The sequence below is a fragment of the Malus domestica genome, chromosome 17, assembly GCF_042453785.1.
Source record: "Malus domestica chromosome 17, GDT2T_hap1".
Taxonomy (NCBI): Eukaryota; Viridiplantae; Streptophyta; class Magnoliopsida; order Rosales; family Rosaceae; genus Malus; species Malus domestica.
Genome location: NC_091677.1, coordinates 8,787,501 through 8,850,838, shown reverse-complemented (window position 1 = coordinate 8,850,838; position 63,338 = coordinate 8,787,501). Strand labels below are relative to the sequence as shown.

General features: G+C 38.6%; 4 protein-coding genes across 7 annotated transcripts; all 4 read left to right on the top strand.

The window, feature by feature from the left end:
- The first annotated feature begins 28,992 nt into the window (after positions 1-28,992).
- On the top strand, positions 28,993-37,559 carry LOC139193503 (uncharacterized). Of its 4 annotated transcripts, XR_011577701.1 has the most exons (6): positions 29,003-29,411; positions 29,623-29,960; positions 35,773-35,862; positions 36,227-36,722; positions 36,882-37,031; positions 37,196-37,559. XR_011577701.1 is itself a non-coding variant. In XM_070816536.1 (4 exons), the coding sequence occupies exons 2-4, from the start codon at positions 29,630-29,632 to the stop codon at positions 36,712-36,714; spliced, it is 909 nt and encodes a 302-aa protein (XP_070672637.1). In that variant the 5' UTR covers positions 28,993-29,411; positions 29,623-29,629; the 3' UTR covers positions 36,715-36,876. The 4 variants fall into 4 exon arrangements, 2 of the variants coding, with proteins under 2 accessions (XP_070672637.1, XP_070672638.1); XR_011577702.1 differs by lacking the exon at positions 35,773-35,862 and having other exon boundaries at positions 29,036-29,411; XM_070816536.1 differs by lacking the exons at positions 36,882-37,031; positions 37,196-37,559 and having other exon boundaries at positions 28,993-29,411; positions 36,227-36,876.
- Positions 37,202-41,299, top strand: LOC139193502 (ankyrin repeat-containing protein NPR4-like). Its single transcript, XM_070816535.1, has 4 exons — positions 37,202-37,312; positions 39,341-39,391; positions 39,766-40,196; positions 40,512-41,299. The coding sequence occupies exons 1-4, from the start codon at positions 37,213-37,215 to the stop codon at positions 40,917-40,919; spliced, it is 990 nt and encodes a 329-aa protein (XP_070672636.1). The 5' UTR covers positions 37,202-37,212; the 3' UTR covers positions 40,920-41,299.
- Positions 41,300-42,075: 776 nt separating this feature from the next.
- LOC103427192 (condensin complex subunit 2-like) lies at positions 42,076-51,425 on the top strand. Its single transcript, XM_070816320.1, has 4 exons — positions 42,076-42,414; positions 42,592-42,699; positions 42,876-42,993; positions 51,223-51,425. The coding sequence occupies exons 1-4, from the start codon at positions 42,196-42,198 to the stop codon at positions 51,423-51,425; spliced, it is 648 nt and encodes a 215-aa protein (XP_070672421.1). The 5' UTR covers positions 42,076-42,195.
- Positions 51,426-51,870: 445 nt separating this feature from the next.
- On the top strand, positions 51,871-53,433 carry LOC114827048 (uncharacterized). Its single transcript, XM_029108564.2, has 2 exons — positions 51,871-52,949; positions 53,270-53,433. Exons 1-2 carry the CDS (start codon positions 51,974-51,976, stop codon positions 53,302-53,304), a joined length of 1,011 nt encoding a protein of 336 aa, XP_028964397.2. The 5' UTR covers positions 51,871-51,973; the 3' UTR covers positions 53,305-53,433.
- The last annotated feature ends 9,905 nt before the right edge of the window (positions 53,434-63,338 follow it).

Sequence of the window (63,338 nt, the reverse complement as noted above, 5' to 3'; positions counted from 1 at the left end):
TTAAGGGCATTCTGTAGAAGATTTCTGGTGAAGTAGAAAGCACATGAATCTTACTGTTCAATCACCCACTTCCCACACGTAACATTAGCTCATGGGTACCACAGATAACTTTGCCAAATTTCTCTGACAAAGTTGAGACACGTGAAGCTTGCAGCTCCCACTACATCGCTCTAACCAAGAAGGGTAAAAGAATAGCAAAGAAACAGCACTAACAAAGTTTAGACACATAAATTTTGAAGGTCTAGCTACCATATTATTACCCACAAGGGTAAAGGAACAGTACCACCGCAGGATAATTGGAAAGTCTTTGTGTGTCAACCTCTGTGCTTCGTGGCAAGGTAGACTAGCAAACATGCCCAACCTTTACTCACATTCGAGAAAACACTCCCAACAAGATTGCTTGCTCCAAAATCGAAGAGGCATCGCCTTCCGAATCTCGAGAGCCTGACTCCCAACATGATTACTTTCTCAAAAATTGAAGAGACACCGCTCTCCGAATCTCGAGAGCCAGACCCCCAGCAGGATTGCTTTCTCAAAAATCGAAGAGGCATCGTTCTCCAAATCTCGAGAGCCAGATCCCCGACAGGATTGCTTGTTTGAAAACCGAAGAGGCACCACTTTCCTAACTTCAAGAGCCGGATCTCCTTGGATAAAGCTTATCTGTAATCTTCACATGCAACATCAGCTTTCCAGATACCACAGACCACTTTTTCAAAATGCTCTGACAGAGTTAAAACATGTGAAGCTAGCAGCTCCCACTACTGTGCTATGACCAAGCAGGGTTAAGGAATAGCATTACTACTTGTTGTTAGGGAGACTCCTATATATGTCGACCTCCATCCCCAACGGACAGGCAGACCTACAAAAATGCTCAACCCTTCCTCATATCTGAGAGGGCACTCTCAACGAAGCATTTCGAAATATTCAGCTTTCTTTCCCCCCGATAATACCTCTGCAAACAAGCTATACTAGAGCAAGAATATCTCATATCATCAGGGTTAAAAGTAAAAGTATCCCATATCATGCTTTTTCCCTGTCTTTTCCTTTGGCCTTGTTCTTACCTGCAAGACAAGGAGAAAGAGAGCAATCAGTCAGCACTTGGAATCAAGCTTCCAGTCAGGAACTGACTGCCTGGAACCCCTTACCTGATTACTTACCTGGCATTGCTCTCGAGTACTCATCTTCAACATCTTATGCTTCCAGGGAAGATACCGCATCTGCCTGATGAACAGATAGGGCAAGTGAGAAGGATACAAGGAAGCATGTGGAGACAAGCGTAACAGCACACGTGCCGATACATCCACTACTCTGTCAAAAGCAAAAGTATCTCATATCAGCAGGGTCGAACGTACTCTAGATTTGATGGACTTGTTTTGACCCTCAAATTCTTCAGTCGGCCTTATACTCTGGAGGAAACCAGAAAACCCTCCAGCCCAGTTCAAGAATAAGCATGTTGAAAGTTACTTCTTCAAAAATAAAAGTATCCCATATCATTTCTTCTCATTTTTCTTCTCTTTATCCTTCATGCTGCCTGCAAGATAGGGAGAATGTGAACAATCAGCCGGAACTCGAAATCAAAGTTCTGGTCTGAGACTGATTGCTTAAAGCTCTGATTGCTTACCTTGTCTGTCACCTCTTTCAGCAGATCCCTTAGCTCGGCGACTTGGGGGACTCCTACTACATGGTTTGTATCGCGCTTGACCAAGCCTGAAACTACAAGTAAGCTTCAAGTGAAATTGATACATTACCTTGTGCATCTCCACCAGTTAAAGATACCATCCCTGGATGGAGGAAGAGTACTTCCAGAGAAGATGCCACATCTACCTATGAGACAGATAAGGCAAGTCAAGACGATACTACACTCCGGTACTTAGAAGTTTCGTGATTACGAGATCATTCTCCTACAATATTTCCTAATGTCATTTGTACTAAATCATTCACTTGTACTCACTAAAGGAGAGCTTGAACCTATGTACTTGTGTAAACCCTTCACAATTAATGAGAACTCCTCTATTCCGTGGACGTAGCCAATCTGAGTGAACCACGTACATCTTGTGTTTGCTTTCCTATCTCTATCCATTTATATACTTATCCACACTAATGACCGGAGCAATCTAGCGAAGATCACAAAAAACGACCATTTTCGCTACCTAGGATCTATCTTGCAAGAGAACGGAGAATTAGATGGAGATCTCAGCCATAGAATACAAGCTGGATGGATGAAGTGTAAGAGTGCATCCGGCGTGTTGTGTGACCGTCGTAGGCCACTGAAGCTCAAGGGAAAATTTTATAGGACGACAATAAGGCCAGCGATGTTGTATGGCACATAATGTTAGGCAGTGAAGCATCAACACGTACAAAAAATGGGTGTAGCAGAGATGAGGATGCTTCGTGGGATGTGTGGGCACATGAGAAAGGATAAGATTGGGAATGCGAATATCTGAGGTAAAGTAGGAGTAGCCGAAATTGAAGGAAAGATGAGAGAAAATCGGTTACGGTGGTATGGACATGTGCAAAAAAGGCCTACTGACGCTCCGGTTCGAAGATGTGACTACGGGACATGTTGGAAATATACCCTGAAAGTCAATCTTTGGAAGAAACCTTTCAGGACAAATGAATGTATGTATAGATGATTCTTATACATCAAATGGCAAAGATACTAATTAGGACTATCTCAATAAACAATATATGTCCTAAATAGTGAATCCATGGACAATGGATCGATTGAAGAAGTAATCTAATGATGTTAGACTACAGAGACCTTCTTCACATAATCATAATGTCCAAAAAGGTTCCTGGTCATTGGATTGTCGGAGGGATACTGACAATGCTTAGACCGGTACATACTGTGTCTGCTTCAAATGGAAAGATGGAAAGTCTCATCCCATTCGTGTGGTGACACTAAGACAAGTATGTAGGTGCTCATTAAGGGAATGAGTTCACTGAACACAATCGAACGAGAGTACTTGCATGGAGGTCTACTCACATGTCAAGCAAGTAACTCTAATGGTTGGAATAATGTAAGTAGTCCTTTGACCTGAGGCATCGTCGTTGTCTTGTGGTTAAGTACTTAATCTTTGATTATGTCAAAGTCACCCCATTCGCGGGTGTCCACGGCATAATTGGGGTTAAGCCACTTAGTCATGAAGGCAAGTGAATGCGCAACAAGGAATCTCTAATCCTCGATAAGAGAGGAAGAATACTCTAAGATATGATTCAGGAATCTTCGGCCGAAGTATCGAGCATAATAAAGGAAAGCGTTCCTATACGACTCAATTGAATCATATAAGAAGGAATAATCACATTAGGGGTTTGACATAATATATCCATACCCTAGTAATGTGATTGAGAGTATTGTTTTAGAGAATGATCGAATTACATTGTAATTCCAACTGAATAGGTTCTCCGAACAACTTCTACATTAGCTTGGGTAGCTATGATATATGGTTAGATGTCACACATAGCTTGTGAGTTCTTCTAGATGATTAAATGTAGTCATCAAAGAAGAAGGTGAATTAAAAGGAAGTTTTGATTCACTAAGTGATTGAATTAAATATAATCAATTGGATTGATGTCAATCACCTCACTGCCTTGCTAATTATAACCTAAACTGATTGTACACCGATACACTCTTGTGGTGAGTCCTTAATGGATGATGGAAATAATTAATTGGATTAATTAAGTGTTGTGATTAATTTAGAAAGTCTAAAGAAATCATAAAAACGATAAAAGATCGTTTTGGGCTTAAAGAAACGTTCGGGTTTAATTGGGCCCATTGGGCCTAAACCCATTGGGCTTTTATTCAAGCATTGGATGACTTGAAATAATTAAAAGCCCAAAGCCTAAACCAACACAAAGGGGCCGGCCATTTAAAGTGGAGAGGGAGAGATATTTAGTCAAGTTGTTGACTAGGTTTCTTTTGTCTATATAAGGAACTTTATAGAGATTTATTGAGAAGAGTTTTTTGTGTGTTTAAAACAACAAAGAGGCAAAAGAAATATCTCTCTAAAACTACAAAAATGGCCGGCCACCTTAAGGGTGATTTAGCTAATCCTTTTTCACTCTTTTGGTTATTCCTCCATCCATCTCACTACACTAGTGGGTGTGGATCTTTAGAGGTTTTCTATTTTGGAAACTTGGAGAGAACCTAGGAGTACTCATACTAACAAAGTGGAGGAGGCAAGGAGGGAGGCTAGGCTCAAGGACTTCAAGGAACAAAGGGCTTGGAGGTGGTCCATCCTTGGTCTCAAGTCTAGATCAAGAGGTATAAGACTAAACCTACACTTTGTTCATTACTTAAATGTTTTGATGCATTATATATAAACCTATGAACCTTGAAGGGGATTTGCATGACTATAGCTTTGATATTATTCGATAACATGCTTCCGTTGCTTATGTATATAAATTTTGTATTGTATATGCATGCTAGTCATTATGAAATCCCATATTAATCTCATAGATTTCCCTTCAAGAGGACAGAGGTTCAGGGCCGAAGGGGTAGAGGAAGACCTAGGAAAACTTTGAAAGAGACTCTAAGAAAAGACTTAGAGTACTTGGATCTAACGGAGGACATGACACAAAACCGAGCGTAATGGCGTTCTAGGATTCATATAGCCGACCCCACTTAGTGGGAAAAAACTTTGTTGTTATTGTTGTTGTTATACGGTTTGCTTCTTACATCTCAACAATGCAGGTTAACAAAATTAAGTCCACTACGACCCCAAACAGGTCGATGTGCAGCCTTTGAAAGAAACTCTTTGGAACCATGTACAAGAATCTGTTCAAACGTTGACCCAGGTCTGCTAAGTCATTTGCTTATATATTTTTCAGGTTTTCTATTTTATTAGGCAATATAACATATAGGAAACCATCTTTATTAAAAAAGAAGTTAAATTACATAAGAAAGCTTGATTGGGGAGTTATTCATATGCTGATACAAGCCGATATATTTATTTGAGGTATGATTTCCGATTGAATTGTGTCCTTTAGGAACTTCTATTATTTCGGCCTTGTTTAGAAGTGCTTTTAGAAATGCTAGTAACAGTTAAACAAAAGAAGACCAAAGCACAGCAGGATCTTGATTTCACAAAATCCTTGGAAGCAGAGTTCTCAGATATTTTTGCTCCCCCCAAAAATCCAAAATCCTTACTGCTCCCTGCAAGTGGAGCACCCCGTAATACAAAACTTCCTGAGGATTGCCACTACTAACCAGAAGAGCTTATAAAGCTATTTCTTCTACCTCAAGTAAAGGTAATGTGTGTCAACTGTCAACAATCATAGCACACTTGTTTCACAGCCTCGCCAGGTTGGTTCCAAACTTTTCAGCTTGATGTAATTTGAGTTAGCTCCACGAGTTGGAATCTTAGTGTCATATGGCCTATGACATGAGTTGTGGTGGTTTTACGAACTTGATTTCAACTCATGTAGTTTAAAGGTTTACAGTTGGATTATGTCTAGTTTTATGAATAGTTTTACACTTTTAGTATGTAATTTAAAATACGTTAAAACAAATATGTGCAGTTTTTTGCTTTACGGTTTGCTTCTTACATCTCAACAATGCAGGTTAACAAAATTAAGTCCACTACGACAAGACTTCCAAACAGGTCGATGTGCAGCCTTTGAAAGAAACTCCTTGGAACCATGTACAAGAATCTGTTCAAACGTTGACCCAGGTCTGCTAAGTCATTTGCTTATATATTTTTCAGGTTTTCAATTTTATTAGGCAATATAACATATAGGAAACCATCTTTATTAAAAAAGAAGTTAAATTACATAAGAAAGCTTGATTGGGGAGTTATTCATATGCTGATACAAGCCGATATATTTATTTGAGGTATGATTTCCGATTGAATTGTGTCCTTTAGGAACTTCTATTATTTCGGCCTTGTTTAGAAGTGCTTTTAGAAATGCTAAAAGCGCTTGGTGTCGTTCAAGCAAATTTTGGGTAACTTTCCAAGTGATTGCAGAGCAGCTGAAACTATCAACGACATCTTCCCCCATCCATGTTTCATCTGCCTTTTGCATTTGGCCAATGAGCATGGTTTGATGATCCTGGGCTCCCCCAATCTGGATGACCTCAGAATTCACGTTACGTGAAAAAACAGTTTGGAGATTTTTGCCCCTTAAAGTGCAGGCTAAAATTTTTTGTTCCCATCGCATTCCTGGCCTATGCAGTCATGGTTCCAGTCAATTGGACTAATAGCACCCTAAAGAATTCAACTGTAGTAAACAGCAATATAGATGAGCTCTCTATCTCAAATGTTCCTCTTGGATCTCATAGGTATGCAATACTTTCTTCACAAAGCTCTACTATTGCATCACTTTCCTTTAAGTTTTGCTTCTTTTTTTTTTCCTCAAGTCCGACTTTTAATTTCTTGCAAACGTAGTTCCTAATTAATTAAAAATCTGACCTTTGAGGAATTAATTTTCTTAATTTTCTCAACTGAGGGTAATTAGCATTCTAGGTTAATATGCAAGATTTAATCTAAATTGAGAATTTCCTTGTTTATATCCTTCTGGTGATCATTTACTTTTGATGGGACTTATTTATATGTTTATTTATATGTTACTGTGCATTGAAACTCGTTTGCATTTCAAGGAAATTTACCTTCCCATGATTATTTAACATCTGATGCAGATTTTGGACTCATTTAGTAATGGCCTATGCTTTTACAATTTGGACATGCTACATATTGAAAACAGAGTACGAGAAGGTTTCAACAATGAGGTTGCATTTTCTTGCATCAGAACCGCGCCGCCCTGATCAGTTCACGGTAAGATCAACTTGATTATTCTTAAGCTTATGTGATAAATTGACCTTGAAGCACAGTATTCGGGACATAACATTAACAGCCACTAGCAGGGGCTGGGGGTCAAGCAGTTAAATTTGCATCATTAAATTGTAAATGTTCAATATGTTTGTATAACTAGTCTTGTTTTCTCGTGTATCTTTCTACATGATGTATTCCTACTCCTATGCACTATCCAGTTACATTATTGAGTGGGAAAACTATAAAACTTGTGAGCAGTTGATGCTAGGGCTGGGTTCGGTTCTTATCGGTTCGGTTTTTTGCCAAAACCGAAACCGAACCGAAATTTCGGTTCGGTTCGGTCCGGCCCAATTTTTTTTCAGTTTTTTTCGGTTCGGATTTTTTTTTTCGGTTCGGTTTTTTCGGTTTTTTTTTTTTTTTTCTCCAAAAAATGCAAAACAACCACAACATAAGATAGAAATAGAAAATATGACATGTTTCCATCTCTCCAGGACGGTTTTTCAATATTCATGAGGTACTAGGCTTCCACATTGTCGTGTTGTTTGAATCAAACAACGAAACATGATACTTTTACAGGCACTTCAGAGTCCTGCATATGAGATGAATGATTTGAGATGGTCAAGTACATATTCAAGTATGTGCTGGTTGCTTGAAGATCATTTTAGTTCTCACTTCTCACTGAGTTACATACTCAAGTTTGAAGTGGCTACACATAACCAAGAGTGAGTCCTTAGAAAGTCATAATGCTGAAAGGTTGCTAAGGTCAAACTTAAGCAATTACAGCTCGCATAGAACCAGTCTCCCACGAGGCTCACGAGCAAGCAACAGACCCGTAGCATCTGTAGACATGACTCCCTGACAAAACATGAACACAACATGCAAGCACTTGAACACAAAATAATCGACTTACAATTGACTCCATCAAAATTTGAAACCCCGATGTTTATCATTTTACCAAATTAAGACAAATGAGTACAACAAAAATGGAGGTAAAGTAGAGCTGCAAGCAAAACAAGCCGAGGGAAGGGACATATCGAAAAGACAAACACAACACAACAAAAATTAAAGAAATCAATCACAAGCCATTTACGACATCTTCACGAAATCAAGCACAAAATCTAAATATTGAATCGCATACACTAACAGCAAATCAATAACCCAAAATCCCTAAATCTAGAAAACCCTAAGTTACTCTTCCTAAATCCCTAAAATTGAATACCTTTTGATTGAGAGAGAATAGTGGATGCCACAGGGTCAGAACGCTCGCAGCCATGGGGATGGGTGCTGGAGCCAGAGGGAGGACTGAGAGAGAAGAGGGGTTGCCGCAGGGTTACCACGCTCGCAGCCATGGGGATGGGTGTGCTGGAGGCAGATGGAGGACTGAGAGAGAAGAAGGGTTGCTGCAGGGTCTGCACGCTCGCAGCCATAGGGATCGGTGTTGGAGCCAGAGGGAGGACTGAGAGAGAAAAGGGGACGAGAGAGAGAAGAGGGAGAAATTGGAGGCATGGAGGAAGTCTGGAGGTGTGGCTGCGCTAGGGAACGAGAGAGAGAGATGAGGGGAATGACAATTACAAATAGAAAAAGTGTGGCTGCGAGGGTTTTGTTGATTTGGTTATAAAAATTAAAAAAAATCTCCAAAATCCGGGGGGCATGAAGAAGTTTCGAACCCATGCGCTCCACAGCTTGGAAAGTTTCACTAAAACCAACTTCACAACAAGTTCTGTTTTGTTATAATCGTATGACTAAACTATTTATAAACATTGAAAAAAAATAATTAAATATATATATCGGTTCGGTTCAGTTCGGTTCGGTTTTCGAACCTCAAAAACCGAAACCGAACTGGGCAGATTCGGTTCGGTTCGGTTTGAGAGTTTCGGTTCGGTTTTTTTTTCGGTTCAGTTTTTTCGGCTTCAGTCCGGTTTGGTTTTCGGTTTTTTGAACCCACCCCTAATTGATGCAGATAAATCCAACAATGCATCAACGGTTTTTCACACGACTAAATTTATTGCTAGCAAGTGTGGATTGTCGAAACTAGTGTCTACAGTCTCGTCACTACACCGGTGACATAGCATTCAATTATTCAGCAAATGACGATGTCATATTGTATGGGTACCAGGCCGACCTCCAAGCTTGCACAGTTTTGAAAGAACGACAAAAATATCAATCAAAGCAATAGACCACGATTCCCTTCACTGACACAGAGAAGGTCATTTCCGAAGAGGGATTATATTTACACATCTCAAATTACTTCTTCCACATTCTTTTAATTTTTTAATGTTTTTTTATCAAATGTTGGTGGTGTGTAGAAAATATTAAAAAAAAATTAAAAATATGAAATAAGTAATTTAGGATGTGTGAATATAATCTCTCATCTCCGAATCTTTTCCTATCAAATTCTGCCGACTAAATAATTCGATTTTGTAAAATCGTACAGTTGAGATCATTTTTTTCCCCTTTACATTCTTCTTTCTTTACAATATACATGTTATTTAATATTATGATTTTATAATATTCTTATTCATTTAGAAGTAATTCGAATTTCATAAATTTAATACTAAATAAAGCTGACTATCGATGAGGAAGAGGTGAGTAAAGGTACAGAGATCCGCATGATCCGGATGAATGATTATGGACGAGCAAGGATTGTCTGCCCTCCTACTTCTTGTGCCCTTCCGTGTCATTTTGTGTTTTGTGTGGTCACGGTTAAGTCATGTTAATATTTTATATTATTTTTTTATAGAGATAATAAGATAAAAATGAATAATAATATAAAATATTGATGTAACTTAACTGTGATCACACAAATAAGATAGCACAGAAGGACATCAGAAGTGGGAGGGCAAACAATGTTTGTCCTTCTGGAGAGGATAAAAAGAAAGTAAGCAATGACTTCAATCAACACCTACATGTCACTGTATCTGTCAGTGATGTCACCATGGCTTCTTGACGAGTTCCATGCTTGTCGTTATCTTGCATTAAAAATACATAGCATGTGTTTCTTCTGACACACCAACGAAACGCTTAAATGAAACCTCTTAATCATTTCAAATACCTGTTTCGTTCAACAAGAATAATAATTCATCATGGTGTAACATTTTCATTCTAGTAGACTAGTATTTGTTTTGTACAAGGGAAATAATTTTCCACACACTCACGTACCCTTTTTCTCCTCAACGCATTTTTGTTTAATATTGTGTGATGTTTTTGTTAGATTTAAAGATTGTAAATAAAGACAAGTGCCTTGTAACTCAATTCATTAGAAGCATTCATCCTTACATCCTAGGCTTCATATTCAATTTCCCTTTCCAGTAATTTAAGATAATTATTCTATCGTTTGAGAGTCTTTTTATGGCACAATATTTTATAGTGTTTGGACTTAATATTAAATTGTCAGGTGAGAGTCTATGGAAAATTCTACTTTAAGAGAATCTTCTTATGATATAATATTTTATAATGTTAGCATGGAAATTAATAATAAATTATAAAGTGGTAGAGAGTTCCATTTAAAAAAAGAAAAACAAATGAAAATGGCTTGAAAACTTTGAATTTTAACGATAAGGATAAAATAAAGGGTAAAATGAATAGTATCATGATTGACTTTTTAGTGTAAAAATGTAGTTTTTCATTAAAGTGAATAGTACCATGAATTTTTCATTAAAGTTCCCTTTAAAAAAGTCACATTAACATTTCTTAACAAGTATACTTACAAAACAAAATGTATGAAATTGATATTAACTAATAATGTATAACACCATTATATCATGGTTAAACTATGACTAATCATTAATATATGCTCTCTCTCTTTATTTTAATTTATTTTACTTTTGAAAGCGACTAACATATAATGACACACCCTGACCTAAATCAGGGCGTGCTGGCCGTCACGTGAGAGTGACGTAACCATATGCACAGTGCGAAAGCAATAATGATATAAAGAAATATGGATAACTAAAAAACCAAGCTACCAGCAATACTAGCTAAGAAAAGGGTGCTAGAGCGAGATTAAGTGTGAATACACAATCAGAGCATAAGTACTCTAAGTGCAGTCAAGCATAATAAGTACTAATTACAACACCCAAAGGTGATCCTACATTTATGATGTTCTGTCAGAACCACCGTCGAAATCCCCAAGATCCACCAAAGCACTTCTACCTAAAACCTGGAGGGGCACAAAATAGAAGGTGGGCAAAAACAAAGCTTTTCAAAATCATTTCATTTCTCAAAAGTTCTAACCCCTCGTTGTAAAACCTATATAATTTCCCAGAAAATATAATATATGCTATATCAGAAATCATGCTTAGGATGAAAATCCATAAAAATATACCATGCCGAAGTATCTCAATGAAATACCATAAGTAAACCAGCTAAAATATATCAATGTCATATATCATATCAGTTAGATCCACCTAATGTGACCTGCACAGCTGAATCTATAGCTCATAACCAATCTCAATCATATCAAATCCTGCACACGAGTCAGAACCACCTAAAGTGGTCTGTATAGGTGTGAAATAAATATGCTCTAGTGCTACGATCACGTGAAGACTGTGTGAAAGATCGCGGGTTATCTACAAGTCGAAACCATTTATAATGGTTTGTACGACAAGCATGTGCACCTAACTTGGATCTAAGGTGAGCATATGGTACGGGAGGTGAACATCACGTGAATGACTGTACCCTAACTCTGGACGGGAGCACTAACACCGAGGTGCAGGTTTATAAGCTCTCAATGCATCACATCATATCTCACATAACTAAAGCAGTCTCATAACTTTAAGTTATAAACTTACCTGGCACTTACCTGTGTGTCCGCAGCACCAATCATAAATATATGCAGCAACTACTAATGCATAAATAAAATAGGCAAATACTTTACATGGCATTTCAAAATGTATAATCATTCTAATTCATTTTCTAGGAAAAAACTCAAGTATATAGGTATATACGGAAAACCAAAAGCCCACTCACTGGTATGTCGAAAGGTCGTAACCCCCAAGCCTCGATTGATGGCGCTCGTCCTCAGGATAGTTCTCACCTATATGTGAAATAACTGAATAAACGTTATTTAAAGCACATATACAAAACTAAAGAATAACTTCTCATACAATGCTTAAATGGGGTATTTGAATATACCATCATGATCTACTCAACACCACGAACATCCCCATATTTTTAGAAAAATTCTTCGACCACCCACGCGCCGGCCAAGGCACGACTAGACGCACCCCCACGAGCGGTCAAACCTTAACTGAGCCTAACGGTCGTTAGGAATATTCCGTTAAAACCTTAACAAAATTAACGGCGTTACTTGACGTTGTTAGAATATTCCGTCAAACTTGACGAAATATTCTCCTTCATCTTCCTTGGTTCGCCAGAGAACGTCGCCGACGCCGCTGCGATCGCCAGTTTCTGGAAAAAGTTTAAACCTTCATATCTTATTCATTTCTCAACCAAAATTCATGAAATTTGTACCAAAATGAAGCTTACAACGAGAAGAACAAAACCTTACCAATTTGAAGCCCTAAAATCCACTAAATCTTGCCGGAGAAACCTCGATAATCCGACCAAACTTGAAACTTGTCAAACTCAACTTCCCGACGTCCAAATCACTTCGTTTTTCATCTTCGAGCTTCGCAAAGACGTCCTAAAGCTTCCTAGCAGCTTAAAATCTCCTAAAAATTTCACATTTACGATTGCATGAACAGTAACCCAAAACTAAGTTCTTTGGTTCTTGGGAAAATGAGGTATTCACGTCTTACCAAAGCTAAAGATCAACTCCCAAGGTTGCAAGGAGCATGAAAACAACCTCCAAAACCCCGATCCGTGAATTGATAGCTAGGGTAGGAGTTGTCCGTACGGTCGTACGGAAAATGGAGAAAAACCGAGAGAATGAGAGAGAGAGAAGGGTCCACGGGGTTGTTTGGGTGTGTGTGTGGTCCTAGTTTGGCTACCAACCAAAACAAACAAAGGCTTAAGTCCTAAATGGGTCCAAACACTTAGGAACTTAACATATCGGTTCACCTCCTAAAGCATGTCACACACAACACGTCTCAACGTCCAAGGACAATATAGACATTTCACGCCATCGATAAAATAATTCAGGACGGGCTGTAACATGTAATTATATAATGCTTCAATTCATAAAGTCATAAACAATGTGGTTCATAAGGTACAATCTTGAAATTTTCATTTGTCAAAAGGGTTGAGAAGATTTTTGCACTGTGGTTAATGAATGAACTCATCCAGTATTTTACTAGAAATATTAAACTATAGATCGTCGACTATGAATCCAGTTTATTAATCTCATTTATCGCTTGGTTTGGATGGTTAATTTAGTATATCTTTATTAAAAATTAAAATGTACAATTCAGTATCACAGTCTAGCAAAAGAACATCACCTAGTCGAGAGAATTGTGCTGAGCGTTTGAAGATAATTCTTGTTTTCAGTGGCTGCTGAATCAGAAGTATATTTTCCGAAGAGTGATTGGTTGTATATTTTGGCCGGAAGAAAGGAGTGGTTTGTGTTTTCTGTCTTCCTTGGAAAAGTCCCAGATAGTCCAAATGTATATCACAGGAGTCATGCTTTAGGGACAAATCGGTCCAAAATGTACGCGATGGGGGACCATTACAGCAGGGATACGATCTTATCCAGATTCTAATTGTGAGGATTCTGCTTTATTCATCTTTCATCCTATAGTTAGAAATTATTTTAAAAATTTTTATTTAAAATTGATTACAAATAGTATCTGATGAAAACTAACCGTAATATATGATGAACGGATACGATAAAATAATTCATGAGATTCTCATCCATTACAACAATTGGATGGTAGTGATTTTTTGTTGCAGTTGAGTCTGGGAAATGAGATACATGGGATTAATTTCCTACAGTTTCTCTCTTCCTCTGTTTTTTTGGAGTATTTTTTTTATTCTTCGGCGATGATTTTCACTCCTAATTTTTCATTGAAATGAGAGTGTAAAACTAGGGATCGAGACTTGAAACCACACATAATTTTTTTCAGATAAATTAACGACTGTTATTTTACGATTTTGCTCTTACCTGTTCTTCATGATATTTGAAATGGAAAATGATCCTCACCGGATCTTTTTTTTAGGGATCCTAAGGATTCCGTGCTCTCATCCGTTTATCGTATATCGTGTGATCAGTTTTGGCTAAATACTATTCATATTTAATTTTAAATTTTAAATTTTGAAATAATTTATGATCTCACGATATACGATAAACAAGTAAGATCACGGGATCCCTAGAACTCTTAGGAAAAGGATCCGGCGAGAACCTTATTCCATTTGAAATGATTGTGTAAAGACTAGGTGCTCATCCACCCCACTAGGTTGTTGCCTAAAATTGTACAATAGGACCCCCGTTGGTTCAAAATCTTTTCACAAACCTTGGATTGGAAGTAGACCTGGCAAACGGGTAAAATCGTATCAATCCGTTAATAGGTCATGTTGGATTAGCGGGTTATGTAAGAAATTGTCATGCCTAATATCTAAATCTAACAAACAATATCTTATTAATACGGATTTTCTATATTCTTGGAGATTCTTATAATCTAGGAATTGACGTGTTTCGCAAGCATATTTCTAAAAGGGAACAATATTTATGTCTATATATCATTTGAAATTATCCCGGTTTAATACGAATTCTATATCATAAAAAGTCTCTCTCCCGACTAATATAAATACTCTCTCATTTGGGGCATATCTTTGCTAACGCAATCTACGCATCATTTACGTATTCTCTAACCCATTGCTTGAGTTATTACTTACTAACTTGATTGTCGGAGGCTTTTGAATGATACCACACTGGTACCTTAGGTTGATCATGGTTGTTTACTTTCTTATAGGTGACCGGACTTGCGTAGCTTGTCCGCCCTCGAAGGTGAGTGAATTTGATTTCAACATTTTTTTTTTAAGGCTAAATTTCTTTTCTTAATCCCTGTGGTGAAAAAGTGTTAATCTTAACCCTATGGTGAAGTTCGTTATCAATCATAGTCCAAATTGAAATTTATGTCAAAATCTCATCCACATGCAAGGGTAAAAAGGTCATTCCATTCTTTTTTTTCTTTTCTTTTGGGTAATTCCACTTTTTTATAATCAACAAAAATAGAAGGAAAAAAAATCCCTTCCCAATCCCTACCCTTGTCAACCACAACGACCACCCACCACATTCCCTCCTCTCTGTCACATAACCCTAGCTATCCCGTCCACCACTATTCTTCTTAAAATGAAACTAAATTCAATGTTTGCATAATAACTTATATTCTAACCTAAACACGATGAGGTACATTGTGATTTTTTAAATCTTAAATTTGGACTATTGGATCTCTTGAAATGAGAAGGTCTGATAATATGAACTTTGTAATTTTATTGTAGCTCTAAAATTAACAAAAAAAATTATGTCCATATGGCACTTTATGATTGGTTGATGGAATTAATAGAAACGAAAATAACAATTTTGCCCCTACAAATGACAGAAGAATGAGGAAAAATTCAATTTGGACTATGATTGATAACGAATTTCACCACATGATTACAATTAATAGATGGAAAAATTAGGTTCTCATCCTTCATTTTGCTTCTCCATTGATCAAAATCCTATTTCTTTTCAATTTTTGATCAAGGTCCTTGGGTATTAATAACATCATTAATTATTTCAATAATAAAATATTTTTTATTTCTAAATATATTCATTTAATGTTAAAAATGTTACAATTAGTATATTTATATTTATGACTAACTTTTTTATCATATATTTTTAGTTTTAGTTTGTACCCATTTTTAATTTGCAACCCTTTTTTAATTTGCACCAATTTTCATTTCAATTTTAATTTGTACCCATATATTAATTTCTTTTTGTGCCCATATTTTTTAAAGTTTTATTTGTATTTGTACCCATATTTTTTTTAAATTTATTTGTACCCTTTTTTTTTTTTTTTTTTGCCAAATGTACCCATTCATTTAATTTTTTCAAAATTTTAATCTTAAAATGTACTCATTTTTAAATATACCAATTTGTTATATTTAAAATGTACCATTTTTGTTAAGGGTAAATCGCCAAAATCGTTTCTGATATTTGCATAACTCATCACTTTGGTCCCTGAGATTCCAAAACGATAAAAGTGGTCCTTGAGATTTTCCACCATCTATCATTTTGGTCCTTCCGTTAAAAACTCCGTTAAGTGTCCCGGATGAAGTTTGGGCAATTTTCAAAGCTTCGTAACTCAATTGTTTCTTAACCAAATTAGACCCATAATATATCAAAATGAAGATAAGAAAGTGTAGAATAAGATTGTACCTATTTCAAAGCCCAATGATTGCCGGAGATAGCCAGAAAATAGCCTCAAAATTGACTGGTCTGAGTGAAAACTTGAAAATTCGCCGGAAACTGAGTAAACTTTAAACGTTCATAACTTCTTCAATACTCAACGAAATCAAGTGATTCAAAAATGAAAATCATACTTCTCGATGAGAAAAAGAGAATGATACCTTTTTTGATGGCTAACTCTCTGTGGTTTGGCCGAAAAATGGCTCGAAATTAGACCAAGACAGCTACTTTCGAGCCGTTTTCCGGCCAAACCACGGCGATTTAGCCATAAACAAAGGTACCATTCTCTTTGTCTCATTGAGAAGTATGATTTTTGTTTTTGAATCACCTGATTTCATTGAGTATTGAAGAAGTTATAAACGTTTAAAGTTTACCCAGTTTCCGGCGAGTTTTCAAGTTTTCACTTAGACCTGTCAACTTTAAGGCTATTTTCCGGTTATCTCTGACAATCATTAGGCTTTGAAATAGGTATAATCTTATTCTCAAATTTCCTATCTTCATTTTGATATATTATGAATCTAATTTGGTTAAGAAACGATTAAGTTACGAAGCTTTGAAAATTGCCCAAACTTCCTCTGGGACACTTAACAGAATTTTTAACGGAAATGATGGATGGTGGAAAATCTCAGGAACCACTTTTATCATTTTGGAATCTCAGGGACTAAAGCAATGAGTTATGCAAATCTCAGGGACCATTTTGACGATTTACCCTTTTTTTTATATAAAATCTATTCAATTTTTTTCTAATCCATTTTTAAACTTATATGGGTACATTCTTTTTTCTTTAATTTTAAAATGTATCCATGTCAAATTTAATCGAAGAAATTTACTAATGTTATTAAGCCTAATATCTTTTTTTTGTTGTTGTGATTTTGAAGAATGTACCCATGTTTTGATACAATAATTTTTTGGTTAATTTTGATGAATGTACCCATGTTTACACACACACACACACACAGACACACAATAGTATATTTATATTTTAATATTTTTAATCGCACAAATTATGGTTTTTTATTTAAAACTACTAATTTTTTTAATTTTTAATTTAAAAAAATATAGTAATATTCATAGAAATAAATTATCAGATTAATTTCAGGGATTTCGATCAAAAATTGAAAACCAACAAGGTTTCAATTAAAGAATATTCATAGTTAGGAACCACATCCAAAGTCTCCCTTAATAGATTTTTCACCACATGAGTCTATTTAAAAGTAGGATAGCACCACAAGGATCACGAAAAAAAATTGGCCTTTTTTTTACTCTATTACTATTAACTACATAAATTTTCACAAAAGAATGCAAATTAAAAAAGGAAAACTAATGAAAAGGGCTTCAAATCTTTACATTTTAATCAAAAACCACCCACTAACTTTATTTTAATAATAAGGACAAAAGACTAAAAAAAAAAAAACATAACAAACCCACTAGTACTAGGCGTATACCCCCCCCCCCACCCCCCAGTCCACTTTTTTTCTCCTACCTTTTGTCCCATCATTTAGCTACATTAATAGTTGGTTTTTTTTTTTTTTGCAAAGAATTAAAAAAAAAAACTTCGAATTGAATTACATTCTCCTGTTTTATTTTTGTGGTGTTGTTTTCTAATAGTAGTCATGATGATGAGAAACTTTTCAATGTGCCCAGAACACAGCACTCCATACAAGTTGTGAGAATCTTGTGTTAAAAATTTAATAACATAAAAAATAAAATTTTCTACCACACTTATATAATAACATGTGGTATATCATTTGTGTTACGGGCACAAGGAAAAATTTCTCGAAGATGACACCTAAGCTCAAGAAATTGGATGGAAAGCTACATTTATTATTGTAGGTATATGAAAAAAGTGAGGAAATTTTAATTTGGTAATTGAAAACAGCTTTTTAAATATAATTACTGAGAATTAAACACTATTTATAAAACTTGACCAATAAGGGTCTAAGTTTCAAACATTATGAAACTGAACCAAGAATTAAACACTATTTATAAATAGACACTATTTATGAAACGAAAACAAGAATTAGGCATAATTTGAACACTGGACTATACACTATTTATGAAACTGAATTAAGAACTAGACAATATTTATGAATTATGACCAAGAAATAGGCATTATTTATGAAAGTTGACCAATAACTAAATACTATTTATGAAACCGAACGAAGAAAGAGACAATATTAATGAAATTGTATCAATTACTATACATTATTTATGAAACTGGACCCAATAACTAGGCATTATTTATGAAACATGATCAAGAACTAGAAATCATTTTATGAAAGTGGACAAAAAACTAGACACTATTTATAAAATTGAACCAATAAATAGTATAGTACCGTTCAGTTTCATAAATAGTGCAGTTTCATAAATAGTGTTCAGTTTTATAAACAGTGTTCAGTTTCATAAACAGTGTACATGTACTGTGCTCGCGTCAGATTTTTTGTTTTTTTTTGGTTTTTTTTTAAATTGTGTCCTTTTCGTTAAAAATTAAGTTTTTTTGTCCTTTTTATTAAAATTTAAGGGTTTTTCATTAAAATTTAATTCTTTTTCATTAAATAAAGTTTATAGCATGGTTTTTTTGTTAAAATAAACTTAGTCCAAGCCCTTTTCATTAAAGTTCCCAATTAAAAATGCGAACTCTGGGCTTCCAAAATGATTAAAATGAACACTTATTTGCCACACCAAAATTACTTGTGTTATTACAATTTATAGAAAACACAAATTAAAATAAAAAAATTGTAAAATTTAAATCTCAGCATTTTTTGGGAGGTGCCGATTCACTTTGCAAAGGGTCCCCAAAATATGAGGGTCGGCCCTGCCTTCGTTGAATAACAACTGAAAGGTGAGTTGAGTTGGAAGTTGCAAATTCAAAATATAAACACACATATTATGATTTCTTCTCTTATTCTTTACATTTATATATAGAGTACTGTTGTGTTGTGTTTTTTTTTTCTTTGTTTTGTCAATAGTTAGGTGGGGTTTTGAGAGGAAAAGAGGGTCTCAAATTTGAATGAGGAGGGCCATAAGGGTGGTTAATTTCCCGTATTGCGCTAAGCCTTCTCAAGTGGTGTTAGAACATAGAGCTACTTGTTGGCTTAAGATCTTTGGGATGTTTTAGCAGGGTCAGCCTTGAAGGTAGCTAGATAAGGGGATCGCCTAAGGTCTCTGATCCCGGGGGGCCCCAAAATTTTTTCATAAAGCCTGTATCTAACATATAAATAAATAAATAAATAAATAAATATATATATATATATATATATATATATATATATATATATATATATATATATGTTAAGTCACATATCAAGAATTTGTTGCTAGTGCAGCGAAAATGGGGAGCCCTTTTTACCTTAACATAGTGTTAATGTGTGTTCGATACTCGATGGTAATGTATTATTAAAAAATATTCAAGAAAAAGAAGAAGAAAAGAATCCCACTATAAACCACCCACTACGACTCGGGCTCTATAATCTCAGGACGTGCCTGTGTTTTTCATCAAGGATCTCTTAAAATAGAAGATGAAGAATGATGTCACCGGGACGACTACAGGTCGTCGGGGGTGGCTAGAATCCTTCATTGGATGACCACAGGTGGTCTGAGATAGAGAGATCTCGTGGAAAAAAAATCACACGTAGACGCTGAGAGGTGATCAGAGAAATTGAGGAATGAGGGATGACACATCAAAATGATGTCATTTCGATCGCTCCTGGGTTTGGACATCGACTCAGCTCGAAGCGGCGGCTCAACGGTGTGGTTCACGGGGAGGCTCGACTGTGCGGCTTACACTGCTTTAGGTCGTGACTTGGCGGCGTGGCGTGGCGCACGATTAGGGTTTTGAAAACACCTTTTTGATTTTTTTTTAATTGAAGGAGAGAGGAAGAGAGTGAGAGAGAACATGAGAGTAGGGAGAGTTTTATTTTTTTATCTTTTTTTTTAAATTAGAGATGTTAAAATCACATGTAGGTGAGGTTTAAACAATAAACCGCACAATTTTGTTTTGTGAAATTAAGGATGTCTTGAAATAGAAGATGAAGAATGATGTCACCGGGACGACTACAGGTCGTGGGGGGTGGCTAGAATCCTTCATTGGATGACCACAGGTGGTATGACATGGAGAGATCTCGTGGAAAAAAATCACACGGAGACACTGAGGTGGACAGAGAAATTGAGGAATGAGGGATGACACATCAAAATGATGTCATTTCGATCGCTCATGGGTTTGGACATCGGCTCAGCTCGAAGTGGCGGCTCGACGGTGTGGCTCATTCGGAGGCTCGACTGTGCGGCTTACACTGCTTCAGGTCGTGACTTGGCGGCGTGGTGTGGCGCATGATTAGGGTTTTGAAAACACCTTTTTGATTTTTTTTTAAATTGAAGGAGAGAGGAAGAGAGTGATAGAAAACATGAGGGTAGGGAGATTTTTATTTTTTATTTTTTTATTTTTTAAATTAGAGATGTTAAAATCATATGTAAGTGAGGTTTAAACAATAAAACGCAAAATTTTGTTTTGTGAAATTACGTTACTACATTTGACTTTTTTATTGTGATAGAAAAACTATATAGTCTTTTTATCCTCTTTTGGTTGTCAATGAAAGTTCTATTAATATATAGTTTATATAATATAATGGTGAATAATAATTTGAGTAGAATATATAATTTGGTAATCTAAAATTAGTGTACATGCTCACTTGTGAGTATTTCATGCAATCAGGTTGAGAAAATATTGACATTTAAACTGTATTTTAGAAGATTTTTATTTTAAAGAACCTTGATTGCGATGATATATGGTTATATTAATTCCTATTTCAGTAGGGTTATATCAATATATATTGAGTTATATCAATTCCTATTCAGATAGAAGTCATATACTAATTAGAAATTACATTTCTATAATACAAACAATAATTCCAAAGAAGGTTACAGATTAATTAACTTTGAATTAACACATCCCAGCCTACCTACATGTTATCAGTGGGTATATATATGAATTCTGCTCACGGATTGATGTCCAGTTTAAAAACTTAATTACGCCAGGAATTTTATACCTAATTTGGCTAGAAATATAAGTAGCCTTTATAGTAAAACGTCCAAAACTGGGAATATACAGTAAGATAAAAAGAAAAGAACAAAAAAAAAAAAGGGACAAGGATTGTCTGTCCGCCCTTTTTTCATGCCCTTCTGTTTGTGTGATCACGGTTAAGCCACGTCAACATTTTATACTACTATTCATTTTTGTCTTATTATCTTTATAAAAAAAATAATATAAAATGTTAACGTGACTTAACCGTGACCACACAAAACAGTAGGGCATGGAAAAATGGACAAGGATTATCTGCTCTCCTTGTTCCCGTGCCCTTCCCGTGCCTTTTTGTTTGTGTGGTCACAGTTAAGCCACGTCAATATTTTATACTACTATTCATTTTTTCATGCCCTTCTGAAGGAGCAAAGACTGCCGTAAGAACTCATGAAGGACAAACCGAAAGCTTTCCCATAACTGTAGGATTACATCAAGGCTCATCCTTAAGTCCTTACCTTTTTGCGTTGGTAATGGATGAGTTAACATGACATATTCAAGATGATATTCCTTGGTGTATGCTTTTCGCAGACGATATAGTGTTGATAGATGAAACTCAGGAAGGGGTAAATGTAAAGCTTAACCTTTGGAGAGAAGTGTTGGAATCTAAAGGTCTTCGCCTAAGCCGATCAAAGACAGAATATATGGAGTGCAAGTTCAGTGCAAATGGAGGCCAAAACGAGTTAGGGGTGAGGATCGGAGATCAAGAAATACCAAAGAGCGACCGTTTTCGTTACCTAGGATCTATTTTGCAAAAGAACGGAGAATTAGATGGAGATCTCAACCATAGAATACAAGCTGGATGGATGAAGTGGAAGAGTGCATCCGGCGTGTTGTGTGACCGCCGTATGCCACTGAAGCTCAAGGAAAAATTTTATAGGACGGCAATAAGGCCGGCGATGTTGTATGGCACAGAATGTTGGGCGGTGAAGCATCAACACGTACACAAAATGGGTGTAGCGAAGATGAGGATGCTTCGTTGGATGTGTGGGCACACGAGAAAGGATAAGATTAGGAATGAGGGTATCCGGGGTAAAGTAGGAGTAGCCGAAATTGAAGGAAAGATGAGAGAAAATCGGTTACGGTGGTTTGGACATGTGCAAAGAAGGCCTACTGACGCTCCGATTAGAAGATGCGACTATGGGACAGAGGTTCAGGGCCGAAGGGGTAGAGGAAGACCTAGGAAAACTTTGGAAGAGACCCTAAGAAAAGACTTAGAGTACTTGGATCTAACGGAGGACATGACACAAGACAGAACACAATGGCGTTCTAAGATTCATATAGCCGATCCCACTCAGTGACTTGGATTTTCCAAGTCTCCAACCGAGAAGTTTTCCTCACTCGGGAAATTAAGGGAACACTACCTCAACCTACATGCTCCACTCACAAAGCTTCAACATACAAGCTTCAACAAAAGAAAATTCAAAGAACTTAGCGAAGAAGGCTTTGGTGTATTTAACACTATACGTTGAAATGAAGGAAAGCTTGTTTATTGATATCCCCGATAAGTTACAAATATGTACATATACTTGAGTCAAAATAAACAAACAAGAGGGAGCCTTCACAAAGGTTGCTTATGAGAAGTCTCAGCAGTCGGTAGAGCCCCAGAAAGAGAAGGCACCGGAGGGGGATCATTCGGAGCCTCAGTACTGGACAAAACCCTAGAAGGAGGAGGCTTTAGAGGTTGATCATTTGGAGCTTCATTACGCGGTACAGCCCCAGAAGACGAAGGCAATAAATGCCTTTGGAACAAACCCACAAATCTCTGATGATCAAGTAAAACCTGACCATCAGATTCCTTCATCTGGTCAAGCTTCCTCTTCATGTTTGTAGCATAGTCATGTGCGAGCCGGTGCAACTGTTTATTCTCATGCTTGAGCCCTCTAATCTCCTGTTTGAGACTCATCACTTCAGCCGCCAATGATTCAACTTGGCGGGTTCGAGCAAATAGGCGTTGGGCCATATTAGACACAGAACCTGCACACTGAACACTGAGAGCCAGAGAATCCTTAACAGCCAACTCATCAGACCGTTTGGAAAGTAGTCTGTTATCTTTGGGAGTGAGAAGGTTCCTGGCCACTACCGCAGCGGTCATATCATTCTTCATCACGGAATCCCCAACGGTAAGAGGACCAGTAGGGGAGACGAAGGATGGGCGCCATATGTTGTCTAGAGAAGGCGGGGCTGCCTCTTCAACAAGGTTCAAGTCAAAACGACGGTCGGAGGGGCCAGACATTTTCAAAGGTGTTGAAGAGAGAAGAGGTCGGACAAATCAAGATCTTAGAAGTGCAAGAATGGAGCTTCTACTGGTGGATATTCAAGTGTGCTTTGGAACTTAATGTCAGCCCCTATAAAAATCTGCACTCGACGAAGCTTCAGAAATCGAAGAGGCGCCTGCTCAGAAATCGAAGAGGCGTTTGCTTTCTCAAAAGCTGGGCTGCTCAGAGACCACGAGGGTCGATCTCAGAAATCGAAGAGGCGATTGCTTTCTCAAAAGCTGGGCTGCTCAAAGACCACGAAGGCCGATCTCAGAAATCGAAGAGGCTTGCTTTCTCAAAAGCTGGGCTGCTCAGAGACCACGAGGGCCGATCTCAGAAATCGAAGAGGCACCTACTTTTCCAGCCTTGTCAGCACCTGTCACACGCACACTCAGCTTTGCGGAAATTATGGGCATTCTGTCGAAGATTTCTGGCGAAATAGAAAGCACATGAATTGTACTGTTCAATCACCCACTTCCCACACGCAACAGTAACTCATGGGTACCACAGATAACTTTGCCAAAGTTCTATGACAAAGTTGAGACACGTGAAGCTTGCAGCTCCCGCTACATCGCTCTGACCAAGAAGGGTAAAAGAATTGCAAAGAAACAACACTAACAAAGTTTAGACACATAAATTTTTGAAGGTCTAGCTACCATATTATTACCCACAAGGGTAAAGGAACAGTACCACTGCTGGATAATTGGAAAGTCCCGGTGTGTCAACCTCTGTGCTTCGTGGCAAGGTAGACTAGCAAACATGCCCAACCTTTACTCACAGTCGAGAAAACACTCCCAACAAGATTGCTTGCTCCAAAATCGAAGAGGCACCGCCCTCCGAATCTCGAGAGCCAGACTCCCAACATGATTACTTTCTCAAAAATCGAAGAGAGGGTAAAGGAACAGTACCACTGCTGGATAATTGGAAAGTCCCTGTGTGTCAACCTTTGTGCTCCGTGGCAAGGTAGACTAGCAAACATGCCCAACCTTTACTCACATTCGAGAAAATACTCCCAACAAGATTGCTTGCTCCAAAATCGAAGAGACACCGCCCTCCGAATCTGAAGAGCCAGACTCCCAACATGATTACTTTCTCAAAAATGGTAAAGGAACAGTACCACTGCTGGATAATTGGAAAGTCCCTGTGTGTCAACCTCTGTGCTTCGTGGCAAGGTAGACTAGCAAACATGCCCAACCTTTACTTACATTCGAGAAAACATTCCCAACAAGATTGCTTGCTCCAAAATCGAAGAGGCACCGCCCTCCGAATCTCGCGAGCCAGACTCCCAACATGATTACTTTCTCAAAAATCGAAGAGACACCGCTCTCTGAATCTCGAGAGCCAGACCCCCAGCAGGATTGCTTTCTCAAAAATCGAAGAGGCATCGTTCTCCGAATCTCGAGAGTCAGATCCCCGACAGGATTGCTTGTTCGAAAACCGAAGAGGCACCACTTTCCCAACTTCAATAGCTGGATCTCCTTGGATAAAGCTTGTCTGTAATCTTCACACGCAACATCAGCTTTCCAGATACCACAGACCACTTTTTCAAAGTGCTCTGACAGATTTAAAACATGTGAAGCTGACAGCTCCCACTACCGTGCTATGACCAAGCAGGGTAAAGGAATAACATTATTACTTGATGTTAGAGAGACTCCTATATATGTCGACCTCCATCCCTAACGGACAGGCAGACCTGCAAAAATGCTCAACCCTCTCTCTTATCTGAGAGGGCACTCCCAACGAAGCCTTTCGAAATATTCAGCTTTCTTTCCCCCCGATAATACCTCTGTAAACAAGCTATACTAGAGCAAGAATATCTCATATCATCAGGGTTAAAAGCAAGAGTATCCCATATCATGCTTTTTCCCTGTCTTTTCCTTTGGCCTTGTTCTTACCTGCAAGACAAGGAGAAAGAGAGCAATTAGTCAGCACTTGGAATCAAGCTTCCAGCCAGGAACTGACTGCCTGGAACCCCTTACCTGATTACTTACCTGGCATTGCTCTCGAGTACTCATCTTCAACATCTTATGCTTCCAGGGAAGATACCGCATCTGCCTGAGGAACAGATAGGGCAAGTGAGAAGGATATAAGGAAGCATGTGGAGACAAGTGTAACAGCACACGTGCCGATACATCCACTACTCTGTCAAAAGCAAAAGTATCCCATATCAGCAGGGTTGAACGTACTCTAGATTTGATAGACTTGTTTTGACCCTCAAATTCTTTAGTCGGCCTTATACTCTGGAGGAAACCAGAAAACCCTCCAGCCCGATTCAAGAATAAGCCTGTGGAAAGTTACTTCTTCAAAAACAAAAGTATCCCATATCATTTCTTCTCATTTTTCTTCTCTTTATCCTTCATGCTGCCTGCAAGATAGGGAGAATGTGAACAATCAGCCGGAGCTCTGATTGCTTACCTTGTCTGTCACCTCTTTCAGCAGATCCCCTAGCTCGGCGACTTGGGGGACTCCTACTACATGGTTTGTATCGCGCTTGACCAAGCCTGAAACTACAAGTAAGCTTCAAGTGAAATTGATACATTACCTTGTGCATCTCCACCAGTTACAGATACCACCCCTGGATGGAGGAAGAGTACTTCCAGAGAAGATGCCACATCTACCTATGAGACAGATAAGGCAAGTCAAGACGATACCACACTCCAGTACTTAGAAGTTTCGTGGTTACGAGATCATTCTCCCACAATATTTCCTAATGTCATTTGTACTAAATCATTCACTTGTACTCACTAAAGGAGAGCTTGAACCTATGTACTTGTGTAAACCCTTCACAATTAATGAGAACTCCTCTATTCCGTGGACGTAGCCAATCTGCGTGAACCACGTACATCTTGTGTTTGCTTTCCTATCTCTATCCATTTATATACTTATCCACACTAATGACCGGAGCAATCTAGCGAAGATCACAAAAAGTGACCGTTTTCGCTACCTAGGATCTATCTTGCAAAAGAACGGAGAATTAGATGGAGATCTCAACCATAGAATACAAGCTGGATGGATGAAGTGTAAGAGTGCATCCGGCGTGTTGTGTGACTGTCGTAGGCCACTGAAGCTCAAGGGAAAATTTTATAGGACGGCAATAAGGCCAGCGATGTTGTATGGCACAGAATGTTGGGCGGTGAAGCATCAACACGTACACAAAATGGGTGTAGCGGAGATGAGGATGCTTCGTGGGATGTATGGGCACACGAGAAAGGATAAGATTGGGAATAAGGATATCCGAGGTAAAATAGGAGTAGCCAAAATTGAAGGAAATATGAGAGAAAATCGGTTCCGGTGGTTTGGACATGTGCAAAAAAGGCCTACTGATGCTCGGTTCGAAAATGTGACTACGGGACAGAGGTTCAGGGCCGAAGGGGTAGAGGAAGACCTAGGAAAACTTTGGAAGAGACCCTAAGAAAAGACTTGAGTACTTGGATCTAACGGAGGACATGACACAAAACCGAGCGCAATGGCGTTCTAGGATTCATATAGCCGACCCCACTTAGTGGGAAAAGGCTTTGTTGTTGTTGTTGTATCTCTATAAAAAAATAATATAAAATATTAACGTGCCTTAACCGTGACCACACAAAACAGGAGGGCACGGAAGGGTATGAGAATAAAGAGGGCAGACAATCCTTGTCAAAAAAAAAAAATGGTCAAGCACGGTCTAAATGACGAGAAATTTTTCATTATGACTGAAGCTATGAAATTAAAGTAAAAGGAAAAGTGGTCCCCAAAACGCGTATAACGTGGGTACATTATTGGTGGTCCAAAGATGGCAGGTTAAGTTAGAAGAGCCTAGTATACCATGGACTGTTTTTAGGGGTGTTTGGGAGTGAGATGCTTAAAAAAAAAGCACCCATGAAAAAAAGCTGTGAGGGTTTTAGGTGTTTGGTAAACTAAAAAAAAAAGACTTATTTTGGAAGCTGCTGTGAGAATAAGCTGAAATCAAAGGAAAAAGCTGAAGCTGCTATTTGCAGCTTTGGAAAACTAGTTTTTTTTCAAAGCACACAGAACTACAATGCTCCTTTAATGAAAAGACCCACTATCAGACTGCTTTTTTTTCCAAAAGCACTTTTACAAAAAAGTTTACCAAACGCTCTGCTGATTTATTTCACAGCCGCTTATTCTCACAGCACAGCCGCTTATTCTTACAGCAGCTTTTTTTCAAAGCACAGCAATACCAAACTAGCCCTTAGACTAGTTGTAGCGAATGCCATTTCGAATGGCTTATAATGCCTTTTGAATTGAAAAATGCTTAATATCCAGTTTAATGGAAAATTTTCACTCCACGATACCATGCATCGTATACTATATATACTCTGCATTTATAAAAAGGAAAACTAAAAAAAAATTAAAAACTTTGAGTTTTAACTAAGATGACAAAATAAAAGATAAAATAAATAGTACTAGAATTAACCTTTTAATGTAAAAATATAATTTTTTATTAAAATGAACATTACCAGAAATTTTTCGTTAAAATTTTCTTTATAAAAAGAAAAAATCGTGGACCATGCTTCATGAAGCCTCCCAAAATTGACTCGTCCTTTTTTTCATGGGAACTTTAACGAAAAGCACCCGGTACTGTTTACTTTAACAAAAAACCACATTTTTACACTAAAAAGTCAATCCTGATACTATTCACTTTACCCTTTATTTTGTCCTTATCATTAAAACTCAAAATTTTCAAGCCCTTTTCATTAGTTTTCTTTTTTTTCATTGCTATGGCCGTTTGCAGTCTCTAAGTTGGCACCATTAAGCGTGTACGAAAGAAAACAATTTCTGATCACTGTTGTGGAGAATTCTAGTGGTGCCTAGAATGTTTAAAAAGAAGGTGGGACATGACAGTTAAGTTGAACATCATCAGTGTGTACGTTATCACATCTTCCAATAATTTCGTCAAAATTTTTTTGGGTGTGACTAGAATGACAACAATTAAATGTTACAAATACACCGTTGCGTAAAATTTGGTGACAATGAAACAAAGATATAAGAATAAAAATTTAAGACAAATTGCGGTTTGACTTTTGAATTATTATTTTAATTAAAGTTGATATTCTAAATATTTTTTGGTAAATTAATATTTTGAACTATTTAAAATTAGTAAATTTAATTAACCAATTGCCGTTAGATTGCAAAATCAATTTCGTCAAATTCAATGGCAAATTAGTCATTTCATCATTAATTCTTATTTGTTAACTATAACCATCAATAAAATTGACACATAGACAGAGTGATTAAAAAACATATAGCATAAAGAGAAAACATAAAAAAACCAAACATTTATTGACCATCTCCATTGTCATTGCACATTATTTTTTGGGGTGTGATATCCACACACCCCATTTTACTTCTCACACACCCTTTTAATTTTCGGCCGTCGGATCGGATGAATTGAAGAAGATCAACGGACATAAATTAACAAGGGGTGTGTGGAAAGTAATTTAGGGTGTGTGGATAGCACATCCCTATTTTTTTTGTTTCACATGTCATAACTTCATTGGTAAATATTGTTAATAAGTAAGATTTGATTACGGAAAGACTAATTCACCCTTTTTTCTTCCGACCACTGTCTCTCTCCCCTCTCCCTCCTTTTCTCCCGTTTCACTCAAATTACTCTGGCTTTCTTCTTCTTCAAAGTTAAAAAACTTTGAATTTGTTTTGTTTTGTCTCAAAGGAAACTGCCTAGCAAGGGAGCTGCTGGGTAGCGGAGGAAGCTAGAATTGCGGTTTACAACTTGACGTTGGATCAGATCCAGAGCGGAACCAGCCAGGTGTTCCTCCGTGAAGCAAGGAGGGGAAATCTGGGCTGTGGGTTCGTCGAGTTTTATAAGAGGGAGAGAAATCAATTTGAAGCAAAGAGGGGGTTGACTTCGCGGGAGACTGGCATTACGGCGACTTTAGGGCTTACTGTCTCAATTAATTTGTCCGGGTGGAGCTGGATCCCTTTGTTTTTTGTCTTCAGTATGTGCTCCCATGTCCAGTTGATAGTGATCTCTCGAGTCTTTTTTTAATGGCTGATTTGTTTTCATAAACGAGCATACCCAAAGATGAACTTCGGCTGCACTATGTGCACATAGCTTAATCTGAAGATTGCCCAAAAATTCAATCCGTGAGTATTAATTTTTTCTTACTAGTTTGATCTAACATGTGCTCCATCGACATAAATTTACAGTTTGAAGATGACACGCACAGTTGTCCCTAGTCCAATTGTTCATGCACTTCTAGACAAAAATAACTATGAAGAATGGAGTTTGCTAGTTAAAACCTACCTGTTGGCAAAAGATCTTTGGGACGTCGTGGAAGCCACCACTGAGCCTCCTAGACAAGAAGATGGCGAAGTTGAATTTAAAGCTTGGAGGAAGAGTAATGCCAAGGCTTTGCACTCCATCCAGATTTCTTGTGGAGCCGATACTCTTTCTTCTATTATGGGAGCCAGTACAGCCAAAGTTGCCTGGGATATTTTGGCAGAAAAGTTGAAGCCAGCTGAATCATCCCAAGCCACAGGAAACGGTATGTCCACCTTCCCCTTTTCCATATAATTAGGCATTTGTCTTTGGAATTAACTTGGATCCTCACAGGACGAGGAGAAGTTCATTATCAAAATACTTTGTGATCGATTTGAAGAATATTATGCTTGTGATCAAAATTGTTAATGTTATAAATCACTTGGTAAAGATTTTTTTATGTAAATTTAATAAAATATGAGATCATTTAGTTATTGAACAGTCTAAAAATAGATGGTTAGATTCGATATAAGCGTTACAAATGAAGCTCAAGGGAAAATTTTATAGGACGACAATAAGGCCGGCGATGCTGTATGGCACAGAATGTTGGGCGGTGAAGCATCAACACGTACACAAAATGGGTGTCGCGGAGATGAGGATGCTTCGTTGGATGTGTGGGCACACGAGAAAGGATAAGATTAGGAATGAGGATATCCGGGGTAAAGTAGGAGTAGCCGAAATTGAAGGAAAGATGAGAGAAAATCGGTTACGGTGGTTTGGACTTGTGCAAAGAAGGCCTACTGACGCTCCGATTAGAAGATGCGACTATGGAACAGAGGTTCAGGGCCGAAGGGGTAGAGGAAGACCTAGGAAAACTTTGGAAGAGACTCTAAGAAAAGACTTAGAGTACTTGGATCTAACGAAGGACATGACACAGGACCGAGCACAATGGCGTTCTAAGATTCATGTAGCCGATCTCACTCAGTGACTTGGATTTTCCAAGTCTCCAACCGAGAAGTTTTCCTCACTCAGGAAATTAAGGGAACACTACCTCAACCTACATGCTCCACTCACAAAGCTCCAACAAAAGAAAATTCAAAGAACTTAGCGAAGAAGGCTTTGGTGTATTTAACACAATACGTTGAAATGAAGGAAAGCTTATTTATTGATATCCCCGATAAGCTACAAATATGTACATATACATGAGTCAAAATAAACAAACAAGAGGGAGCCTTCACAAAGGTTGCTTAGGAGAAGTCGCAGCAGTCGGTAGAGCCCCAGAAAGAGAAGGCACCGGAGGGGGATCATTCGGAGCCTCAGTACTGGACAGAACCCTAGAAGGAGGAGGCATCAGAGGTTGATCATTTGGAGCTTCATTACGCGGTACAACCCCAGAAGACGAAGGCAATAAATGCCTTTGGAACAAACCCACAAATCTCTGATGATCAAGTAAAACCTGACCATCAGATTCCTTCATCTGGTCCAGCTTCCTCTTCATGTTTGTAGCATAGTCATGTGCGAGACGGTGCAACTGTTTATTCTCATGCTTGAGCCCTCTAATCTCCTGTTTGAGACTCATCACTTCAGCCGCCAATGATTCAACTTGGCGGGTTCGAGCAAATAGGCGTTGGGCCATATTAGACACAGAACCTGCACACTGAACACTGAGAGCCAGAGAATCCTTAACAGCTAACTCATCAGATCGTTTGGAAAGTAGTATGTTATCTTTGGGAGTGAGAAGGTTCCTGGCCACCACCGCAGCGGTCATATCATTCTTCATAACGGAATCTCCAACGGTAAGAGGACCAGTAGGGGAGACGAAGGATGGGCGCCATATGTTGTCTGGAGAAGGCGGGGCTGCCTCTTCAACAAGGTTCAAGTCAAAACGACGGTCGGAGGGGCCAGACATTTTCAAAGGTGTTGAAGAGAGAAGAGGTCGAACAAATCAAGATCTTAGAAGTGTAAGAATGGAGCTTCTACTGGTGGAGATTCAAGTGTGCTTTGGAACTTAATGCCAGCCCCTATAAAAATCTACGCTCGACGGAGCTTCAGAAATCGAAGAGGCGCCTGCTCAGAAATCGAAGAGGCGTTTGCTTTCTCAAAAGTTGGGCTGCTCAGAGACCACGAGGGTCGATCTCAGAAATCGAAGAGGCGTCTGCTTTCTCAAAAGCTGGGCTGCTCAAAGACCACGAAGGCCGATCTCAGAAATCGAAGAGGCGCTTGCTTTCTCAAAAGTTGGGCTGCTCAGAGACCACGAGGGCCGATCTCAGAAATCGAAGAGGCACCTACTTTTCCAGCCTTGTCAGCACCTGTCACACGCACACTCAGCTTTGCGGAAATTATGGGCATTCTGTCGAAGACTTCTGGTGAAGTAGAAAGCACATGAGTCTTACTGTTCAATCACCCACTTCCCACACGCAATAGTAGCTCATGGGTATCACAGATAACTTTGCCAAAGTTCTCTGCCAAAGTTGAGCACGTGAAGCTTGCAGCTCCCACTACATCGCTCTGACCAAGACGGGTAAAAGAATAGCAAAGAAACAACACTAACAAAGTTTAGACACATAAAATTTTGAAGGTCTAGCTACCATATTATTACCCACAAGGGTAAAGGAACAGTATCACTGCTGGATAATTGGAAAGTCCCTGTGTGTCAACCTCTGTGCTTCGTGGCAAGGTAGACTAGCAAACATGCCCAACCTTTACTCACATTCGAGAAAACACTCCCAACAAGATTGCTTGCTCCAAAATCGAAGAGGCACCGTCCTCCGAATCTCGAGAGCCAGACTCCCAACATGACTACTTTCTCAAAAATCGAAGAGAGGGTAAAGGAACAGTACCATTGCTGGATAATTGGAAAGTCCCTGTGTGTCAACCTCTGTGCTTCGTGGCAAGGTAGACTAGCAAACATGCCCAACCTTTACTCACATTCGAGAAAACACTCCCAACAAGATTGCTTGCTCCAAAATCGAAGAGGCACCGCCCTCCGAATCTCGAGAGCCAGACTCCCAACATGATTACTTTCTCAAAAATCGAAGAGACACCGCTCTCCGAATCTCGAGAGCCAGACCCCCAGCATGATTACTTTCTCAAAAATCGAAGAGGCATCGTTCTCCGAATCTCGAGAGCCAGATCCCCAATAGGATTGCTTGTTCGAAAACCGAAGAGGCAACACTTTCCCAACTGCAAGAGCCGGATCTCCTTGGATAAAGCTGTCTGTAATCTTCACACGCAACATCAGCTTTCCACATACCACAGACCACTTTTTCAAAGTGCTCTGACAGGGTAAAGGAATAGCATTACTACTTGTTGTTAAGGAGACTCCTATATATGTCAACCTCCATCCCCAACGGACAGACAGACCTGCAAAAATGCTCAACCCTTCCTCATATATGAGAGGGCACTCTCAACGAAGCCTTTCGAAATATTCAGCTTTCTTTCCCCCCGATAATACCTCTGCAAACAAGCTATACTAGAGCAAGAATATCTCATATCATCAGGGTTAAAAGCAAGAGTATCCCATATCATGCTTTTTCCCTGTCTTTTCCTTTGGCCTTGTTCTTACCTGCAAGACAAGGAGAAAGAGAGCAATCAGTCAGCACTTGGAATCAAGCTTCCAGCCAGGAACTGACTGCCTGGAACCCCTTACCTGATTACTTACCTGGCATTGCTCTCGAGTACTCATCTTCAACATCTTATGCTTCCAGGGAAGATACCGCATCTGCCTGAAGAACATATAGGGCAAGTGAGAAGGATACAAGGAAGCATGTGGAGACAAGCGTAACAGCACACGTGCCGATACATCCATTACTCTGTCAAAGCAAAAGTATCCCATATCAGTAGGGTCGAACGTACTCTAGATTTGATGGACTTGTTTTGACCCTCAAATTCTTCAGTCGACCTTATACTCTGGAGGAAACCAGAAAACCCTCCAGCTCAGTTCAAGAATAAGCCTGTGGAAAGTTACTTCTTCAAAAGCAAAAGTATCCCATATCATCTCTTCTCATTTTTCTTCTCTTTATCCTTCATGCTGCCTGCAAGATAGGGAGAATGTGAACAATCAGCCGGAGCTCTGATTGCTTACCTTGTCTGTCACCTCTTTCAGCAAATCCCCTAGCCCGGCAACTTGAGGGACTCCTACTACATGGTATGTATCGCGCTTGACCAAGCCTGAAACTACAAGTAAGCTTCAAGTGAAATTGATACATTACCTTGTGCATCTCCACCAGTTAAAGATACCACCCCTGGATGGAGGAAGAGTACTTCCAGAGAAGATGCCACATCTACCTATGAGACAGATAAGGCAAGTCAAGACGATACCACACTCCGATACTTAGAAGTTTCGTGATTACGAGATCATTCTCCCACAATATTTCCTAATGTCATTTGTACTAAATCATTCACCTGTACTCACTAAAGGAAAGCTTGAACCTATGTACTTGTGTAAACCCTTCACAATTAATGAGAACTCCTCTATTCCGTGGACGTAGCCAATCTGGGTGAACCACGTACATCTTGTGTTTGCTTTCCTATCTATATCCATTTATATACTTATCCACACTAATGATCGGAGCAATCTAGCGAAGATCACAAAAAGCGACCGTTTTCGCTACCTAGGATATATCGTGCAAGAGAACGGAGAATTAGAGAGAGATCTCAACCATAGAATAGAAGTTGGATGGATGAAGTGTAAGAGTGCATCCGGCGGGTTGTGTGACCGTCGTAGGCCACTGAAGCTCAAGGGAAAATTTTATAGGACGGCAATAAGGCCAGCGATGTTGTATGGCACAGAATGTTGGGCGGTGAAGCATCAACACGTACATAAAATGGGTGTGGTGGAGACGAGGATGCTTCGTGGGATGTGTGGGCACACAAGAAATGATAAGATTGGAAATGAGGATATTCGAGGTAAAGTAGGAGTAGCCGAAATTGAAGGAAAGATGAGAGAAAATCGGTTCCGGTGATTTGGACATGTGCAAAGAAGGCCTACTGACGCTCCGGTTCGAAGATGTGACTACGGGACAGAGGTTCAGGGCCAAAGGGGTAGAGGAAGACCTAGGAAAACTTTGGAAGAGACTCTAAGAAAAGACTTAGAGTACTTGGATCTAACGGAGGACATGACACAAAATCGAGCGCAATGGCGTTCTAGGATTCATATAGCCGACCCTACTTAGTGGGAAAAGGCTTTGTTGTTGTTGTTGTTGTTGTTGATTGGTTAAACAATTTTAAAATTAATTAATTTTCTACAAAGATGATTTTTATTAAGTGATTTATAATTTGAACAATTTTTATCATAAGCACGAACTGTGAATGAATCACTAATTTTATATTTTTTATATTTTTTATGAGGAACTCCTCAACTTTGAGGTGCCAAACATGGATGAGGATTCTCTTCTCCTTTTTTCCCATCCACTTCCATCCTTCATTTGTTTGTGTGGTTACAGATAAGCCATGTCTTTTTTTCTTATTATTTTTATAAAAAAATCAATATAAAATGTTGACGTGACTTAACTGTGACCATACAAACAAGAAGGATGAAATTGGATGGGAAAAAAGGAGGAGAGAATCCTCCTCCGCCAAACATACCTCTTTTGCCTTTTTGTCGTACTGTATACAAAGTGTAGTGAGCCCAATTTATTTGGCCTTCCAAAAGGAAAAGCCACTAATATTTGACTTTTTTTTTGTTAATATTCATTAAAAAGAGATTTTTTTTTTTTATCAATCAAAAGAGAGACGTCAAGAGGTCGCACTTGGTGCGATGGCAAGTACCTTCGTCCATGAGCGGTAGGTCTCGGGTTCGAGACTTGGGAGCAGCCTCTCCATAAATGGGGGTAAGACTAGCCGACATTCACCTCTCCCAGACCCTGCGTAAAGCGGGAGCCTTGTGCACTGGGTACGGCATTTTAAAAAAAAGAGAGACGTCAATTGTGTGAGTAGTGTCAATTTCGGCTTCGACTTGGCTCTTTTTAGTTGAATTAGATCTATCCTTCATTGAATAGTTCAATTTAAACTACAGCAAAAATAAGATAGGAAAAGAGAGAAATATATTTCGCAATAGAGAATGATGGTGTATAAACATAAATGATTCTGCTTTCTAGGGGAGATATTCGACGATCACACGAATAACAACCCAAACATTGTTGAGGCAGAGCCAAAGAATGATGCCATAGAAGAATCGCCCCATGAAGGTATTATGTCTCGATTCTCACGAAGATTTCTGTTCAATATTTATTAATTAAACTCCTTTCAAATTTTACATTGTTATTTGCACTCTAAAATAGTCATTTATTTTGCTTTTTCAAGGAGAAAACTAAAATGCATAATGTCATCGACTTTGAATTCCTATTAACAGTTGCAATTTACAAAGAAAAATAGATGGTATTCAATGGTAAAACAGAACAAAAGTAGTCTATATATACAATAAATTGAAGAAGAATAAGAGAAATGCGTAAGAAGTATATAGTCTATATGTTTTTGTTTTGGTGATGAGGGTAACAACTATATGTTACGTACATTATGGGGATATATATGTAACGTTAGCTAGCTTGGCAGGAGACGAAGAACGCTACGCTAATCCATTTATTCCGGGTTTCGTGAAGAGCGGTGATTGGGAATCTGTAATGCAGCTTCTTAAGCTATATCCCAAGGCAGTAAGTGCAAGACATGAGACCGGTGTGACAATTCTTCACTGGGCAGTCTATGGGAAGGAGGTGGACATTGCAAAAGAATTGGTGGACTTAATGAGTCCAAAAGACTTGGAAATACAAGACGATATCGGTCTTACCGCTCTTCATTATGTTATAAAAAGTACTCCAGAAAGCGTCGAACTAGCAAAACGCATGGTTGAAAAGAACAAGAAGTTACTCAGTATTGTCCTTCCTCCCTCGAAAACCAGCCCTTTGGCCCGCAAAATTACCCCACGTATTCAGGCTCATCGTGAAGGAGCAGAAGAAATGGCTCAATACCTTTGTTTCGCCAGTCCGCCCGAAACCCTGAACGATTCTGAATGCGCTATGCTTATTATCAACAGTTATGTTTAAAAGATTTGGTAAGATCAACATTCAAATGATAATTATTATTAGTGGCGCCTTAATTTTTTTTCCTTGTATAAATACTATAAAACCGCTGTATATTAATAATGTTGAGACTAAGCTCATTTTATAACTAGATCTATGGAGGTTATTTCTAAACACTCCACAATATGTAGATATTGCGTGGGATTTAATTTAGCACCGCCCAGAGTTAGTCATTGCTAAAGATTTTAGCGGGAAAATGCCTTTATATGAACTAGCTAGTATAAGTTCTGCATTCCTAAGTGGAAGCTCGCTCAATTTCTGGGAACAATGGATTTATGACGGTTAGTAATGCTTTCCATTTTCTCTTCATTTTAAATTTTGTCCTAATTAAACTTTCTATTTTCTTTTATTCTTATTAGACGCAGCAATAGAAAATTCTTGGTTCAAGGAACTAGTTTATATCGCGTATTAATATATTAGTGGGCTTGTGTTCTTATCTTGATAGGCATACAAATAAAACCAATGCCTACCATTAAGGAAGATGATGATGTTCGTATAAAAGTTGAAATACCGGAAGATGGAGACCAGAGTAATAAAAGGCAAAGGCATCTCATTTGCTCAGGTACGCATGTTACATGACAGACGTGCCATTTGTTTGTTTTTGTTAATGTTTTCTTAATGAGTACTTAGCAAGCATATTTTAGGAGAAGCCCTTATATTTCAAGATAAACCCATTGACCATATTTTAGGAGAAGCGTTTATTCTTGAAGTGAAATTGGCAAGGTCAATCTCCCTAATGGTTCTGTATATGTCATTTTTATTTTCCCTTTTTATTTGAGTTGATTTGTAGACGCATTTGGATGCTTCCTCTTTTTTTTTGCACTCCTACATTCCTACTACTATGGTATCTACCTCGACAATGGATATGTAGGATGTCATCTTCTTCATATTTACCTCCTTTCTAACTTGGTTTCAAATGATGGTGGGGCTTATCTTCTATCAACATACATATCAAGTCTTCGTCTTATATTTTTATCCATTGCAACCTATTAATTAATATATCATTATATATTGCAGTTTATGGTTTTCAGTACAACTATGTATTATAAATACACTATTTATAAGTCATATAATAATTTAATCAAATTTGAATAAAACCGCTTAGGCCCCGCAATCCGACTAGTGGCTTTTAGAACATTGGTCAAAACTATCAAATCTGGTGGTACTAAAGTTTGATTAATGTGTTTGTTTTGGAATTATTTCAAATATTTTTGGAGTTTGGAACCTTTTTGCCTTTTTATTAAAATCGATATTCTAGACTCATCTAAACTAAAGGAAAAAAGAGAGTTTAAACTTGGGAGTGAGTGGATAGAAGAAAAATGTCTAACCAAGGCAATCCACCACCTACTAGGTCTTTTATATGTGGGTTAGAGTAGTTGATTTTGGTTTCCAAAGAAACTCACCTCCAACAACTGTAAAAATGTGCAGGCACAAGGAGGCTATCTAAGCATTATTGATTTTGATTTCGAAGAAGCTCATCACAATTTTGTATCATATTAAGTAATACTAAAGAGATTAAATTTTTGTACCATATTTTATCGTTTAAATGGGGATATAAGGTCATCTCTAACCGAGGGCTGGCCAGAGAGCTCGTTTTAGCCCTCTGGCCCTCCAAGATATTAATATTTTAATGAACAGTACATGGTCATATTTGTCTTCATCTCCAACCGAGGGCCAAAGGGCCATAGGGCTCGTTTTAGCTTTGTCACAAAAAACCGTCTCCAACTGAGGGCCAAAAGTCATAGGGCCAAACATAATTTATTATTTAAAAACTACAACTTAAATTCAAATCCAACGGCTAAGTGCCGTCAGCATGACGTCAACTATAGGAAGTTATATGCTAACGTATTTAAGTTTCATGTTGTTAAATGTTTTTTTTATGTTGGTTAATGTTATTTAATGTTGTTTCATATTGTTTAATGTTGTTTCATGTTACTTAATTTAATTTAATGTTGTATAATGGCTTAGGAAGTTATAGGAAAAATGAAATTTAAAAAAAATATGAAACAAATTTTGTAAAATAGAAGTTATAAGAAAAAATAGAATTTAAAAAAAAATATGAAACAAATTTTGTGAAATAGAAGTTATAGGAAAAAAATGGAATTTAAAAAAAAAAGGAATTTTTTTTTTGTAAAATAGAAGTTATAGGAAAAAAAATAGAATTTAAAAAAATATATAACAAATTTTGTGAAATAGAAGTTATAGGAAGTTATAGAAAAAAATAGAATTTAAAAATAGAAGTTATAGGAAACAAAATTTGTAAATACAACTGTAAAAAAAAATTTCAAAAATAACGGCTAGCTGACGTCAGCTAGCTGTTATATTAAAAAAAAAATTCTATTTGTGTCGGTTATAGCCTACACTATTTCTTTTCTTTTTGTCGGTTATAATCGACAGTTTTAAAAAAAAAATCCGCCCATGAGCCCTCTGGCCTAGCTCTTAGTTGGAGAAAATTTTCGGACTATTTTCGACCCTCTAGACCCTTATGTTGGAGATGACCTAACCTCCTCTCTTCTTTTTTCCTGATAAAAAGGGGATATAACTAATTGGTAATTGAAGACTTTACTGACAATTTGGAATTTCAATGCAGGTACAAGTTTATTTCGTGGACTAGTTGTCAAGACCTTCAGTAAACTTTTGGGTACGCTACATTATGAATTGATTTCTAGGGAAATTCATTTCACACTTTCTTTTTAGTCTTTTATTATAGTCTCTTACACACCTTTGTTTAATTTTAGTTGTTTATTCTATTTGTTTTATTCAATCTAATGTCTATATATAAATAAGGGGTGTGAAATACTTAAAAAGGTGTGTAAAAAATCACCTTTATTATAGTTTCTTACACACCTTTGTCTTAAAAGGGTATGTAAAAATCACTTTTCTTTTCTTTTCCTATTTATTGTCTTAATAATTTTTAATTACATTCTTTTTATTTTATTTTATTTTCAATTATTTTCTAATTCTATATACAGAATTAAGGGTATATTGTTTGATTTGTTTTGAATGTCAACATAGGATTCAATCGTATATATCGAATGAAATTGGCCCATGTTCGGATCCTCGAATTTCTACCTCTTATGTGTGAAGTGACGAAAAATAAAGATGTTAAAGAATTGCAAGGCTTGGAAAAAGCAATGTTCCTAGCAATAAAAAAAGAGCATGTGGAGTATATTACTCATTTATGCAGGGCAAATTATAAACTCCATGACATCACCAATGAAAAAGGCCGGAACATCTTTCAATTTGCAGCTGAATGTCGTCAACATAAAATTTTTAGTCTATTATATGGACTAGGTGATCAACGCAACTGGGAACCGTTCGTAAGTGGGAAAGATAAGTCGGGCAATAACATGCTGCATGTGGTAGGAACTATTTCCTCCGCCGCACAGATTAATCGTATTCAAGGTCCAGCTTTGCAAATGCAAAGGGAACTGCAATGGTTCAAGGTGACTACTTATCTATAGAATCAATTATATATTATACTTATAAAATCTATGTTATTATATAAGAGACTACTTAATTATATTCGTGAAAACTGATGATGGAACCCCCTCCTTTCTCCTATTCACCATCTTCTCTCTTGTATATAATTGAAATTTAAAAGGAAATCAGAAGTTATTTTATATATTTGTGGTCCATTCCTTCATAACTTGAACTGAAAATACCTTGAGACTTAGCCATAAGGATTTGTACCAAGAGATCAGAATTACTCTTCGGATGTATATTACATCTCTTCAAAGTTTTTGTTGAATGACATGCAGGAGGTGGAACGTTTAGCACGGCCTGTAGATCATGAAGTAATAAATAAAACGGATGAGATGACACCACGTGAATTATTTACCAAGGGTCACAAGGACTTGGTGAAAGAGGGTGAAAAGGCAATGAAAGATACAGCAACATCTTGCACAGTTGTAGGGGCTCTCATTGTTACTATCATGTTTGCTGTAGCGTCTACGGTTCCTGGTGGAAATAAACAAGATACAGGTCTTCCTGTATTCTTAAGTAAGACGACATTCATAACTTTTATAATTTCAGATGTTATATCGCTCTTTTCTTCCACAACTTCAGTAATGATAATTTTGGGAATCCTCACATCGCGTTATGCCGAAGATGATTTCCTTGTATCATTGCCAACAAAAATGATATTAGGCCTTGTAACCCTTTTTTAATCTGTCGTGGCAATGATGATAGCTTTTTCTTCAGCCCTTTCCATTATGCTTCAAGGAAAATCATCCATTGCTATTCTACTTACTTTGCTTACAAGTGTTCCAGTTGCATCTTTCATATGGACGCAATTTTCCCTCCTTTTTGAGTTAGTCATTTCTACTTATGGAGCAGGCGTGTTTGACAGGAAAATAAAAAATTGGCCTCGTCAAGACGCTAAATACTCTGCCTCGTGTTAATGTTATTATAAATTATGCTTATTAGTTTTGGATTGCTACAAATTTTTTTTTAAGTTTGTAATGAATAGTTGTTTGGATCCTGTATAATAAAACCAAATCCACCTGGTTGTAATGAAAAGACATTAATGTACGTGTTTGAACATTTAGTCTTCATCTTGCATCCCTTCTTTTTCATGTGACATTTTACAGCAGTAGCAAAAAGTAATTATATTTATGCATTCTAGTACTGGTTAGAATGAATGATGAATTTTTTGAAATGCTAGCTTGGCAGCTCCCAATACACAAATGTAAAATTCACAGACATAGATTGGTCAACAAAAGAAAATGAATGTCTATATCATATGGACGAGCAGCAACATATTATACCTTTGGGTGAACTGTCAATTTAGTCTTTAAATTATCACTTGAGTGAAAATTAGGTTTCTAAAACTATTTTTTTCAAAGAAATCAGTCATTGAATTATAAAAATATGACAATTACATCCCTAATATTATATTTGAAGCTACTATATTTAATTTTTCATTAATTTAAGTCACGTTACTTGAATGTAATACATATTGAAGGGTGGATTGGTAATTTTATTGTAAAGAAATATTGTATGGAGTTAACTTTGAAGGGTAAATTAGACGTCAATCAGCAACCTATATGAATGTTAATGGCTTATAGTTGAGAAAATAACGGTATTATACTATAAGTGTGTCAAGTGACTTAAATTGATGAAAAATTGGATAAAATAGCTTTAAATATAATATAATGGATGAAATTAGCAATATTTAATGAATTTAGTGACTTATTTTATCAAAAATATAATTCAAAGATATAATTTTAAGTGAGGTAATAGTTCAAAGACTAAATCCGCACTTTCACTCTATACCTTTTCAACCCCTCAATTTCAAACAAATCAAATGGAGGGAAACCTGTTCGTCCCATCAGTATCCATCCTCATAAGCTTTCCCAAATCTAATTTCCCAATTCGATTTTCCCGATTGCAATGGCTGACACTCTGAGCCCTAATCCGGCAACCTAGAAGCGGAGGCTCCCAATGGCCGCTCGTCTCCAGTCTCCAACAAGCCCCTTCTTCCTCGGCTCCAATGACGACAACCGCGAGCGTGCGCAGGCTCGCGCAGCACCCGCCGCCGCGATTTGGAGGAAGTCCGTTGCGCTCAATCTGCGGCCACATCAGGGAGACCCCAATCACGGCCTCGGAAAGGCGCAGATCCTCGAGCTGTTTCAGAATTGCATCAAACTCGCCAGTGAAAATGTCAGTTCAGATTTTTCAAGTAATTGAAAGTTTTGAAATTAATTTTTTTAACAGAAAGTTTCAATTTTTTTAGTATTTTATTTGTCAAATGAGTGAGCCATTTGTACTGTATTAGATTTTGATGTTTGTTGTGAATTTTTTTTTTTTTTTTTTTTATGTTCGATTTTGATCTGTTAGGCGCAGAAAATTAATCAGAAAAATACATGGGAGGTGAATTTGATTGACCATTTAACGGACATTATTAACGTTGAAGAGGAAAAGGATGCAGAGACGAATTTTCAAAAGGTAAATTCCGCCTATTGATACTACGATGTTTCGGATAAGTTTTGGAGTTTGAAATCCATGATCCATCAAGACCAAGATTTTGGTAAAACCACTTTTGAGGTGAGTGGCCGAAAGTTCACACATTCGATTGATACGCTATGTTTGCTTAAATATGTATCACTTCTCGATATGTGCAGGCTTGCTGCACTCTTGAAGCTGGAGTCAAAATTTACTCAATGAGAGTGGATTCAGTACACTCCGAGGCATATAAGGTCCTTCGTGGGATGAATAGAGTAGGCCAAGAATCCGAACAAGGTTGGGTTTGCTATCGGCTATAACTTTGCCCGTTCGTTTTTTTTTTTTTGAAGTGTATTCAATTGCAAGACAAACTCCGCCGTGTAAGTTTATCTTACATTGCCGGTCCCAAGCCCGGATAAAGGAGGAGGGGGAGGGCGTCAGGTAGTCGACAGCTTACGTCGAATCCTTATGAAAATGAATCCAGAACGAAATCGCGCTAAAGCTAGGGCGTCACCCGTAAGTGGCGCGCTGTGTGGCCCGAGCACAGTGATAAGTGAGTAAGGGTCGCTGTATCTCCATCGGCACCCGGATGCAGTGTTAAATGAGTAAGAGGGCTATAGAAACTTCTTTTCGAACGACTCCACTCAAAGTTGTTTGGGAGCATATGCTCCTATCAACTTTACACGGGACACACAAAAGAAGTACTTTGATCCTATTAGACGGGGAAGGGTGAAGAAGCTAGGACAGAAGGGTAGAGTTCAAGAGAGCAAAATGCGTTTAGGAACGTGGAATATAGGAACCTTGACGGGAAAATCTATGGAAGTAGTAGAAGTTATGGTGAGGAGAAGGATAAATATTATGTGCCTACAAGAAACTAAGTGGGTTGGTCGTAAGGCAAAGGATCTAGAAAACTCAAGGTTTAAACTATGGTATTCGGGCACAAATAGAACGAGAAACGGTGTTGGCATCATCGTGGACAAGACCTTGACACAAGATGTTGTAGATGTCAAGAGGGTAGGAGATAGAATCATGGCAATCAAGATTGTAATAGGACAAGAACTTATCAATGTGATTAGTGCGTACGCACCTCAAGTAGGGTTGGATACGAGTTCGAAGGAGAAATTTTGGGAAGACCTTGGAGACTTGGTGCAAGGAATTGCTCAGACGGAGAAGTTATTTATAGGAGGAGATTTAAATGGACACGTGGGCAGGGAGACAGGCAACTATGGAGGTTTTCATGGTGGCCATGGTTTTGGGGAGAGAAACGAGGATAGAGAAGCTATCTTGGATTTTGCAATGGCATATGATCTCTTCTTAGCCAACACCTTCTTTAAGAAGAGAGAAGAACATGTGATCACCTACAAGAGTGGGTCGTAAAAAACACAAATAGATTTTCTTCTAATGAGGAAAGGGGATCGTATAACTTGTAAGGATTGCAAAGTTATACTAGGAGAGAGCGTGGCTAATCAACATCGCTTGTTGGTGATGGATGTACATATCAAAAGAGTGAGAAAAAAAGAACAAGACTTGGAAGTGCCCAAGGACTAGATGGTGGAATCTAAAAGAAGAAAAACAAGCCATTTTCAAAGAGAAAGTAATCACCCAGTGTGTGTGGGATAGAGAGGGGGAAGCTAACCAAATGTGGGATTCCATGGCTAGTTGTATCCGAAAAGTAGCAAAAGAGGTATTAGGAGAGTCCAAGGGCTTTGCCCCACACCAAAAGGAATCTTGGTGGTGGAATGAGGAGGTACAAACAAAGGTGAAGGCTAAGAAGGAATGTTGTAAAGCCTTATACAAGGATAGGACCGATGAAAATGGTGAAAGGTATAGAAAAGTGAAGCAAGAGGCGAAGAAAGCTGTGAGAGAAGCTAAGTTAGCAGCTTATGACGATACGTATAAGCGACTAGATACCAAAGAAGGAGAGTTGGATATCTATAAACTAGCTAGAGCAAGGGAAAAGAAGACAAGGGACCTAAACCAAGTGAGGTGCATCAAGGATGAGGATGGAAAGGTTCTTGCTACAGAGAACGCGGTTAAAGACAGATGGAAAGGTTATTTTCATAATCTTTTCAATGAAGGACATGAAAGGAGTGCTTCTTTAGGGGAGTTGAGTAACTCAGAAGAGTGTAGAAACTACTCTTTTTATCGTAGAATCCGGAAGGAAGAAGTGGTTGTAGCTTTGAAGAAGATGAAGCATAGAAAAACAATAGACCCAGACGATATACCAATCGAAGTGTGGAAAGTTTTGGGAGAGACAGGTATAACATGGCTCACTGACCTTTTCAATAGGATTTTAAAAACGAAGAAGATGCCAAATGAGTGGCGAACGAGCACTTTGGTGCCTATCTACAAGAATAAGGGCGATGTACAAAATTGCATGAACTATAGGGGTATTAAGCTAATGAGTCATACAATGAAGCTCTGGGAGAGAGTCATTGAGCATAGATTGAGGCAAGAGACACGGGTTTCGGACAACCAATTCGGGTTCATGCCAGGGCGCTCAACCATGGAGGCAATCTATCTCTTACGAAGATTGATGGAAAGATATAGAGATGGGAAAAAGGATTTACACATGGTCTTTATAGATTTGGAAAAAGCGTATGATAGGGTCCCAAGAGACATTCTTTGGAGGATTTTAGAGAAGAAAGGAGTACGAGTAGCATATATCCAAGCTATACAGGATATGTATGAAGGAGCAAAGACTGCCGTAAGAACTCATGAAGGACAAACCGAAAGCTTTCCCATAACTGTAGGATTACATCAAGGCTCATCCTTAAGTCCTTACCTTTTTGCGTTGGTAATGGATGAGTTAACAGGACATATTCAAGATGATATTCCTTGGTGTATGCTTTTCGCAGACGATATAATGTTGATAGATGAAACTCAGGAAGGGGTAAATGCAAAGCTTAACCTTTGGAGAGAAGTATTGGAATCTAAAGGTCTTCGCCTAAGCCGATCAAAGATAGAATATATGGAGTGCAAGTTCAGTGCAAATGGAGGCCAAAACGAGTTAGGGGTGAGGATCGGAGATCAAGAAATACCAAAGAGCGACCGTTTTCGTTACCTAGGATCTATCTTGCAAAAGAACGGAGAATTAGATGGAGATCTCAACCATAGAATACAAGCTGGATGGATGAAGTGGAAGAGTGCATCCGGCGTGTTGTGTGACCGCCGTATGCCACTAAAGCTCAAGGGAAAATTTTGTAGGACGGCAATAAGGCCGGCGATGCTGTATGGCACAAAATGTTGGGCGGTGAAGCATCAACACGTACACAAAATGGGTGTAGCGAAGATGAGGATGCTTCGTTGGATGTGTGGGCACACGAGAAAGGATAAGATTAGGAATGAGGATATCCGGGGTAAAGTAGGAGTAGCCGAAATTGAAGGAAAGATGAGAGAAAATCGGTTACGGTGGTTTGGACATGTGCAAAGAAGGCCTACTGACGATCCGATTAGAAGATGCGACTATGGGACAGAGGTTCAGGGCCAAAGGGGTAGAGGAAAACCTAGGAAAACTTTGGAAGAGACCCTAAGAAAAGACTTAGAGTACTTGGATCTAACGGAGGACATGACACAGGACAGAACACAATGGCGTTCTAAGATTCATATAGCCGATCCCACTCAGTGACTTGGATTTTCCAAGTCTCCAACCGAGAAGTTTTCCTCACTCGGGAAATTAAGGGAACACTACCTCAACCTACATGCTCCACTCACAAAGCTTCAACATATAAGCTTCAACAAAAGAAAATTCAAAGAACTTAGCGAAAAAGGCTTTGGTGTATTTAACACAATACGTTGAAATGAAGGAAAGCTTGTTTATTGATATCCCCGATAAGTTACAAATATGTACATATACTTGAGTCAAAATAAACAAACAAGAGGGAGCCTTCACAAAGGTTGCTTAGGAGAAGTCTCAGCAGTCGGTAGAGCCCCAGAAAGAGAAGGCACCGGAGGGGGATCATTCGGAGCCTTAGTACTGGACAGAACCCTAGAAGGAGGAGGCATCAGAGGTTGATCATTTGGAGTTTCATTACGCGGTACAGCCCCAGAAGACGAAGGCAATAAATGCCTTTGGAACAAACCCACAAATCTCTGATGATCAAGTAAAACCTGACCATCAGATTCCTTCATCTAGTTAAGCTTCCTCTTCATGTTTAGAGCATAGTCATGTGCGAGCCGGTGCAACTGTTTATTCTCATGCTTGAGCCCTCTAATCTCCTGTTTGAGACTCATCACTTCAGCCGCCAATGATTCAACTTGGCGGGTTCGAGCAAATAGGCATTGGGCCATATTAGACACAGAACCTGCACACTGAACACTGAGAGCCAGAGAATCCTTAACAGCCAACTCATCAGACCGTTTGGAAAGTAGTCTGTTATCTTTGGGAGTGAGAAGGTTCCTGGCCACTACCGCAGCGGTCATATCATTCTTCATCACGGAATCCCCAACGGTAAGAGGACCAGTAGGGGAGACGAAGGATGGGCGCCATATGTTGTCTGGAGAAGGTGGGGCTGCCTCTTCAACAAGGTTCAAGTCAAAACGACGGTCGGAGGGGCCAGACATTTTCAAAGGTGTTGAAGAGAGAAGAGGTCGGACAAATCAAGATCTTAGAAGTGCAAGAATGGAGCTTCTACTGGTGGATATTCAAGTGTGCTTTGGAACTTAATGTTAGCCACTATAAAAATCTGCACTCGACGAAGCTTCAGAAATCGAAGAGGCGTCTGCTCAGAAATCGAAGAGGCGTTTGCTTTCTCAAAAGCTGGGCTGCTCAGAGACCACGAGGGTCGATCTCAGAAATCGAAGAGGCGTTTGCTTTCTCAAAAGCTGGGCTGCTCAAAGACCACGAAGGCCGATCTCAGAAATCAAAGAGGCTTGCTTTCTCAAAAGCTAGGCTGCTCAGAGACCATGAGGGCCGATCTCAGAAATCGAAGGGGCACATACTTTTCCAACCTTGTCAGCACCTGTCACACGCACACTCAGCTTTGCGGAAATTATGGGCATTCTGTCGAAGATTTCTGGCGAAGTAGAAAGCACATGACTCGTACTGTTTAATCACCCACTTCCCACACGCAACAGTAGCTCATGGGTACCACATATAACTTTGCCAAAGTTCTCTGACAAAGTTGAGACACGTGAAGCTTGCAGCTCCCACTACATCGCTCTGACCAAGAAGGGTAAAAGAATAGCAAAGAAATAACACTAACAAAGTTTAGACACATAAATTTTGAAGGTCTAGCTACCATATTATTACCCACAAGGGTAAAGGAACAGTACCACTGCTGGATAATTGGAAAGTCCCGGTGTGTCAACCTCTGTGCTTCGTGGCAAGGTAGACTAGCAAACATGCCCAACCTTTACTCACATTCGAGAAAACACTCCCAACAAGATTGCTTGCTCCAAAATCGAAGAGGCACCGCCCTCCGAATCTCGAGAGCCAGACTCCCAACATGATTACTTTCTCAAAAATCGAAGAGAGGGTAAAGGAACAGTACCACTGCTGGATAATTGGAAAGTCCCTGTGTGTCAACCTCTGTGCTTCGTGGCAAGGTAGACTAGAAAACATGCCCAACCTTTACTCACATTCGAGGAAAACACTCCCAACAAGATTGCTTGCTCCAAAATCAAAGAGGTACCGCCCTCCGAATCTCGAGAGCCAGACTCCCAACATGATTACTTTCTCAAAAATCGAAGAGAGGGTAAAGGAACAGTACCACTGCTGGATAATTGGAAAGTCCTTGTGTGTCAACCTCTGTGCTTCGTGGCAAGGTAGACTAGCAAACATGCCCAACCTTTACTCACATTCGAGAAAACACTCCCAACAAGATTGCTTGCTCCAAAATCGAAGAGGCACCGCCCTCCGAATCTCGAGAGCCAGACTCCCAACATGATTACTTTCTCAAAAATCGAAGAGACACTACTCTCTGAATCTCGAGAGCCAGACCCCCAGCAGGATTGCTTTCTCAAAAATCGAAGAGGCATCGTTCTCCGAATCTCGAGAGCCAGATCCCCGACAGGATTGCTTGTTCGAAAACCGAAGAGGCACCACTTTCCCAACTTCAAGAGCTGGATCTCCTTGGATAAAGCTTGTCTGTAATCTTCACACGCAACATCAGCTTTCCAGATACCACAGACCACTTTTTTCAAAATGCTCTGACAGAGTTAAAACATGTGAAGCTGGCAGCTCCCACTACCGTGCTATGACTAAGCAGGGTAAATGAATAGCATTATTACTTGATGTTAGGGAGACTCCTATATATGTCGACCTCCATCCCCAACGGACAGGCAGACCTGCAAAAATGCTCAACCCCTCCTTTTATTTGAGAGGGCACTCCCAACGAAGCCTTTCGAAATATTCAGCTTTCTTTCCCCCTGATAACACCTCTGTAAACAAGCTATACTAGAGCAAGAATATCTCATATCATCAGGGTTAAAAGCAAGAGTATCCCATATCATGCTTTTTCCCTGTCTTTTCCTTTGGCCTTGTTCTTACCTGCAAGACAAGGAGAAAGAGAGCAATCAGTCAGCACTTGGAATCAAGCTTCTAGCCAGGAACTGACTGCCTGGAACCCCTTACCTGATTACTTACCTGGCATTGCTCTCGAGTACTCATCTTCAACATCTTATGCTTCCAGGGAAGATATCGCATCTGCCTGAGGAACAGATAGGGCAAGTGAGAAGGATACAAGGAAGCATGTGGAGACAAGCGTAACAGCACACGTGCCGATACATCCACTACTCTGTCAAAAGAAAAAATATCCCATATCAGCAGGGTCGAACGTACTCTAGATTTGATGGACTTGTTTTGACCCTCAAATTCTTCAGTCGGCCTTATACTCTGGAGGAAACCAGAAAACCCTCCAGCCCAGTTCAAGAATAAGCCTGTGGAAAGTTACTTGTTCAAAAGCAAAAGTATCCCATATCATCTCTTCTCATTTTTCTTCTCTTTATCCTTCATGCTGCCTGCAAGATAGGGAGAATGTGAACAATCAGCCGGAGCTCTGATTGCTTACCTTGTCTGTCACCTCTTTCAGCAGATCCCCTAGCTCGGCGACTTGGGGGACTCCTACTACATGGTTTGTATCGCGCTTGACCAAGCCTGAAACTACAAGTAAGCTTCAAGTGAAATTGATACATTACCTTGTGCATCTCCACCAGTTACAGATACCACCCCTGGATGGAGGAAGAGTACTTCCAGAGAAGATGCCACATCTACCTATGAGATAGATAAGGCAAGTCAAGACGATACCACACTCCGATACTTAGAAGTTTCGTGATTACGAGATCATTCTCCCACAATATTTCCTAATGTCATTTGTACTAAATCATTCACCTGTACTCACTAAAGGAAAGCTTGAACCTATGTACTTGTGTAAACCCTTCACAATTAATGAGAACTCCTCTATTCCGTGGACGTAGCCAATCTGGGTGAACCACGTACATCTTGTGTTTGCTTTCCTATCTATATCCATTTTATATACTTATCCACAATAATGACCGGAGCAATCTAGCGAAGATCACAAAAAGTGACCGTTTTCGCTACCTAGGATCTATCTTGCAAGAGAACGGAGAATTAGATGGAGATCTCAACCATAGAATACAAGCTGGATGGAGGAAATGTAAGAGTGCATCCGGCGTGTTGTGTGACCGTCGTAGGCCACTGAAGCTCAAGGGAAAATTTTATAGGACGGCAATAAGGCCAGCGATGTTGTATGGGACAGAATGTTGGGCGGTGAAGCATCAACACGTACACAAAATGGGTGTAGCGGAGATGAGGATGCTTCGTGGGATGTATGGGGACACGAGAAAGGATAAGATTGGGAATGAGGATATCCAAGGTAAAGTAGGAGTAGCCAAAATTGAAGGAAATATGAGAGAAAATCGGTTCCGGTGGTTTGGACATGTGCAAAGAAGGCCTACTGACGCTCCGGTTCGAAAATGTGACTACGGGACAGAGGTTTAGGGCCGAAAGGGTAGAGGAAGACCTAGGAAAACTTTGGAAGAGACCCTAAGAAAAGACTTGAGTACTTGGATCTAACGGAGGACATGACACAAAACCGAGCGCAATGGCGTTCTAGGATTCATATAGCCGACCCCACTTAGTGGGAAAAGGCTTTGTTGTTGTTGTTGTTGTTGTATTCAATTGCAAGACAAAAGGAAGTATATTGATTTTAAAAGTGGTTCTGTACCTGATTCAGAACATTTTTCTAACCTGCGGACAAAGTAAATTTTGTGAAAGTTGCGTTCTTGGCATATTAGTCATTATACCGTTTCAAGGTAGATAAAATCGGTAGTTTTGCTGCATTAACCTTTGCATTTATAACCTATACAATGAATTAGAGAACATACAATCAATGACTTTTCCTGGCAGAAGCAATGTGATTTTTGCATGGTTTATCAGAATGATGACTATGTGGTATAGTTATCTTTAAGCAGCTCATCTGTAAATTGTAATAGTAATATATTTCTCATTGGACTTGTGCTCCATTGATCGATCTTCTTAGTATCTTGATACTGTTGTAATTTTAGATACCAGAGTAGAGGATGCCAATGCTGACAATGGAAAAGATGCGGCTAGTTCCAAGAATGAGACGCAGAAGAAGGTTGACTGTTCTCTGACTCCCTACAGTGAGTTATTGAACTCCCGTATGCTAAATGCTGACATAAATCCATACATGCAGATATCTCCCTTATCAACGCTGGAATCATTTTTTGAGGTTCTTGTCAACTAAAAGCAGCCATGAGTATTGGATGGCTAGTGAAGTTAGGCTAGTCAACTTTCTTTATGTAAATTAGGCAAGTTAGGTAAGTTAGGCAAGTTAGGCAAGTTAGGCAAAGTTAGGTTTTATGTCTTCTTTCTTTCCCTATATATATGTTCATCTTGTAATGAGAAATAATCATCTAATATATCAAGGAATTAACTCTATTTTGGCATGGTATCAGAGCAATTCTGATCCAAAAAGAGTTTCTATTCTGATTCACTTACTGGCACTACTGCCATCTACCCAATAAGACCTGCTATTCTACAGGTCTTCTACTTTCATACCAATCCAATCTTACTCTTTTTTCATTTGGCCATATCTGCCAACATTATTACCCATATCCAGCTTGTTAACCATACATATTCCGCTGCATCTTTTCCCATATTCTTCCCATTTGCAGTATCTCTGAAAAACCCAGAAATCTTTCCACAAAAAAAAAATATACTACCCAATACCCCATAAGCCATACCCGTTGGAATCACTCAACAAATTTACCCATAACCTCTGAGGCAGTAATAATGGGTGACTCCAAGACCACTGTTTCAGCTACTGTTACTCAAAGTGATATGTCTCTACATATCACCTCAGACAAGTTGGATGGGTCCAACTATTCCTCATGGTCCCAAAGTGTCCGCATCTACATCACTGGCAGAGGTAAATGGTCTTATGTCAGTGGAACAAAAATGGCACCAGCAGAAGCTGATGCATTGTATGCTATATGGGAGGAAGAGAATGCCATAGTTCAATCTTGGTTACTCAACTCCATGACCAGATATGTAAGGGCCATTTTTCTCCGACTCTCTACTGCAAAAGATGTTTGGGATGCTGTTACCCAAACTTACTCAATTGAAAAAGATGCATCAAAGTTATACGAACTTCGCCGTCAAGCACTGGCGACTCGCCAGAATGGAGAACATTTATCTGCATATTATGGTAAACTTCAGCAAACATGGCAAGAAATTGATTTCTTGAGTCCTGGAAAATTGAAGTGCGCTGATGATATTGCTACCCGAGAGACAGAAATTTCGGAAGAAAGATTGTATGATTTTCTGGCTGGTCTTGATCCTCATTTAGATCATGTTCGCAGTCAAGTTTTGACTCAAACAACTCTGCCTTCTGTTCGTGCTGCTTATGCTCTTGTGAATGCTGAAGCAAGTAGGCAAACCATTATGTTAGTTGGCCCACAAGTGGAAGGATCCGCCATGGTAGCTGCTCCATCTCGATTTCCCCGTGGAGTCTCCAATTCTCGATTAGGTGGATCCAAAACTACTGATACAAGGACGTGTACTTATTGTGACAAGGATAAGCATACTAGAGACACTTGCTTCAAGCTGCATGGATATCCTGATTGGTGGGTTCAAAAGAAGGAAAATCAAAAGAAAGGCATTGGTGGATCACAAGCACACCTGACACCAACACCTTCCATACCTCGGGTGGATCAATCTGCTCACTTAGTTTCTCCTACTACTGCTTCTACTTCCTTAGTCGATGCAGGTAACTTTGGTTTTGCCTTGAACACTACAATTGTTCCTCCCAATAAACCTTGGATCATTGATTCAGGGGCTTCTGACCACATGACCAATAACTCTACATGGTTTGTTTCTCACACTACTCCACCTTTAAATACCGTTAAAGTTGCTAATGGTATTTCTACTCCAGTGTTTGGAGCAGGCTCCATCTCATTAACACCAGGCATATCTCTGTCATTTGTTTTACATGTTCCTAATCTTTCTCACAATTTGCTTTCCATTGGTAAACTTACAAATCAACTAAACTGTCTTGCCATCTTTTCTCCTACCCATTGTTGGTTTCAGGATATTCGAACGAAAGCATTGATTGGTCATGGTAGAGAGAGGGGAGGTCTATACTACTTGGACTTACCACCAGATTGTGAGAAGACAAGTTACAGTTGTCAAGTGGAGGCCAAACAATTTGAAGCTTCTGAAAAAATTTGGTTATGGCACAAAAGATTGGGACACCCTTCATTTCAGTACCTGCAATATCTATTCCCTTCTTTATTTTCTAAAGTCAAGGTTTCTGATTTCCATTGTGAAACTTGCATTCTTTCTAAAAATCATCGTGTATCATTTCCTTTAAGTTCCCATAAAAGTAATGTTCCTTTCTCTCTTATTCATTCTGATGTTTGGGGACCATTTCATATTCCTACTTATACTGGTGCTAAATACTTTGTCTCTTTCATTGATGACTGCACTCGAGTTTCTTGGGTATACTTACTAAAAAATAAGAGTGAGGTTATGTCTATTTTTCCAATCTTTCATCAAATGATTCAAACCCAATTTCATGCTAAAATTCAAGTTGTTCGATCTGATAATGGGAAAGAATATTTGAATTATGGACTTGGAACATTTTTTCAACAACACGGTATCATTCATCAAACATCTTGTCCACATACTCCTCAACAGAACGGTATAGCAGAACGTAAAAATCATCATCTCTTGGATGTGGCTCGCTCTTTATGTTCTGCTATGCACGTTCCTAAACGTTTTTGGGGTGATGCCATTCACACAGCTGTTTTTCTTATCAATCGCATGCCATCACGTGTTCTCCAATTTCAAACACCTATCCAGACCCTTTCCCAATATCATTCTCTTCCTTCACTCCTTCATATTCCTCCAAAAGTGTTTGGTTGTGTCTGCTACGTTCACGTCCCCATGCAAAATCGTGATAAGTTGGATCCTAGAGCCATCAAATGTGTGTTTATTGGCTATTCTGCTACTCAGAAAGGGTATCGATGTTACTATCCTCCCACTGGGAAATTTTTTGTCTCTATGGATGTTACCTTTTGGGAACACGAGGCATTTTTTTCAAAAGAAGATTTGGCCACTTCTCTTCAGGGGGAGATATGGAGTAAGGAGGAAGAGAAGTTGCCGCTTGACATTGGTGGTGAGAAGTTGCCGCTTGACATTGGTGGTATGCATTTTTCAGATGAACACTTGTCTGATGTTGGTGATGGTGCAAATTTGCCTAATGATGAGGCACAAGGTGAAAAAATATTGAAGGTGTATGAGAGGACAAGAAAAAAGAGAGATAAAGAAAAAAGGGATGATGAGATAGACCACCCACAGATAGATCCCCACATTGACCAACTCTCTGACCAATCAGCTGCTACTCGTACGAATTATCCTGAGGTAACCACTCATTCTCCCTCTCTTCAGCCTACTATATTTGATGAGTCCAATCATGAGATTTCATTAAGTGATGATCCAAATGATTCAAATGAACCACATCGTGAGTCTCAGGGTTCTCGTTATCCTATTCGAGAAAATCGAGGGATACCCCCTGTTCGTTATGGTCATTCTTCTACAAAGGGTATTCAATATCCTATATCTAATTTTGTTTCATCTCATCGCTTGTCAGACTCTTATATATCTTTTGCAAACCAATTGTCATCAGTCTTAGTTCCTAATAAGTTACAGGATGCTCTTAAAGATCCAAAATGGAAAAAGGCTATGATTGAAGAGATGGAAGCGCTTCGAAAAAACTCCACTTGGGAACTGGTTGCACTTCCTGAAGGCAAGAAGCCTGTTGGGTGTAGATGGGTGTTCACAGTAAAGCATAAAGCTGATGGTTCAGTGGAAAGGTACAAGGCTAGACTGGTAGCCAAAGGTTATACTCAAACCTATGGCATTGATTATCAGGAGACATTTGCTCCGGTAGCAAAGATCAACACTATCAGGGTTCTTATGTCATTGGCAGCAAATCTAGGGTGGCCTCTACGATAGTTTGATGTAAAAAATGCATTTTTACATGGAGACTTGGATGAAGAGGTATACATGGATCTTCCTCCAGGATTCACTACCACTTGCGATATTGGCAAAGTATGCAGGTTAAGAAAGTCCTTGTATGGATTGAAACAATCACCAAGGGCATGGTTTGGCAGGTTCGCTCAATCAATGAGAAGTTATGGGTTCAAGCAAACTCAAGCTGACCATACCTTATTTCTTAAGCATGATAGAGGTAAACTTACAGCCTTAATTGTTTATGTGGATGATATGGTGGTTACAGGTAATGATGTCGAGGAAATTCAAAAACTTCAAAAGTATCTAGCCAAGGAATTTGAAATGAAGGACTTGGGTACTCTGAAATATTTCTTGGGTATTGAAGTTGCAAGATCAAAGCATGGCATTTTTCTTTCTCAAAAGAAATATGTTATTGACTTATTAACTGAGACTGGGATGTTAGCTTGTAAACCTGCAGACACACCAATTGAGCAAAACCATAGATTGGGAGACTATCATGATCAAGTTCCGGCTAACAAGGAAAGGTACCAAAGATTAGTTGGGAGGTTGATTTATTTGTCTCATACACGACCTGACATAGCCTATGCTGTAAGTGTAGTGAGTCAATTTATGCACAGGCCAAGTGAAGCCCACATGGATGTTGTACAACGCATTCTCAGGTATTTGAAGTCTGCCCCTGGAAAAGGCTTGATGTTTTCCAATCATGGACATCAAGAAGTTGAAGGGTACACTGATGCAGATTGGGCTGGGTCAGTAACTGATCGCAGATCGACTTCTGGATACTTTACATTTGTTGGAGGAAATCTAGTTACTTGGCGCAGTAAGAAGCAACATGTAGTGGCTAGATCCAGTGCCGAAGCTGAATTTAGAGGTATGGCACATGGTGTGCAAGAATTGTTATGGCTCAGGACTTTGTTGAGAGAATTAGGTTTTAATTCTGCAAAGCCATCAAAACTTTATTGTGATAACAAAGCTGCCATTAGCATTGCTCATAATCCAGTTCAACATGATCGTACTAAACATGTTGAAGTGGATAGGCACTTTATTAAGGAAATGTTGGTTGATGGTACCATTAACTTGCCTTATGTGAAGAGTGATGACCAACTAGCAGATATTTTAACAAAGGCAGTGTCAAGTAGGATTTTCCATCTTTCACTCAGCAAGTTGGGCATTCGAGATATTTACGCACCAACTTGAGGGGGAGTGTCAACTAAAAGCAGCCATGAGTATTGGATGGCTAGTGAAGTTAGGCTGGTCAACTTTCTTTATGTAAATTAGGCAAGTTAGGTAAGTTAGGCAAGTTAGGCAAAGTTAGGTTTTATGTCTTCTTTCTTTCCCTATATATATGTTCATCTTGTAATGAGAAATAATCATCTAATATATCAAGGAATTAACTCTATTTTGGCAGTTCTAAATGTAAAAAAGTTTTACGGTGATCACTCATCCTGTGCTATCATTATTACTAGTTTTATATTGTGAGATGCGAGGCCAAGTTTGTGATACAATTTTGTATGTATTTTCAGTTGCATTTGCAGTTGATCCCTCTCTATCATTAGACGTCTGCACAATTTGATGAAGGTGGGGCCAAGGGTCTTTTAATGAATAATCTTGGAGTACATGGTGGATGCAGAGTGCTCTTTTGATTCTTCGGAAGTACCAGGGAAGTGCATAGCATCTGATAATCAACTTGATAAATCAGATACCATTGATCTTTCTTTTGCTGGTGGTGAGTTGCTGTTTCGGTATTCTATTGAGTTCTTCGAAATCTCATCTTCCCATTTTTTTCCAAATGAGAATGATGTGGTTTACTAAGATTAACTTTGTCTGATGTGGTTTACTAAGATTAACTTTTTCTTGCTCTTTTATAGAATATATAGAACAAATCGTAATGAACATGCGAAATCAAAGATGAAATTTCACAGTTTAGTTGATCGATTTGATGAGGATAACAAAAGGCCACCAGATATATATACATGTGATCAAGAATCAGCAGAGCAAGTTGATGCTACCTATAACAATGAAGCTGATGTTGATTGTGATGTATCTGAGAATTGCGGGAACTGGGATTATGATCATGATGACCAAACAAGCGTCTGGAGGACTTTAACTGTGAAAGTTCAAATTTCCCTAGTTATCATGAGGTTTTTCGAACATACTATTCATATTAAGTTTGAATCGTAAATATTTGTTCCATGGGTTTTTCATTTTAGTTTTATGAATAATTGAAGAATGACTTCATTCCCTGATAATTTTCAACTTTTGTAGAATAATGAACTGGGTGCTTACCATGAGCTTGATATGGGTGAGAGACTTGAGAAAGTTGATGGGTTTTTGTTCTTAAGTCTTGGATTTGCTTCAAAACAAAATGCATGGGTAGGTCCTGTGTTAAGTTTTAGTAAACTGATATATACAGGAATTGGATTTTTAGAGGAAGCTGAAAAGACAAAGAGAGTGAGAGGCCAAGTTTCTTCAACTGCAACTCTGTTACATTGCAGAGAGCAACGTTTCATTCATCTACATTCCTTTCTTTTACATCAGATATCATATCCGTTCAATTACATGAGCCAATGTGATTTTGACACATGGCAGAACAAAGCATATGAGCCATTGAAAAGAGACCTGATCTAAAATCACACACTTGGCATATGAGCACAAGTTATCACAACATAAAACAGCTACACAATAGAACAAAGATAAAATAGATAAGTAAATCATTTACTAACATGAAATTAGTAAGCAATTTACTTTTCAACACTCCCTTCTAAACTGTTAACTGATTTCACACCCAGTAAACTTCTCAAGTTGTTGAATCTGTCTTTGGGAAGAGCCTTGGTAAAGATGTCTGCAATTTGTTCTTCACTCTTGCAGTAAATCAGATCAATGGTACCTTCTTGAATTGCATCCCGAATAAAGTGAAACTTCCTGCCAATATGCTTGGTTCTTTGATGAAACACAGGATTCTTAGTCATAGCTATAGCAGAGGTGTTGTCACAGAATAGCGTTGTTGCTGCAGCTTGCTCTTCTCCAAAGTCCTTGAGCACAAACCTAAGCCAAATGGCCTGAGATGTTGCTTCAACTGCACTAACATACTCTGCTTCTGTAGTTGAAAGAGCTACACGATGCTGCTTGACTGAAGCCCATGAGAATGCCCCACTTCCAAATGAAAAAGCATACCCTGAGGTGCTTTTCATATCCTCCTCAGATCCACTCCAATCACTATCGCAATATCCAATCAGCAAAGCAGATTTTCCATTCAAATATTCAATTCCAAAGTCAATTGTTCCTTGAATGTACCTTAGGACTCGTTTAGCAGCTCCATAATGTTTCTTGGTAGGTTTGTACATAAATCGTGCAAGTACACTAGCAGAGAACATAATATCTAGTCTAGTTGCTGTTAAATACAGAAGACTTCCAACTATTTTCCTATACTCACACTCATCTGCAGGTTCACTTCCATTTTCTCTTCTCAGCTTATCAGTTGCAACCAATGGAGTGCTCACTGGTTTGCAATCTTTGAGCCCAAATTTATCCAAAAGAGTTAGAGCATATTTTTTCTGATGTATAAATATACTCCCTTCAGTTTGAGTTACCCCCATTCCAAGAAAGTGATGAAGTAAACCCAAATCTGACATCTCATATTTGCACATCATTTTAGCTTTGAATTCTTCCATCATTTCTGCATTGCTCCCTGTGTACACAATGTCATCAACATAGATTGACACGATCAAGGTACCAACACCTTCCTTGCTTCTCACATATAAAGTTGCTTCACTTGAGCTTTTGTGAAATCCACAGTGAATTAAATATGTGTCTATTTCACTGTACCAGGCCCTTGGTGCTTATTTTAGACCATAGAGAGCCTTTCTCAGCCTATAAACCTTGTCTTCAGCCCCTTTAATCACAAAACCATCAGGTTGATCAACATATACCTCCTCATCAAGAACACCATTCAGAAAGGCTGATTTAACATCTAATTGCCACAGTTTCCAACCTTTCTGTGCAGCTAGTGCAATGAGTGTTCTAATAGTATCTAACCTTGCCACTGGAGCAAAGGTTTCATTAAAATCAATCCCTGGTTTCTGTGTGTAACCTTTGGCTACAAGCCTTGCCTTGTGTTTTTGAATGGAGCCATCAAGATTCAGCTTTGTTTTGTATACCCATTTCACACCCACAACAGGTTTACTACTAGGTCTGTCAACTAATTCCCACGTGGAATTCTTTTCAATCATCAATATTTCTTCTGTCATAGCCTTTTTCCAAGCATCATCTTTGACTGCCTCACTGAAATCTTCAGGTTCAATGATGCTCATGTTGCATTGAGCATATACTTCACTCAAACTCTTCCATTTCTGTAGAGTATGGTCATAACTTTCAGAGATTGGAACTAGAGAACCAAGTGAACCAGGTTCTTGAGATGCTTGCAGATCTCCAGTTGATTGTGATCTCAGAGGAGGCTGCATTGACTGAGGTGAATCACTTGAATCTGGATTAAATTCAGATATCCCTGAGTTTCTTTCATCATTCCAAAGACTAGGAACTTAAACTGATTCATTAGTTTTCCAGTCCCATATCACTTTCTCATCAAAGATTACACTTCTTGATAGTTCAACCTTTTGAGTTCTCAAGTTGAAGATTCTATATCCTTTTTCACAATTTTCATATCCAACGAATACTCCCTTCTCACCAGTTTCCTCCAGTTTGTGTCTTTTCTGTGAAGGAATGTGAATATAACACATGGAACCAAATATCTTCAAATGTTTAACACCTGGCTTCCTCCCACTAAATGCCTCAAATGGAGTTATGTTGTTAAGAGCACTTGTTGGACATCGGTTTTGCAGATACACAGCTGTGTTGACAGCTTCAGCCCAAAACTTCAAGGGAATCTTCTTTTCAATCATCATAGTTCTTGCCATTTCAATTATTGTCCTATTCTTTCTCTCTGCAACACCATTTTGTTGCGGAGAGTAGGCAACAGTCAATTGCCTTTCCAATCCCATATCTTCACAGAACCTTGAAAACTCTAGAGATGTATATTCTCCACCCCTATCACTTCTGAGTTTCTTGATTTGATAGCCACTCTGTAGCTCAACCATGGATTTAAACCTTTTGAAAATGTTGAAGACTTGAGACTTGTGTTGCAAGAAAAATATCCAACACATCCTAGTGTGGTCATCAATAAATGTGAGAAAGAATTTGTTGCCTCCTAGAGTAGTTATCTGCATTGGGCCGCATATATCAAAATGAATAAGTTCTAGAGGTTGTGATGCCCTCCAAACTTTTCCCTTGTCAAATGATTCCCTGTGACCCTTTCATGTAGCACATCCAGAGCAAACATGCTCAGAAACTTGTAGTCTAGGTAAGCCCTGCACCATTTCCTTCTCTTGCAGAAGCATCAAACTAATGTAGTTTAGATGTCCATATCTTCTATGCCACAACTGAGATGACTCTTCAACAGTTGCTCTATTAGCCATGTGAGGATTAACATATTCCAAACTTAATGGAAAGCATCTGTTTCCTTTCATTGGAACACTTGCAATCAGATCTTCCATCTGTCTATCTCCATAAATATCAACCATGTAATCACCAAACACAAGCCAATATCCATGTTCTACCATCTGCCCTACACTCAATAAGTTTTCATCCAATCCAGGTACAATCATAACTTCTTTAATATACCTAGTCACACCTTTCATCTCAATCACCAATGTGCCTTTGCCTATTGACTGCACTAAATCTCCAGTGCCCATTTTAACTTTACACTTCACATTCTTATCAACATCAATAAGCAAGGTTTCATGGGAGGTCATATGATTGCTACATGCACTATCTACATACCATATATTCATACTTCTTCCAATAGTAGCAGAATGGCAGGCATAAAACATGGTTGCAGATTCTGTTACCTGATTCGCATAGTTTACAAGTTTTCCAGACTTGTTTGGTTGATCACAATCCTTGATGAAATGACCGAAACGATTGCATCCATGACATTTCGGCTTCCCTTTAAACCAGCACTCACAATAGTGCAGTTTATCACAATGCTTGCATTTTCCCTTAGACTGATCAGATTTTCCTCCTTGATCATATTTGCCAACTCGATTAGCAAGATTCAGAGGTTTAGGATCCCATTTCTTTCCTTTTGATTTCCAATCCTTCTTTGGTTTAGAATTACCAAAAGAGAGATTTGGTTGACTTCCTTTCGAATTCAGATTCAGAGTACTGAAAGCTCTTTCAATGGTACTCTCAGCATGTCTATCAAGGCGTTGTGCAAACCCTCTTAATGCTGCAATCACCTCTTGTACCTCAATAGTTTCAATATCCTTGGTTTGTTCAATTACATAACAAACAGGATCAAACTCCTTAGTTAAGCTTATGAGCAGTTTCTGAACTAATCGTTCTCTGGGTAAATCTTCCCTATAACCCTTCATCTGATTTACCAACTCGAGAAGACGAGTGAGATACATAGACAGAGTTTCATCATCCCTCATCCTTGTGTACTCGAAATCACGACGTAGACCCTACAACTTGATGGATCTCACTTGCTTATCACCATGAAATTCCTGATGTAGGATATCCCAAGCACCCTTTGAGGTTTCTTTGTTTGAGATTCTGGGAAAGATGTCATCCGAGACAGCTCCTTGGATTATACCCAGTGCCTTAGCATCCTTCATTAGCTTGTCGCTCAGAGAAACTCTCTCCGACTCTGATGAGCCTTCATCTCCAATCTTCTTATCCTTCGATTCTGAAATTTCAAACCCCTTTTCAACTAAATCCCAGATTCCATGTGATTTGAAAATAGTTCTCATTCGAATCTTCCAGAATTCATAGTTGTCACCATTGAATATTGGAGCCCGAAGATCACTACCACCATATCCAGCCATTTGAGACTTGAATCGACAAAAACTGAGTCGGAAATTTCACGTTGGATTTCCGAGCACAGCACTCACAGATCTTACGCCCCGATTCCAGATAGAACCTGAGCTCTAGATACCATGTTAAGTTTTAGTAAACTGATATATACAGGAATTGGATTTTTAGAGGAAGTTGAAAAGACAGAGAGAGTGAGAGGCCAAGTTTCTTCAACTGCAACTCTGTTACATTGCAGAGAGCAACGTTTCATTCATCTACATTCCTTTCTTTTACATCAGATATCATATCCGTTCAATTACATGAGCCAATGTGATTTTGACACATGGCAGAACAAAGCATATGAGCCATTGAAAAGAGACCTGATCTAAAATCACACACTTGGCATATGAGCACAAGTTATCACAACATAAAACAGCTACACAATAGAACAAAGATAAAATAGATAAGTAAATCATTTACTAACATGAAATTAGTAAGCAATTTACTTTTCAACATCCTGATCATTGGAAGCATCGAAAAATTAAAGGTCAGGTTCAGTGATCATGTCATCAACAAATATTTGTATGTGTATCTCTTGTGGTTCAATGGTATGGTAACACATCACATAATCTGTTTTTTCAGTTTCAAAGAGCGATCGTCCTGCAGAAGAACCAGTGACTGTTAAACAAAAGAAGACCAAAGCACAGCAGGATCTTGATTTCACAAAATCCTTGGAAGCAGAGTTCTCAGATATTTTTGCTCCCCCCAAAAATCCAAAATCCTTACTGCTCCCTGCAAGTGGAGCACCCCGTAATACAAAACTTCCTGAGGATTGCCACTACTAACCAGAAGAGCTTATAAAGCTATTTCTTCTACCTCAAGTAAAGGTAATGTGTGTCAACAATCAAACCACATATTTTTTGGTGTACTCTATTTCATGATATGTTCTTTTTTGCTTTAGTGCCTTGGAAGGTGGCGCAGGAAGTCCTCGGGTAATAAATTCTTTCTCGCTGATAACAAATAGATATACCAATAATTAATTTTTTGGAACGTCCATTTGTTTTCTCAATCCTTTTATTTATTTATTTTATTACTGATGAAATGTGCATCTAATTCATATAGAGTACTTGGTGTGTTATCAGATGAATCAACGAAAAAATGTGACGATGATGAGCAATTTCTGTACGACGAAGATGAAATTGGACTTGGGGGCCAATATGATGACCAAACTATCCGTAGTGATGTGGAGGACTTTAGCACACTTGTTTCTCAG

Bases quoted from the DNA above. Each gene is read 5' to 3' on its own strand.
- LOC139193503 (XM_070816536.1), top strand. From the start codon at position 29,630: ATGACACGCACAGTTGTCCCTAGTCCAATTGTTCATGCACTTCTAGAC. The intron at 29,961-35,772 runs GTATGTCCACCT...TCTGCTTTCTAG, and splicing joins ATCCCAAGCCACAGGAAACG to GGGAGATATTCGACGATCAC. The intron at 35,863-36,226 runs GTATTATGTCTC...CTAGCTTGGCAG, and splicing joins AGAAGAATCGCCCCATGAAG to GAGACGAAGAACGCTACGCT.
- LOC139193502 (XM_070816535.1), top strand. From the start codon at position 37,213: ATGCCTACCATTAAGGAAGATGATGATGTTCGTATAAAAGTTGAAATA. The intron at 37,313-39,340 runs GTACGCATGTTA...ATTTCAATGCAG, and splicing joins AAGGCATCTCATTTGCTCAG to GTACAAGTTTATTTCGTGGA. The intron at 39,392-39,765 runs GTACGCTACATT...ATGTCAACATAG, and splicing joins GACCTTCAGTAAACTTTTGG to GATTCAATCGTATATATCGA.
- LOC103427192 (XM_070816320.1), top strand. From the start codon at position 42,196: ATGGCCGCTCGTCTCCAGTCTCCAACAAGCCCCTTCTTCCTCGGCTCC. The intron at 42,700-42,875 runs GTAAATTCCGCC...CGATATGTGCAG, and splicing joins CAGAGACGAATTTTCAAAAG to GCTTGCTGCACTCTTGAAGC. The intron at 42,994-51,222 runs GTTGGGTTTGCT...TTGTAATTTTAG, and splicing joins AGGCCAAGAATCCGAACAAG to ATACCAGAGTAGAGGATGCC.
- LOC114827048 (XM_029108564.2), top strand. From the start codon at position 51,974: ATGGGTGACTCCAAGACCACTGTTTCAGCTACTGTTACTCAAAGTGAT. The intron at 52,950-53,269 runs GTAACTTTGGTT...TGTTGGTTTCAG, and splicing joins TACTTCCTTAGTCGATGCAG to GATATTCGAACGAAAGCATT.